Genomic DNA, 72,089 nt, shown 5'->3' on the forward strand with positions numbered 1-72,089 from the left:
AGCTAACTAGCTAAGTTGGAGAAGCAAACACTGAGCCCAGTGCTCGCCCTCATGCTGGAGGAGAGGGAGAGACAAAGGAATATGTCTGCTCCCCTCTCAAGAGAAAGAAGAAGACTGGAAGGAGGGAACTGCGATCAACATCCTCTGCATATCAGTCTAGCAGTAAGGAAGAGACAGCAGGAGATCAAAGGGATAGGTATAGCCTAGCAACCAAGAGGTTTCCCCTCTAGCTACCCTTTTTAACCCCATGCAGCCTCAACCTACAAGTTGAAGTTGAATCTCATACAATCCAACAAATGTAACATCTAATTGGATACATAATTTTTCAGATTGAGCACCACAGCTAAGAGTTCTGGGTTGCATGCAATGTAGCGCTAAATCAGGGTCCCATTAGTGCAAGGATTACCGCCAGCAGAATGGGACTTTCCCCCCTCTGTCCTCTAAATCTGTTCTAGGGATTATCCCAATCCTCCAGAGCAGATTTGGGGAGGGCAGACATGGGGGGGTGGGAGAAGTCACATTGCACTAGCAGTAATCTTTGCGCTAATGGGGCAGTTAGTTGAACACACACACCCTGCTCTTTGCCTCTGTGCTTTGTTGGTGGGAGAGAAGGAACACACTGATGCTCAACCACAGCTATGGTACAATTCTGGATTTCTGCCTTGTTTTCTATAACCAATACTGCTTCAGCGGAAAAGGAGGGAAAGATTCAAAAAGTAGACTGACATGGAACAGCCACACAAATTCACAACACCTTTCTTAGGTGGCAAAATTGTTGGGATACCAATTTCTATTATTTCTAAAACTTTCTGGGAGGAGCGGGGTCTAACATAGCCAAGATAGTGACTTACAATGTAATCAAACATGTCTACTCGGAAGTTAAGTCCTGTTGAATTCAGTGAGGCCCGCTCCAATTAAGTGGGGTCCTCTCTTCTTTTCCCTTAACATTTCAAAAATAATGCCTGCTGCAGTGGCGGCAGCTTTTTCTTTTCTTTAAAGTTAAAAATCACCCCATTGCAAAATGGGAAATGCAAAATGTGTCCTCACACAAACAGAGGGAGGGGGCTAAACCCCTGAAATTTATTGTTTCAAGGAGGAAAAATTATCATGGTAGCTTACTAGGTTGTTGTTGTAACATTTAAGAAATGGTGTTTGCTGTGAGGGCAGCAGCATTTTTCTTTTCTTTTTACTGTTAAACACCACTGTGTGTTGTAGAGAGGCAGTGAATGGAATAATGCTCCAGCCCATGCTTCAATTCTAGAATGCCTTTGGAATAGCACTATTAGCACCACACTATTAGCATATTTCCAGTGGTGTTGTAGCCACTTTTAAATTTAATCATAAGTTAAAGAGCCATCACAGCACACACATTTCAAAAATATTAACTGAAAAGAAAAGAGGGAAGGAAGGTTCCATAGTAAAACACTCTCCCCTCACACAAAAATGCTTTAAAACCCCAGCCCCCCCAATCACCTCCTGCCCCCATGTCAGGGGAGGGCCAAAATGACCTTCTCCAAATAACGAAAAACAGCAATTTCAGAGACAGGTGTGTCAGTTCAGCTTAGCCTTACCCTAAAGGAACTGAAGGGGGGTTACAAAAGCAATCCTAACCTTTAACTCATGCTGCTGGAGGGGTTAGGATATAGCAGAGGTAACCTTCCACCTATTTTTGCCAGGGAAAGGGAGGCTTCACCACTACAGAGGCCCCCACTGCACCAATGGAAATCGCAGCAGGTGGAAAGCTATGGTACAAAAATCATGGCATGATATGGAGAAAGTAGATAGAATTTCCCCCTTCATAATGCTAGAACTCATGGACATTAACTGAAGCTGAATGTTGAACGACTCAGGAAGACAAACAAAAATACTCACACTATGGAATTTGCTCCCATAAGAGGCAGTCACCAACTTGGAAGGCTTTAAAAGAGGATTAGACAAATTCAAGAAGGATAAGGCTATCATGTGGCTACTACCAATGGCTGTGTTCTACCTCCACAGTCAGAGGCAGCATGCTTCTGAATACCAGATGCTGGAAACTGCAGGAGGGGAAGAGTACTGTTACGCTCTGCTTGCAGGCTTCCCACAGGCATTGGGTTGGCCACTATGGGAACAATATGCTGGAATAGATGGGCTACTGGGCTGATCCAGCAGGCTCTTCTTACGTTCTTAACTACTGCCAGTGGTATTCCCCCCAGCAGTAGCAAGCACAAGAGCCTCTGCCATTATGGAGGAGAGAATGGTGAAAGAACAGAGCCAGCCATGGATCTCCTGGATTGGGGGGGTCCAGTTCGGGCCCTTTAGCGAAACCAGTATGGAGCTGCTGTAGTGACAAAGGAAAATGCACACACACAGAGCCAGTGTGAAATGGCAGGGCTTGAGATGTCACTCCACCCACCCACCCAGGATTGCTGTGTAGTCTGTATATCTCAGTGGCAGACCACATGTATGAGCTTTAATTTCTGGTTTCTCCAGTTAAAATGATTAGGTAGCAGATGATACTTAAGAGCTTTGTATGAGACCCTCCAGTCTTACCTCCTTAAGTCTGAACTGGTATAACACAACTTCCTATGTGAGTGTAATGATCAGGTCCATTGATAAGGGTACCTGAGCCATGTAATGATGAAAAGAAAAAAAGTCAGGAATGGGAGGGGATAAGAGGGAACTATCCTTCTTGAGCTAACCTTTATAGTATCCTGAAGGTGAGCATTAGGCAGGGGCAAGCACAACATGAGGTTAAAAACTCTCTTCCCTATAGTATACTTTCTCCGTGTCCAGCTATACATAGCAATAACACGCTCAGTTTCAAAGAGAGTCAGAGACCTTTAGCATAAAACAGTGAGGGGATGTGTTGTGGTGGGTGGAGAGCCTTCTGTAAGCCTCAAGCCATGTTAGCAAGCTCTTGGCCCAGGGCTGACCAGAGTTCTGAATAAGGAAATCATTGTTAGGGGTTGAGGATAAATTACAAAATTTTGTTGTGGTGAGTCCACCATTTGTTCCTTGCAACACTGAGCTTTGGTGACCCCCATCCCTACAGTTTGGAAGTGAAACAGAACCACCCCAAAATAAGGTAGTGGTTAGTGAATATTAATGGGTCTCCATAGATACACAGAAGAATATTAATTTGTAAACAAAAAAAAGTAACTATAAACAAAGGATCCAGTCAGGAGCTGTGACCTTCCAGGAGCTGTGGAACGTTGGGAGCAATTGAGCCATGGAATACTTTGCGTATTATTTCAGAAGAAAAGGAAAATAAAGTAAAGAATCAGAGGGAATTGGCCTGCTCAAACTCTTTATAGTAAATATTCTACAGATATGTACTGAAATGAAAGAACTCCCCTCCCTGCACTATACAGGAAGAGGCAAGAAATGAAGGACACCTTTCCCCTTTTCAGAAAATTGTTACACTATATTGGCAATAAAGCATTCCATTTCAGCTCACTCAGAACCTGAGTCCTGTAATGCCATTCAGGTTTCAATCAATTGAAACAATCCATTCAGGTTTCAGGTGAGTGAGAAAAAAGTGCCCCTTTTCTTTTCCCCCATTCTGAAACTCTGTTCTTTTCCAGGAATCCTGATCCAAGCTGGTTGAAGCTTTGAACAGGAGCCCTCCTGATATGGACTAGAGATACACTTAAACATTTGATTTCCATCCCCCACATACAAATTTTAAAATTCAGCCAATTTTCAACAAATTAATAGTTTTCTTACACCTAAAATGGATGAGAAAATATCTAGAACTTAAAATATACATACACCCATTTTTTAATGCAGTGTGCTGCTGTCAATACTGAGTTGTTGTTAATTAAAGATCCACCACATTCATGGCGATATCCACCTAATCCAACACGGTAAATTTGAAGACTAACTAGCCACGGCCATGCCCCAAGCTGAGCATTGTGTTCACCTACAATCAGATTCCCTGTTGCTTTCTCATCTATAAGAGGCCTTGTTCCACAATCTAGAAATCAAAACACAGTTATACTGGTGAGATGCAATGTATATAAGTGCTCCATAAAACACAGCTTGCATTTAGCAAGAACCTATTTAAAGTAGATGCTTAGATCCACAGTTTTAAACGGTTTAGTTCAGCACAGCAACTCTGTAACTGGACCATCCACTGTTGAAGAGATGAAGCAAACCCAAATTATTTTGAATCGCCAACCCTTGGTACCAGAAGTGTGTTCAAAAGGATTTTCCAGCTTCTTTAATTCTGGGGATAAAAGGATGCATACTTTAAGGATGGCACCCTGATATAAAACAGATTGGATAATCTATGGGATTTATTTTTATCCTACTCTTTTTCCAATATCAGGACAGTATATGTAGTTTCCCTTCCCCATGTCATCCTCAGAACAATACAATCAGGCTCAGAGACTTGCTCAAAGCTACCAGTGAACTTGGTGGTTTAGTGGAGATTTGAACTCACATCTCCCCAATCATAGTTCAACACTTTAATCATTACACCATACAAATTGGCATATGCTTCATTTTTTGCTGGATCATTCACATTATTTGGAAGTTCCAAATAATATGTAAAATGTAAATGTACTGCCTCCAAGTCGATTCCGACTTATGGTGACCCTATGAATAGGGTTTTCATGAGGCTGAGAGGCAGTGACTGGCCCAAGGTCACCCAATAAGCTTCATGGCTGTGTGGGGATTCGAACCCTGGTCTCCCAGGTCGTAGTCCAACACCTTAATCACTGCACCACACTGGCTCTCCTGATATCAACGTAATGTCAACATACAGTGGTTTGCAAAAGTAATCAGACCCCTGACCAATGCTCTCATATTACTGAATTACAAATGGTACATTGTAATTTTGTTCTGTATGATATTTTATTTACTAATAGGCAAAAAACCTTGCAGTTTAAGAATGTACCTATAGCCCACATATATTTCTATCAAACTTTAAAAAGCAGGGAAATTGGGCAGCTCTAGTGAATGCACCAGTGGAGCAGGAGACCTGACCTCCTCTCTGAGATATTGGACTGCCCTACAAATCGGTCAAAATGCAAACACCATTTGGGTTGGTCTTTCGCAGTCCAATCCACTTGCTGCGTAGCTTGCAAGAATTTGGTAACATCTGCCTCTGAGCATATGATCAGTGGTGGCAACACCTGCAATCAGCCCAAAGAATAGAAAGAAGACATGTGCTGTGCTGATCTTGTTTTAGCAGGGAGGAAGCAACATTATTAAGACAGTCTGGGAGGTAAGAAATGGGATCCTGTCCAAGTTTGCTGAGAATGGACTGATCATTTCCATGCTTATTGAGTTCAGTGGGATTTACTCCCCTGCAATCATGCTTAGGACAGGTGAAACTGACCACAGGGGATGGGGAGGCGAAGAGGAGATAGATAGATAGATAGATTTTATTGCGGTCATAGACCAAACATAGAAATATTTCGACATACAAATATTTGCTACAACATGCACTGTTAAAACAATTTAAACCATCTTAAAAAGCATTCAAGTTACCAAAGTTTTCCTACATTGAATGGCTATAGCACAGAATTTGGCAATTTTCTCCGTTACAGCAGTAAATTGGTCAGCCAGTAGGTACTCCACATAAAATGCTGCACTTCTACCAGGTAATGAGTCTAAAATGGGTGTAATTAACTGGCTTATAGGGTCGAAATAAAAGGGACAGTATAGTAAGACATGCGTGACTGTTTCAACCTCATCATTACCGCATGGACATTTTCTGTCATTATATGGAACTTTTTTGAATCTGCCCTCTAAAAGCGCCGATGGCAAGATATTGAATCTTGCCAGTGTAAATGCTCTGCGCCATTCAGGTAAAGTAAGATTAGATAGGTACGCCATAGGGACCAAGGATTTAATATTATACCTATGTTTCCTGACTAACATCAGTTGTTGCTGATTATCGATGTCTCTGACTCTCTGTAATATATTTACCTTGGCCTTTGTATAGCCCATTTCTAAAATCGTTGGAATAGTAAAACCCAAGGTTGATATTTTATCTAATAATAACTTTTCCCATGTAGACTGGAAGCTATCTCTTAGGGTATGGGGAGCCAACCCTATTGGATTAAATATTAATTTTAGCCAGAAAGTGATTCTGTAACACCAAATATGGGATTCTATAGATGGTAATCCTGTTTCTAATCTTAAAATAAAATTTGGCACACAAGGAGGAACTGCTAAAATAGCTCTAAGGAAGGAGTTTTGCATTGCTTCCAGTGATGTAAATTTCAAACAAGTACTGACTTGTGTACCGTAGATCAGCTGCGGTATTATTTTTGCCTCAAAGACCTTTATAGCTGCAGGTATAATCTGTCCCCCTTTATTATAAAAAAAGGTTAATAAGGCTTTCAAGGTTCTTTTCGCGTTTAAAATTGCCATTTTTGTATGTAATTGCCAGGAGTTAGATGATTGAAAAGTTATCCCCAAATATTTGAAAGCTGTTACTTGGTCTATTAAATATCCATTTAGACACCAGAGATGGTTCAACCTTCTTTTTTTTGTAAAAATCATAACTTTTGTCTTTTCATGATTTATTATAAGATGCTCCTGTGAACAAAATACAGCCAGAGCAGACAATAAACGTTTTAAGCCTATAGGAGTTCTCGAGATTAATACTAAATCATCTGCATATAAAAGTATGTACCTTGGGGTTTCCGCTAACCTTGGAGGATGTGAAAGAACTGATGCTAAGCTGTTGACTACTGCATTTATATAGATGTTAAATAAAAGTGGGGCCAGTATACACCCTTGTTTTATTCCTTTATATGTGGGTATAGGGTTTGTTAAGTGGCCTTTGTTATTACACCTAACCCGGAGATATGTATTCTCATATAACCCCCGTATTAATAACAGCAAATGAGTATCTATATTGGTATTACCTAATTTTTCCCATAATTTAACTCTGGATATTGAGTCGAAGGCTGTCTTCAAATCAATAAAAGCAGTGAATAAAGCACTCTTATTTTTTCCAGTATATTTCTCCACCAGATGTTGTAAGACCAGAGCATGGCCAATGGTTGAGCGACTCACCCGGAAGCCTGCTTGTTCATGGGCCAGAATATGTTCAGTTTCAATCCATGTATTTAGTTTACTATGAAGGTGGGCAGCATATAATTTACTAATTATATTTAATAGACTTATAGGTCTAAAATTGGCTGGGTCAAATAATGAGCCTTTTTTATAAATTGGAACGATTATGGCCATACCCCAATCGATAGGTATTTGCATAGTATGGTCAATATAAGAAAATAGGGTCGCAAGTACTGGAGCCCACCATGCTGCGTTAGTTTTAAAAATTTCCGCAGGGATGTTATCTGGTCCTGGGGCTTTATTTGGTTTCAGCTTGGTTATTAATTCTAAAATTTCATTTACAGTTACAGGTTCCCATTCAGGTACACTCATCTTATTTCCATTAGTTCTAAGATGGTATTCTTGGTCATTCTTATATATATTAGCAAAATAGTTTTCCCATACTTGTGGAGAGATATAACAGTCTAGATTGGTATGTGCTTTTGGTCAATTATTCGCTATTAATTTCCAAAACAAAGTTGAATTTTTTAATTTAGATGCATAAGTGAGACGTTGCCATATTTCTTTCAGTCCTGTTTTCTTTTTCCTATTAACTAGCTGTTTGTATTGTCTTCTTGCTTCGCAATATACCTGTAATAGATCTTGGGACTTATTTTGCTTGTAAGTTTTGAAAGTGGCTATCAAAATTTTTTCCCCCCACACATTCATGGTCAAACCATGGTTTGGAATTCTGTGCCCGATTTTTCGGTTTGTTTTTTATATTTACCATCAAGATCGCTTGAAGATTGTTTATCAGCTGTTGGAATTGGTGGTAGGGGTTGGACGTTTGGTTATTTGAGAGTATAAGTTCCTTTAAAATCAAGCTATCTGGGGCATTTAATCTGTCTATAACCTCCTTTTCTAATTTAGGTATCCATTTAAGCCTTCTCGGATGAATTTCGCAGTCAGAGATGGAAAACGTTTGAGGTTCGGTAGATATTTGGCCTCCTCCACAATTCAGCACTATATTTACAGGTGAGTGGTCACTTTCAGGTCGATCTATGATCACACATCTACTAATTGATCGATAAAGTTCTTGAGAAACTATAACTAGATCTATTGTAGATGCTCCTCTAGTTGAAAAATATGTATATTCCCCTTCTAAATCTCCTGTCGTACGCCCATTCAGAAGGATTAGATTTAATCTAAATATCATTTGCATTAGGCAAAGGCCTGTATAATTTATGCCACTGTCTTTTGCTTGTCTTGTGGGCATGGGAATTGGGGCATCCAAAAAGGGAACTATCATTTGATATGAACAGAGCTTCATCCGTTGAACCTACCCTGGTGTTAAAATCTCCGACAGCTATTACTAGTGTGTCTGGGTGACGTGAAGTTAACTTAGCTATATATCTCTCCAGCTTGTCAATTTTATTAGTGCCCGATTTTTTGTCTCTGCTTGGAGGAAGATACGCATTTAGTAATATTACAGAGTGCCTCAGGAGTTTTAAGATTACAGCAATGGCCAATTCTGGTAAGGGTTCACATCTAATAATAGGAACATTAATTGCCATTGATATAAACGTACATATACCGCCTTTTGGACGTCCACCCCTAAAACTAGGGGTGGCTTCTAATTGGTATGCCGAGTAACCATCAAAACCCAACTCACCCACTGCCCAGGTTTCTTGTAGTAGTAATATGTCAAATTGCTCCAAAAATTTCATGCATGCTATATCCGTAACTTTGTTACCCATCCAGCAATATTCCACAATAGAATCTTTAGGGTGGAAAATTTTAAATTTCTATTATGTCATTTACTATTTTGATAGAGGGGAGTTAACTCTGAGCTTACATTCTCAACCGATCCTGCAATATTGATCGGTCTCTGTATAGTTGGCTTGCTCAGTTGTAATTCTAATTCTCTGGCCTCTGTTGAAATTTGATAGATGACCTTCTCACTGTTGGAGTCCTGTTTAATCCCAATCGACTCGGATATCCCTTGATTTATACTTTTCTCATTTCTAGAAGTAGCTAAGTTCTGGATTTCTTCTTTGTATTCTAGTTCTTTTAGTGCTGTCATTAACTTTTTAAGCTTAGTCCAAATTTCTACCTTTGCCTCAGCAGACAAAGTGGCAAAGGTGTCTAATAAGGTTAGCTCTTCCGGTAAAAATTGGGTTGCATCTTTATTTATCTCATCCTTTGTATCCGGTATGGAGGACTTCACGTCCACCTCTTCATCTTGCAGTAGGAGTGGAGATTTATCGTAATTAAAAGAAGGTACCGTTAGTCTTTGCGGGGGGGCTAAATTTTCAAAAACTCTAACTGTATATATATTGTGCACTGATAACAGTTCTCTCTTACTATATAATAATCTTGTTTTATCTTTCGACAAGAGTGTTAGTATAACTCTCGCATTAATATAATTATAATAAAGGTATTTGATGTTTACAATATCTGTTATCCGTATAAGTCCAGGAGATGATTCATTGACAATCTTTATTAGATGTTGCTTTCTTTCTTTCTGCGTTAGATATCCTTTTGGTTTTGGGAAGTTTATTATTGCCAACTTTTTGTTGTTTAAAGTTAGATCCCACTCCCTACCGTTTTGAATTGGGAACAAAGGGTTCGTATTGTCCGTAGCCGTATTTGTCAGGTCATACGTAGTAGGATTCTGAATTTGCGATGAAAGGTTAAGATTGTCTAACTTATTTTCCATGATTAATATTCCTTGTACATTCTCGTTTGGATTTAATTGAGAGTGTTCCGATATAGGGAGAGTTTTGATCTTTGTCTTGCATTTCTTCTTCTTTCTATTTCTTTTTCTTTTCTTCTTTTTAATTAGCTCTTTTGGTATCTCCAATAATTTAAAGAGTCTATCAAATTTCATTTGGCATCTGCGATGGCTCCTAGTGGATTTAATATTTTTACTCTTTTTTACAGCTTGATTTGGATACTTGGAGCTCTTCACTTTTTCCACCACTAGATGGGGGTCTAATCTTTGGGTTGTCTGACATGCCTGCGTGCCTGTTTTTATATTCTTTGTCTCTGTATTGGTATAGAGCTCCCTTTTTACAATAAGTTCTGTTAACGTTGTTAGCAGAGAACTTGCTTCGGCCATAAATTTAGCAATTTGAGTGAGTGATTGAGATACCATCTGGCACCAATCATCCTTCGTCGTTGTTGCTTTTAAGTTAAATTGTTCAGATTCATTTATCTCCTCCATATACGTTGTAATAGGCTGCGGCCTGATTTTAAACTCCTCAAAGCAGTCAGAGGATTCCAGTGGTGGCATTGAGCGCTCGTCACTTGATACTGATGAATTAAACTCTTTCATACACCAAGCCATATCCTGGGAAGTTCCCTGTCCCTCTGCTTCTTCTATTTCCTGAGCTAAATTCAGGAAGCTGTTGCCTTCTTTATTTAGAGGCCAAGTTGGTAGATTAGTTACATCCCAATCTATGGCTGAACTTTCGTGAGTCAAGATTTCTTTCGCCTCCGGCTTGTCTTTTATCTTGGTTACATTCTCGTACGGATGGTAATAATAAGTAATTTTTGCTTGCTTTCCTCCTGTATCCGTTTGCACGTCCTTTTTACCCGGTATAATGCCTAAGTCTTTACATTTTTGTCTGGTGAGAACCATGTTGTTGGGTAAATATTATTCCAATTGGTTGCGAGGCCTATCGGCTTTTCTTTTTCCCAACTCCGGAACACATAGGTTATTAAAAACTTAAATACTTCTACTTGTTTTTAATTTCTGCTTTCTGTTTGGTCATAGCTTCCAAAGTACAAGGCATTCTTATCTTGTTGGTTTTACGGTCGGAGCATTCGGCCTTCTGCCAAATTTATCTCTGCCTTCATGTGGAAGATAAATTTTTAAAATAAAACAAGATAATAGGGCCAAACTTCCGCCTTGTCGGTGTTTTGCTGAGTTATTTTCATTAAAAGGTATAAAAGTATAAAAACAACATTGATAGCAAATATACTAACACTTTTCTTTTCCTTTATCGCTTTTATGATCTGCGAAGCAGCGTCTATCGCGTCCTCACTGCCTCGCCTCAGAAGAGGAGGCGGGAGGGGAGGAGGACAGGTTTGATCATTTGCATGTTTATTGAGTTCAGTGTCATTTACTCCCGTGCAATCATGGGCAGGGGAGGAGGAAGAAGGAAGAGGGGAGGGGAGGGGAGGAGGAAGGGAGAGGAAAGGGAAAGGAGGGCAGGGCAGGTTTGATCATTTGCATGCTTATAGATTTCAATGGTATTTACTTCCATGCAATCATGCTTAAGATAGGTAAAATTGATCATTTGCATGCTTATAGATTTCAATGGTATTTACTTCCATGCAATCATGCTTAAGATAGGTAAAATTGACCGTGGGGAGGAGGAAGGGCAGGGGGGAGGGGGAAAGGGAAGGAGGGGATTGGAAGGTGATGGGGATGGGTAGGGAGGGGCAAAGGAAGGGGGAGGGAAGCGGCAAGAGGGAGGGTATAGGAGGGAGGAGAAGGGAGGGTGGGTTTGATCATTTGTATACTTGTTGAGTTCAATGGGATTTATTTCTGTGCAATCATGTTTGAAAATGGAAATGGACTGCCTTCAAGTCGACTGGACTTATGGCGACCCTTTAAATAGGGTTTTCATGGTAAATGGTATTCAGAGGTGGTTTTACCATTGCCTTCCTCTGAGGCTGAGAGGCAGTGACCGGCCCAAGGTCACCCAGTGAGCTTCATGGTTGTGTGGGGATTTGAACCCTGGTCTCCCAGGTCGTAGTCCAACACTGACCCAGGGGAGGGGCAGGGAAGGGAGGAGGAGGGGGAGGAGATTGGGGGGGCACTGGGCAGAAGGGAAGACCCTTTCCTTTCCAAAAGGAAAACATTGTGAACAGTATCATTGCTTTTCAGCATTTCCCCCCCCACCTTTTTATTCTACAGCAGGCACGTGTAGCCTCCCACTGAAATTTAAACCAAAGCTTTCCCTGGCCACATCCACAACAGGCCTTCATTTCACTTTGGACAGTCATGGCTTCTCTCAAAGAATCCTGGGAAGTGTAATTAGTGAAGGGTTCTGAGAGTTGCTAGGAGATGCCCTGTTCTCCTCACAGACCTTCAATCAGAGTGGCTGACTGTTAAACCACTCTGGCCACTGGAGCTCTCTCAGTGGAACAGGAGTCTCCTCTCAGCACCCTTCACAAACTACATTTCCCAGGATTCTCTGAGGGAAGCCATGACTGTCTCAAGTGAAATCAAAGTCTGGTGTGGATGTGGCCCCCTGATTAGCCCTACCAAGCAGCTGTGAGTCTGGCTTTTAGAACACTGACATTTGGTTCTTACTGAGCATGCCCGACATAATCGGGTTCCAGCCAAAATTTCTTAAATTAATTAAAAATCTGCCAGGCATTTTTGTAACTTTTAAACTGCAGAAGATGAACGTCAGAGTACGGGGCAAGGTCATTAACAGGATTACAGGTACTGTGAACATGGCTGATTTTTAATGAATTTCAACAGATTATGAGAACTCTGACAGAAAAAAGTCCAAAAGGGCTCTGGGTTTCCCCCTGCTCTTTTTAGACTTTGAACTCTCTATTCTCTCTGACTGTTTTGTGTATCGCCATGAAAATTGACAGGGTTGTTAAGCAAGCGTTTCTGAGTTCAGGACTATAAGTTTTGTAAGGTTTTGTTTTGAAATGAGCTTATGGGAAGCATCAGAATGGCATGCAGGGGTATTTTCAATTTAACATTGCGGAATGTGAAAAATCCATGCTGACTACAGTATACAGCCACTCTCATGGCTGTATAATTTTGAAACACTGAAACTCCAAATCAATTATTGTAAGGTGACATTGGTTTTATGTTGGGAAATGTTTGTAAGAATCATAAAAAACTGAAACATGTTGCTTGTGTAAGTATTCAACTCCTGTGTTGGGTTAAAATTGAACGAAGAATGGATGGAGCAAAATACAGGGAAATACTGCAAGAGAACCTGCTTCAGTCCACTAAAAGCTGAAGCTTGGGAGGAAATTCACTTTTCAGTAGGACAATGATCCCAACCACGAGGCCAAATCAACACTGGAGTGGCTCAAGAACAAAAAGGTGAATGTCCTACAGTGGCCCAGTCAAAGTCGTGATTTCAGTCCCATTGAGAATCTATGGCGCTCTTTGAAAATTGCAGTCTACAAGCTAGGTCCAGCTAACCTGAATAACCTGGAGCAAATCTGCCAAGAAGAATGGGCCAAAATCCTTCCAACACTGTATGCAAAGCTGGTACATACCTACCCCAAAAGACTTAAAGCTGTTATTGCAGCGAAAGGTGGCTCTACCAAATATTAATGTGAGGGTTAAATACTTATGCAAGCAACATGTTTGTTTTTTATGTTTCTTACAAACATTTCACAACATAAAACCAATGTCACCTTACAATAATTGATTTTGAGTTTAAGTGTTTCAAAATAAAATATACGGAACAAAATTACAATGTACCATTTGTAATTCATTAATATGACAGCATTGGTCAGGGGTCTTCCTTTTGCAAGGCACTGTAAGTGATGTTATGATCACATTCTTTTAGATTATCTGTATCTGGCAATTGCCTTTGCTCAAATCGCAGTGGCAGTGTAAGCAGTCTTCATTCGGAGGCGCCATTGAAACAGCACCTCAAGATGAGTGCCGCTGAAGCGATCCTGAGATGCTTCTCTGAGGGATGATGTCAGTCTGAAAGGTGGCAAAGACAAATGCCCACCCATGACAATGTTGAATGTACAGTTTACTTTCCCATTCAAAACACGTGTCTGTGTAAATATGGGTATTTGAAGTCAGGCCTGAGCCCCAGGATCTTTCCATTAAACCCCACCAGGTACCTATGGTCCGCACTGTTTGTCCAGAGAGGGAAGGGAAAGAGGATTCCCTGTAACTCTGCCTAAGTGGACTTACACAACAGAACCACATACTCTCAACCTCCGGGCAAAACAGTGGGTGGGAATCCGGTTCCACTGAGGAGGGAAGAAACCTAGAGAGGTTCCCACCACTCAGCCCCTCCCCCATGTATTTGCTACCCTCCTGCATAGGGTCGACTTTTTTTGGTGGGGCTGTGGCTTACACGTTTCATGTCCAAAATGTGAACCAGGCTTCAGGGAATAGTAGTTTGAAGGAGTATTACCACCCACCCTGGGAACTTCATTCCCTGGCCTTGGCACCATGCTGGCTCCTACTGGGAGGAATGGTGGGATATAAATCTGATAAATACATGAGGGAACCTGCCCAGCCCAAGCTCCTTTGACAACCTTTGGATCATCCAGCACACCACAGATGACAACAGGAGGTTGGGCTCACCAGTAGGGATGGAAAGATCTACCATTACTGGTTCTCTCATTTTCTCATTTTTCCAATCTTAAATTCAGTTCTCCACATTTCTGTAACAACGTGTGACTTTTTTTAAAAAAATCCTCATGAAAATTTCCCAGCATTTAGTACAAATTTCTCCTAACAAACACATTTTTGTAGGAAGTTTTGACTAATATACACATTTTTGGCAAGCAATGTATTGTTATATAATGCATTTTTGTATGATTTTCACTCATATATTCATTTTTATGCATATTTTCACCTAATGTATGCATTTTTGTAAATATTGGTTGGTTGGCAAACTGCATTACAAAATTTGAATGTGTGAATTTTGAAAGATGGCTGTGTTTCGGTTCTCATATTGTTTCAGAAAGTGTGAATTTGACAGATTCTGCTTGAAGTGCAAACTAAATCAAATTTCTCACCCATCCCTACTCACCATCTAAAGGGACCACAGAGGACAAGACTTTGGGTGGAGCTTCACTAAGCAGTAGAAGCAGCACCAGTGTGGGAACAGCTGAGGAGTGTAAACTCTGCTGCATCATCTGCAGAACATAAATGGTGGCCAGTTCTCCCTCCACGTTTTTTCTCTTGAATGGAGTGAGGTGTGATCGCAAGAGCAGGGAAAGAAAGGGCTCCAAAGCTGAGCATGTCCTACTAGTTCTCTCTGAGGGGGAGGAGGCCAGTTAGCTTGGGTGAGGCCCCACCTCTGGGGCTTAGTCAGGACTAATGGATTCTTCTAGAGGGAGGCACACCTCCCCCAAGATCCCTAATCAGCTTCCTGCCTTGTGGTTGCTAGGCAGAGTCCACAGCAGCTCCTGCCTTATTCTGGAGTAGAACAAAGAACAAAGCCTCTTAACAGAGAAGAGGAAGAGAAGCCTCAGCTTGCCTGCATTCTACAACCTCTGGTTCTTTTCATGCAGATGGGAGGCTCTGAAAGGGCCAGGGAGCCAGCCAAGCTCACTGCTCTCAATCATTCACAGGCAGCAGGGCCGCATAAACTTTCAGGTTTCCTCAGCTGCCTCTCCTCACTGAAGCATCATCAGATAAATCCCTCAGCATATTCACATATGTCCCTGGATGGAGATGGGGAAGGTTGGATCTCACAAGCTTTCCTTCTTGCCCCCCCCAATACCAAGAGATGGCCTTCAAACAACCTCCATCCTTGCCTTTTGCTGGGGAGGAAAACTAGGCAGCCCTGATTGGCTACCTTCAAACCACTATTGACCACCAGCTCAGCACCGGGGAGCAGAGCAGGAAACGCTCCTGTTCTCACAGCCGCACTGGATCCTACTCCAGGCATCATCACTGGTCTTGTTCACCCTACAAGCGCCGCTCCAGACACAGCAGGTCAAGGTCCCAGTCTCGTAGAAGCTAAAGGGGTTCTTCCCCCACATTAGAACTCCTAGGAAAACCAGGCCATCTCATCCAGGGACCTCACAGGGATTGGTCATATGTCTACCCAGTCCAGGCTCAGCCTGGTAGGGGAAGCAGGAGAGGATTCAGACCCAGCCAGTCCAACCAGGAGCCAGCTCAGTCGGTCTTGATCCAGGTCATCTCTCTCCTCAAGACTTGAGGAGCTCTCTCACAGGAAGAGTACTGGGAGAAACCACCCCAGAGAATGCTAGACTTTCTCCAGGAGGAACAAGAGATGGGGTTGAGGCCCAATACCCTGTGGAGACAGCATCCTGTTGGGGCAAGAGCAACTCCTGTGCTCTTCTCTACCTAACTTCCTTCTGTTGTAGACATATGCTCAGGGAAGCTTATCTGCCCCTCCTTCATCTTTTTTTTCCCACTGCCTGAGGACAGAGGAGAACATCTGTCTTTGCTCTCTCTCCGGAGCCATGAGGGCAATACCCAAGTCTGGGCATTGCGCCTCCAACTTAATTAGTTAGTTAGTACTAGGTATGCCTTTTCTATCTACTATGTATTTCTATAAATAAAGTAGCTTTTTCTTATTTTACTAAGTCTTGAGTCTCCATAATTTAAATGCAGGGTAAAAGTCGGCTTCTTAGGTAAATACACACTGACACACTCCAAGCTCAGACGCTGAGTTACTCTACATATTTCCATAGCAGGGCCAGCCCCCTCACTCAGGGGACACCCCCATATCAAACAGTTCTCCAGAGCTACCTCCTTAGCCAGCCCCCCCAGCCCACAGGGTCCCTACCTGGCACCTGAGCCACCTCCTCTCTTGAACAGAAATTCATGGTAAGTAAAGAATTTCCATTTCTGGCATGTGCCGTACTCAGCCCTCCCCACCCATTTCATTTGTCATAATACTAATGGATCACTTATTAGCCATCTTGCATTCCTTGGACAGGGCAGGGTCTACAATGGAGATAAACAAGGAGACAGGACGGGGAGAATCTGCAAGTGAGCAGAATGGAGGCAGGGAGGATGGGCAGGCACAACCTCTTTTGAGTTATGTTAGGGCCCCCTGGGGAGAGGTTGTACCTGCCCATTTCTTTTCCCTGCCTCTGTTGCACCATCCTACAGACTCTCTTCCTGTTCTGTTTCCTTCTTCACCTCTCATGCTTTGGGCACGGGAATAGGCTTGGGAAGAAGACTCCAGGGTTCAAGGAACAGCACAATAACTTGATAAAACAAACGTTTATTTCACAGCTAACGGACAGAATGTTGTTCCAGTGTAAAACACTAGCAACTGACAAAATAACTGATGCTGCCAGGGTACTAAAATATTATTTTTTATTATTTCTAAGTAAGTACAGAGGGAAGCTTTATGATTGACTATGATATACTTTTAAAAAATAAACTTGGAACAGAACACTGTAAATTAATTGATATTTTGTTGATGTGAAGCAGTATCGTGAGAATAGGAAGAGATGTGTGTATCATCAGATTATTATATGATCATAACTATTTTTTAAAATATTTAACATTCATAATATTTTCCATGTTATAATTGTAATTATGCCTATACTGGATCCTGCACATAAACAATATTCACACAGCTGCTTAACTTAATGGTTTATGTATATTTTTTAAACAAATAGGTGGCTGCTCCCCTCTTGTTCTCAGTAATAAGGAATCCAAAATACAGTTTCAAGCTGCCTCATTCAGTCTATGGGACGTACTGGTGTGTTCATTATTGTTAAAGTGATATAGTGTTGGCATGTGTCCAGGCTTAAAAATACTGGCTGACCACACTTTGTCAGTGCAAGTTCCTACGCACGTACTCAGAAGTCAGCCACCCATCTTTAGAGAAGCCTTTTCCCTAGTAAGTGCATTCGGGATTGTAGCCTATGACAGATGTGGGTTTTAAAATAAATAAATAAAAAACAAAGGTGCTTAGAAGAAACACGGTGTGATTTCTTTGCAATAGGCAAATCAGCAGTGGAGGGAGCAATGATTAAGATCAAGCTTTATAATAGTGGAGGCTCTCAATTCTTCAAAACACTGTGAGTATATATGAGAATCCAAGACAATGAATTTTGCTTGCAGGACTGATGCTTGAGAAATGGACTCATATTTATAGTTGCTCATACTTTATTCGCTAAAACACAATCAGTTGAGAGTGAAAGAGTGAAGAAGTATTACATTGTAGTTTCAAACATGATACCTATATACAACTATAAAATATTTTTTTATTTAAAATTGTGATGTAAAGTATAACATTTGGCATCTCTTATAATCGTTTACAACCTAGCATATAAATATATATATTATACTATTGGTTTAATTCTGAAAATTATAAGACTGCCCACTCAACGGTCAAAAAGATCAGGAACCACTGAATACTCGCAGTGGTGGCTTTGTCAAGCAGATGTGAATCTATCCAGCTTCTGTAGTTAACTGTACGGACATAGATTCCTGGAGATTTTGGTCTGCCGCAACCATACCCAAAACTGGTGATTCCTACCAGATAGTACTTGGTGATATTTGGAAAATAACACATCAAAGGTCCACCGCTGTCTCCCTGGAACATTGAAAAAATACGGTTTTCTGAAGTTTTGTGCAATCAATCCAAGCTATGCCTCTCACATCAAAAGAATTTTTTTTAAAAATACTGTTTTCTAGTTAATATGGATACATCTGGAAAGTTTGAATCAGGTATTTACCTTGCTTTGGTTTGATTACAGCGACTTAAAAGTAGGTTGCTGACACAATTTGATCATGGATGTTTTGGGGATTCCAGCAACAAGTTCAATAAGTCAGCGTGGTGTAGCAGTTAAAGTGTTGGACGAAGACCTGGGAGACCAGAGCTGAAATTCCCAATCATTCATGAAGCTTGCTGGTTCACTTGTAGTCACTGTTTTTCAGCCTAACCAACCTCACAGGGTTGTTTTGAGGTGAAAATAGGGAGCGGGAGAATCATGTACACCACCTTGAGCTCCTTGGAGGAAAGATGAGATATAAATGTAACACTAAATAAATACCTAATAAGCTGGCCCTAAAAAAGGAAACGAAAGGCTGAAAAGGGCACAATGACCCATCTAATATTAAGTATCAGAATAAGACATTAATACAGATGTTGAAGAAAAATCTTCATCCTGCTTCCAAGTTGTCTGTTTTGGGTGGACGCAAAGCAGTCCTAAATGTTCTGAATGGAAGGAAATAGTCATCCTCTTTTTTGTAAGGCTCCTGTGTTTTTTAAAGCTCTTTTCACCAATAACCCTAAAGTTATTGATAAAAACTGCTGCGCCAATGTTGGATGGAAGGCAGCTGAGGCCCTCTAAGTGCTATAGGAACTGGGATCCTGCCTTCTTCCTGACCAAGTGATCAGGGAGAGGCTGTCCTTGGACAAGACATCTTGCCTGGCTAAGTCAGGAGGCATAAAAGCCCAGCACCCCTTGGGCAGTGGGCTTGCTGCCGGCAGGATCACCACTGAAAGGGTGACACCAAAGGGGGTTCTCCCTCCTGCAGTCCTGAGAGTGCTAACCTTTTATTTGATTTTAACCAACAGGAGGCTGGATGGTGGAGTGTTATGAGGGGATAAGGACATATGTGTTTCCCTGCATTCAAGAGGCAGCTGGACAGCCACCTGCTAGACATGGTTTAAGTTGGATTCCTGCATTGAGCAAGGGATTGGACTTGATGGCCTTGTAGGCTCCTTCGAACTCTACGATTCTGTGTGACAGGAGGAAGTTGCAAGATACCCTCAGCATGACAGAAGGCTGATCCTTCCTGGGTGTGAGCAGATGTTCTCTGGTGTGGCAGGGATTGGGTGGGCCATGTGTTTTAATAAAACTACTTGTTCCTAATTTGTCATATATCAGCTGTAATATTTGACTAGTTGGTTTTATTAAAGCATGTTAGTAGGGTATTTGTGTAATTTGTGCAGTTGTATTGTTTTGTTGTTGACATCATGTGTTTGGGGAAGCTGTATGGGGGAAAGGAACACAGGTGATGCTGCCTTAATTTCAGTTCATGGGTAGGTGTAGAAACTACCATGGGTAGGTAATAAGTCATAATGGAAGGTGAGGGTGAGGCTATTTATGCATTGATCCTTGCTCCCCTCCCTCCCATGGTCAGATACCTGGCTGCTCATGTGCTGTGCCCATCAGCTGGTGCATACTGTTGTTAATGCCAGATCAGTACATAATAAGACCTTAGTCATCCATGATTTGATCATGGATAAGGATGATCTGGTGTGTATTAGTGAGGCCTACGTGGGTGAACTGGTAGAAGATTATCTGACCCAACTATGCCCACCTACTCAGTGCAGCATCAGCACAGGCTGCAAAGAAGGGGGGGAGTTGCTGTGGTCCACAGGACTTCCATCCATGATCAGGAAAGCCCTCTGGTCTTGGAGCTGGTTGTGAGAGCCTATACCTGAAGTCAGGTCAAGGAGTCAGTCAATTATGGCTGCTACTGGTGTACTGTCCATCCTTATACCTAGCAGCTTCTCTGATTGAGCTGGAAGAAGCAGTCACGGGTGTGGTGTTGGAGGAACCCAGAACAGTACTTCTGGGTAATTTTAACAGCCATGCTGAGACTGCCTCTAGTATTCCGACTTGAGACTTCATGGACTCCATGATGATCATGGGGCTGTTTGAAATTGTCACTGGTATAACACACTGGGCAGGGATAACCTTCGATTTGGTCTTGGCTCCAGATGGAGGAAGGAATGCTCAGGAAATAGTGGGGGTTGTTGCATGGTCTGGCCATTTCCTGATGACCTTTAGATTTACGGTTCCAATTCCCCCATCCCCCACTTGCAGATTGCCCACGCCGGATCCTAATCAAATCCAATGGATTCCTGAACGCTTTCCCCAGTGGACAGAGCAGGTGACCCTGTTGAAGCCTTTGTCACTGTGGAACAGTGAGATGTATTAGGCTCTTTATATAATTGCCTTGAATGCCCTCTCCAGCACAGTGGAGCCCATTCTACATCTTGGTATAATAGGAAACTAAGGGTGATGAAATAGGCAGGACAACTGGTAGAATACAAATGGCAAAATAAGCATTGTGAAGTTGACCTAACATGAATGAGAGCACATCATCATGCCTCCTACATGGTGGCGAGAGCAGTGAAAGAGATTCACTTCTCTGCCTCCATCACATGGTCAAGTAGTCATCTAGCGGAGCTCTTCTGCATTGTTTGGGGCCTGTTAATATGTATGCCCTTTGGAAGCTCATTATGACTGATTTGTAAAGCAATTTGAAAGTGAAGTCGCTCGCCTTCATACCAATCTTGACACACATTTATAGCAGTCTCCAGTGCAACGTCTCCTGTGACATTGTGGGATCAGTTTCAATCAATGTGACCTGAGTTACATCTGACCTTGTGTTGCCTTGCCTCCACCCCCATTAGCTTATTAAAAGCATGCCAAGGGGATATGACTACATGGGTCCAGGATGTGGTCAAGACTTACTTTCAGGAGGGGGTGGTCCCAGCCAGTTTGAAAGAGGCAGTGATTTGACCACTCCTGAATTATCCCATGTCCAGATAATTGGTCAGTTGCCTGCTTTGGACGTACTTCCCTTCAAGAAGCAGGTTCCTAGTCTGAGGGTGTTTCTGGATCCATTTCTGTCACTAAAGGCCAAGGTGACTTCAGTGGCTAAGTGTGCTTTTTACCAGCTTCAGCTAGCAAGGTAGCTATGGCTGTTTCTGGATTGGAATAGCCTGAACAGTGTCACCCATGAGCCGGTAACCTCCAGATTATCAGATGTGTTCTGTGTGGTGCTGCCCCGAGGTTGGCCTAGAAGGTGCAGCTAGTGCAAAATGCTGTGTTGCATCCTCACTGGGGCAGAATATCATCATCATCTTATGCTGCTGCTGAAACAATTGCACTGGCTGCCAATTAACTACTGGGCTACTTGATTTTAAAGCTGAGAGTATGCATACCCTGGATGTCAGGAAAGCCAATTACAATAACCACTGAACAATTATAAGTAAGGTTCCATGGCAAGCGACCCTAATGAGAAAAGGAGTCCAAGATGGATGAGGGTTTCTAAAAAAGAAAATTCTAAAGGCACAATGGCAAACAATTCCATCAAGGAAAAAGGCACAATGGCAAACAATTCCGTCAAGGAAAAAAGGGAGAAGACAGCAGAAGAAGCCAATGTGGCTTCACAAAACACTTAAGAGATTACCTGGAAACAAAAAAGGACACATACAGGAAGTGGAAAGGCCAGGCCACAAAGGAAGAGTACAGGCAGGTATCACGGAATTGCAGGGATGGTGTCAGGAAGGCTAAAGCTGAGAATGAGCTGAGGCTAGCGAGGGATGCTAAAAGCAACAAAAAAGCTTTCTTCAGGTACGTCTATAGTAAAAGACAAAGAAAAGAAATGGTGGCACAGCTACTCAATGAGGATGGCAAAAATAACAGATGACAAAGAAAAGGCAGAAGTGCTCAATTCCTACTTTGGCTCAGTCTTCTTCCAAAAAAGGGTCTATGACTCTCCTGGGAAACATGAAGTAGAAGGGGCAGGATTGGAGCTTGAGACTGATAGACAAACGGTCAGGGAATACCTAATCACTTTGCACGACTTCAGATCGGCAGGGCCCAATAAACCACATCCTAGAGTATTGAAGGGACTAGCTGAAGAACTCTCAGAACTGCTATTATCTTTGCAAAATCATGGAGAACTGGTGAAGTGCTGGATGATGGAGGAGGGCTAATGTTGTCCCTATCTGCAAAAAGGGCAAAAAGGAGGAACATGAATCCCTGGAAATTTTTTGGAGCGGATTATAAAGCGGTCAACCTGTAAGCACCTTAAAAACAATGCAGTGATTACTAGAAGCCAACATGGATTTGTCAAGAACAAATCCTGCCAGACTAATCTATTTCAATTTTGATTGGGTAACCTCCCTCATATACTGTGGGAATGCTGTGGACATAATGTATTTCAACTCCAGCAAAGCTTTTGACAAAGTGCCCCATGATATTCTGATTGGCAAGCTAGCTAAAAGTGGGCTGGATGGAACAACTATCAGGTGGATCCACAGTTTTTTACAGAATCATACTCAGAGAGTGCTTATCAATGATTCCTTCTCAAACTGGAGGGAGGTAACAAGTGGGGTACTGCAAGGCTCAGTCCGGAAACTAGTGCTCTTGAACATTTTTATTAATGACTTGGATGAAGAGGTGCAGGGAATGCTTATTTAATTTGCAGATGATACAAAATTGGGAGGGACAGCTAACACCCTGGAAGACAAATAAAATTCAAAGGGACCTTGATAGGCTGGAGCATTGGGCTGAAAACAGAATGAACTTTAACAGGGATAAGTGCAAAGTTCTAAGCATCTTGAAAGCAATGCAGTGATTACTAGGAGCCAACATGGATTTATGAAGAACAAATCCTGCCAAACTAATGTTATCTCATTTTTTGACTGGGTAACCTCCCTTGTAGACTGTGGGAATGCTGTGGACATAATATATCTCAACTTCAGCAAAGCTTTTGACAAAGTGCCCCATGATATTCTGATTAGCAAGCTAGCTAAATGTGGGCTGGATGGAACAACTATCAGGTGGATCCACAATTGGCTCCAGAATAGTACTCAAAGAGTGCTTATCAATGGTTCCTTCTCAAACTGGGCAGAAGTAATGAGTGGGGTACCACAGGGCTCAGTCCTGGGCCCAGTGCTCCTCAACAATTTTATTAATGACTTGGATGAGGAGGTACAGGGCATGATTATCAAATTTGCACATGATACAAAATTGGGGGCCATAGCTAATACCGTGGAAGACAGAAAGAAAATTCAAAGGGACCTTGATAGGCTGGAGCATTGGGCTGAAAACAACAGAATGAAATTCAACAGGGATAAATGCAAAGTTCTACACTTAGGAAAAAGAAACCAAATGCACAGTTATAAGATGGGGGATACTTGGCTCCACAATATGACATGTGAGATCTTGGAATTGTCGTTGATCACAAGCTGAATATGAGCCAACAGTGTGATGTGGCTGCACAAAAGGCAAATGCTATATTAGGCTGCATTAACAGAAGTATAGTTTCTAAATCGCGTGAAGTACTAGTTCCCCTCTATTCAGCACTGGTTAGGCCTCATCTTCAATACTGCGTCCAGTTCTGGTCTCCGCACTTCAAGAAGGATGCAGACAAACTCGAACAGGTTCAGAGGAGGGCAACAAGGATGATTAGGGGACTGGAAACAAAGCCCTATGAGGAGAGACTGAAAGAACTGGGCATGTTTAGCCTGGAGAAGATTGAGGGGAGATATGATAGCATTCTTCAAGTACATGAAAGTTTGTCACATAGAGGAGGGCTGGGATCTCTTCTCGATCGTCCCAGAGTGCAGGACATGGAATAATGGGCTCAAGTTGCAGGAAGCCAGATTTCAACTGGACATCAGGAAAACCTAACTGTTAGAGCCATACGACAATGGAACCAATTACCTAGAGAGGTAGTGGGCTCTCCAACACTGGAGGCATTCAAGAGGCAGCTGGACAGCCATCTATCGGGAATGCTTTGATTTGGATTCCTGCATTGAGCAGGGGGTTGGACTTGATGGACTTATAGGCCCCTTCCAACTCTACTACAGGCATACCCTGCTTTAACGTTCGCAATGGGACGAGAGAGTATACTTTAAGTGAAAATAAACTTTAAGAGAAGCAATTGTCTTCACTTGTACTGCACTCAATCACCACTAGATGGCAGCGGCGTCATGCCAATAAAGTGTACGTTATTGCGAAGCGCGAGAACGTTAAGCTGGGTATGGGGACGTATGGAGCATGTACGTTATAGCAAGGCGACGTTAAGTGAAGTGATGTTAAGTGGGGTATGCCTGTATTCTATGATTCTAAAAACTCCCTGTTAGAGTGGTACGACAATGAAATCAATTATCTAGAGAGGTAGCGGGCTCTCCAAGACTGGAGACATTCAAGAGGTAGCTGCACAGCCACCCCTCAGATATGCTTTAAGTTAGATTCCTGCACTGAGCAGGGGGTTGGACTTGATGACCTTACAGGACCTTTCCAACTCTACTATTCTGTGAAAGCCCTATGCAGCTTGAGACAAGAATCCCAGGATCTCATCCCTTAAATAACCAACCAATCACTGTGTTCTGCAGGAGAGGGCCTCCTGTAGTTACCATCTCATCAGGAGATCCATGCTGTAGGAACCTACCTTTTGGAACTCTCCCATTACATAGCAGAAATGCACTGTCTCTAGTGTCTCTTCTGCACATATTGAAGACCTTCCTTTTTCAACAAACCTTTTAAGTGAAGGTTTTTAATTCCAGTCTGTATCTGTATTAGATCTGAATTTTTTTTGACATATGTTTTTATTGTTATTTCAGGATGTTTCATAGGAAGCAATTCATAAATGAAATTAATACATACACATTATTATTATCATTATTAATAATAGTAGTAGCAGTATTAAAACACGTGACGTATTTTAAACTGAAATTATGTATATAATCCTCCAAATCTGTATTAGAAAATGTTCCTTTTTCTACAATTCTCCTTTCCTTTTGTCTTTATTTTTTCTCCAGTTGTGAACTTGCAGTCAGGAACTCACATGTTCTATTTTTGTACAGTGCTTCTGGCATATTAAGCGCTTTTAGAAATAATCGATCAGGATGATTTAAAATATGAAGTTATGCCATTGCTTGAAATTTATTGTGATCTTTCTAATGCCCCATTTTCTCATATGGCGGTATCAACTAATTTCCCCCCAAATGTATTAACTACTTTGGTGCTGTTTTTGACATATGCTAAGTAACAGTTTGGACAAGTAACTGCATGACAGGATATTTTGGTAAGATGCTTGAAAATCAAACTAATTAATTTCCCCTACATTTACTAACTACTTCCAACATATTGCTAGCTATCACAGTTTAGTTAAGTAACTGCATGACAGAATCTTTTGACAGCTAATTATATTTTCTTCATTTTACCTGGCAGCTGTCAACACGTCCACTTGCAGAGCCAGCACAAACCATATTCTTTGTTATTATTCCTCCATACCAATCATATCTATTGCACACTCTCAGTGGAATAATGTCTACCTGAGCTTCTTGTAATATTAATTTGCCACTACCTGTAAGGAAAATACAAAATACTGCTAGAAGTATGCATTGATGGGGGGGGGGCATTCTGAAACAAGGTGATCAGTATGCAGCATGGCCAGGCACCCTTTAAGCCAGTATAACTCTCCCAAGCCTAATACACCAGACCTGAATCAGTTCCCATGTAGGTCTACAACAGCTATGCTAGTTTAAAAAATAAGGCTCACTGAAGCTATGATGAATTCTGTTAGGCAGGCATGACTGGCGTCAGGTATATATGTGGGTGCATTGCCATTGACTGTTGAGATGTTTTATTATTATTAGGTAATTAATTATTCTACATTTTCAGATGTTGGTGTTGTTGGGTTTTTATTATTACTTGCTGCCCTATTGGTTAAAGGTTTGAGATACTAAATAATTAAAAACAACCCTTGTGTATTCACCATCCACCTTTCTTCTTTCTATTGGTGCAAAATTTAGGTTCATGGAAGAATATAAATAAGGTACATTCAGCTATCAGTAATAAGCCTCTGCCAGACTTGGCAAACACATATAAATGTAGCCCAATGATTTACTCAGTTCAGTATATCCGTGTTAGCCGTGAGTCACAACAAAATCCACATGCTGTCCATAATAAATCAAATACTTTAAAAATTAAAATATACTTTGCTCAGGTGATTGAGAGGATTGTGGCACAGCAATTGCAATTACTCTTGGATGAAACAGATTATCTTGACCCATTCCAGTCTGGGTTCATGCCTGGTTATGGGACTGAATCAGCCTTGGTCATCCTGATGGATGACCTTTTTCGGGAGAAGGACGGGGGAGTGTGACCCTGTTATTCTTACTTGATCTCTCGGCGGCTTTTCATACCATTGACCATGGTATCCTTCTGAGGCAATTTGGTGAGATGGGTACTGGAGGCACTGTTTTACAATGCTTCCAAGCCTTTTTCCAGGGTCGTGTTCCTATAATAGCACTGGACGATTGCATTTTGGCCCCCTGGCAGTTGTGCAGTGGGGTGCCACAGGGTACCATCTTGTCACCCATGCTGTTTAACATCTATATGAAGCCCTTGGGAGCAGTCATCAGGAGTTTTGGGATGAGGTGTCAGCAGTACGCAGATATCTAGCTCTATTTCTCCGTAACATCTGAATCAGGAGAGGCCGTGCAAGCCCTAGACCGGTGTCTGGACTCTGTGGCGGGCTGGTTGAGGGCCAATAAGCTGACTCTCAATCCTAGCAAGACCGAGATGCTGTGGGTTGGTGGTTCCTGAGTTTGGATAATTAGTCAGTTGCCTGCTTTGGATGGGGTCGTACTCCCTCTGAAAGAGCAGGTCCATAGTCTGGGGGTGCTCCTAGATCCATCTTTGAGACTAGAGGTTCAGGTGACCTCTGTGGCTAGGAGTGCCTTTCACCAGCTTCAGATGGTAAACCAGCTGCTGCCGTTTCTGGACCGGGATCGCCTGACCACTGTTGTCCATGCACTGGTAATCTCCAGGTTGGATTACTGTAATGCATTCTATGTGGGGCTACCCTTGAAGTTGGTCCGGAAGCTGCAGCTGGTGAAAAATGCAGCAGCGAGACTGCTCACTGGGGCAGGTTATCGCCAACATGTCATTCCGCTACTGAAAGAATTGTACTGGCTATCTATTAGCTGCCGGGCTAAGTTCAAGGTTTTAGTTTTGGTGTACAAAGCCCTATACAGCTTGGGACCAGGATACCTGAAAGACCGTCTTATCCCTCATATACCCAGTCGATCACTGCGCTCTGCAGGTGAGGGCCTCCTGCAGATACCATCTTATCAGGAGGTCCATTCTGCACACATAGGAAACAGACCTTTAGAGTAGTGGCACCAACCCATTGGAATTCCTTCCCCTGAAATATTAGACAGGAACTGTCAAAGATTGCCCCTTAGGGTCTCTTGACGTCAGCAACCCCAAGGGGGTTTTTGCTTCTGAGAACAGTTCCTATTCCCTGGGCCACTGCTTCCCAGGCAAACACTCACTTTCCCAGGATTAGTTTATACCTAATGCCAACCCTAGAAGGTAGACTGCCACCATCCCTTTACTAGCCCACACTCTGAGTAAGGGAAACTCAGAGCTCTAATTTAAATCCTAGACCAGACCAATTGTTAAACTCTGTTCTGGAGCATTAACCTAAATTAACCAACAGTAGTCAGTAGCTTCTGGTCAAGAACTGGATTTAGAGTCATTAACTCCAAGTAATACACACCGAACAGAGAAGGTAGTTTATTTACAAAGAAAAGATACATGTAAAAAGAGAGCAGCATTACTTTCCTTTAAAGCCAATTACCCACAACTGGGCTGAGCATGAGATACATTTACATAACACTGATTCAAGAGATTCAAACAGACAAAGAAAATAACAAACCTTTGCTATCCTAGCTAATACTCACTTCGTAGTCTGATAGCCTGGTTCCCAAAGACTTTTACTGAAATCCATAGACAAAACGAGATAGATGGAATGGGGGGAACAACTAACTGAGGGATCACCCTTCATTTTAGGGGGTTTAGCTGGCAACAGGGAGGAGGCCAATTAGCCATCCTAGGTGCCCCTTCCGTGATCACCTTCTTTGAAGATAAGGAGGCCTAGACAGTTCACACCAAGCGGTCCCTGATCTGCAATACCCAAACTCCTGACTTTGATCTCAGGAAGCAGATAAGAGATAATAATAATAATAATAATAATAATAATAATAATAATAATAATAATAATAAATTTAATTTCTTCGTCGCCTATCTGGCCAATGGGCACTCTAGGCGACTTACAAAATTATTAAAATACAATTAATAAAATACAGTAATACAATAAAAACAATAGATCTACAACAACAATATTAAAACTGGGTAGGAGGCATTACAATTATATCGATTAACCCTCCCCGGATACCCCGAAGGCCTGCTGAAAAAGCCAGGTCTTTAAGGCTTTCCGAAATACATTTAGGGAAGAGGCATGCCGGAGATCTTGTGGGAGGGAGTTCCAAAGAGTGGGGGCCGCCACTGAGAATGCCCTCTCTCTTGTACCCGCCAATCTGGCTGTTTTTGTTGGCGGGATTGAGAGAAGGCCCTGTGTGGCCGATCTTGTCGGGCGGCATAATTGGTGGCGTTGAAGGCGCTCCGTGAGATAACAGATAAGGCTCAGCTGCATCTCCTTGAAATTAGCAATTTGCAGCTGTCTGGCACTAAAACACTTGGGTTTCCCCAGCACAGAGTATCCTGGAGGTCTCTGCAACAAAGCCCCCGAGAATTCCCTCTGGTTGAGCCATTTTAGCTTGACCAAACTTAGCTATTCTTGACAGGCACCATCTCTGTTATCTTTTTGGTGCCTACAGAAGACCTTCCTCTTTCAACAAGCCTTTTAAGTAGAGACCTTCTCCCAGTCTGCATCTGTGCTGGAATTGCTTTTTAATATATTTTTAAACCTTTAAAAATGTTTTTAAAGGTTTTTAAAAATGTTTTGTTTTAATATGTTTTTAATGGCTATGGTGTTTTAATACATTTTAAAGCCTGTTTTTATGATGTTTTAAAGTGTTTTTGGTGCTTTTGTTTGCTGCCCTGGGCTCCTGCTAGGAGAAAGGGCAGGATATAAATTAATTAATTAAATAAATAAATTTCAGGCACATTTTGGAAAAGCAGAGAAAGTACTTTCTGATACTTCTGAAAAGCATGATAGGGATGAAGACTTGTGGCAGGTCCAATTGTATGGCACATGTACAGACATTATTTTTCACATTTTTCGCCTGGAAGGATTGGGAATAGGAGGCACTGTTTTGCAGTGGTTCCGTTCCTTTCTCTCTGACAGGCATCAACAGGTACCATTGGGAGATGAGGTTTCAGACCCTTGGCCCCTCACATGCGGAGTGCCACAGGGTTCTATCCTCTCTCCCATGCTATTTAACATCTATGTAAAGCCGCTGGGAGCTATCATCAGGAGTTTTGGGCTGCGATGTCATCAATATGCAGATGACACGCAGCTCTATCTCTCCTTTAAATCTTCACCAGAGATGGCTGTGGAGACCTTGTCCAAGTGCCTGGAATCCGTGAGTGGATGGATGGGAAGGAACAGACTGAAGCTCAATCCTGATAAGACCGAGGTGCTACTTGTGGGTGACAGGGGGAGGTTGGGTGCTGTTGACCTACAGTTTAATGGGGTGAGTTTACCCCTGAAAGATCAGGTCCGCAGCCTCGGGGTGGTTCTTGATTCCAAGCTGTCCATGGAGGCTCAGATTTCGGCAGTGAGCCGGGCAGCTTGGTACCAATTACATCTCATACGGAGGCTGCAACCCTACCTCCCTATTCATCAGCTCCCACTGGTGGTACACGCCCTGGTCACCTCTCGATTAGACTACTGCAATGCGCTCTACGTGGGGTTACCCTTGAAAACAGTCCGGAAACTACAACTGGTGCAGAATGCGGCGGCTCGGTTGCTTACAAACAGCCGCCGCCATGATCACATCACGCCAGTATTATTTCACCTACATTGGCTGCCAGTTGTTTTCCGGGCCCAATTCAAGGTGTTGGTATTAACCTTTAAATCCCTATACGGTCTCGGCCCAGTTTATCTGAAGGAGCGCCTCCAGTACCACAAATTAAGCCGCCCAACCAGATCAGCCACACAGGGCCTTCTCTCAGTCCCACCAACGAAAACAGCTAGGTTGGTAGGGACTAGAGAGAGGGCATTTTCAGTGGCGGCCCCCACTCTCTGGAACTCCCTCCCGTTCGATCTTTGCCATGCCCCTTCCCTGGATATATTTCGCCGGGCATTAAAAACTTGGCTTTTTGGACAGGCCTTCAGGAATTCCGGGGAGGGCTAACTTTTTTGGGATATTTTATTATCTATTGATCGCCCTAACTGATTTCATGCTGCTGTGATTAATGATCGTTCTGATTTTATTGTATTTTATCTGTATTGTATTGTAATTTACTGAATTTTAGTTTGTATGTCGCCTAGAGTGGCTTCGGCCAGATAGGCGACACAAAAATTAAATTTATTATTATTATTATTACATGATAAATGCATAAGACAGTAGTGGTAGATGGAGGTATTTGGAACCAAGCCAAGACTCTATATCTGTTTTTCCTGGTTTAGCCCTCACACAGACTTGTGGGGCACTTTTTGATCCCAGGTACACTTTTCATTGTGAAATTTATACATAATTAAACCTACAGACAGGGATGTCCTTGTAGAACACTGTCATAAATGTTAATCTGTACAATGTCCCCAAATTTGAGCTAGTTGCCACTTACAGTTTTCCTTGTGGAAACAAAAAAACACTCAGGGCCAAAACAGCCTAACTAAAAGCCCTGGGGGTCAATTTCTGCCTTTTATTGTATAATTTACACATGAGTAGACCTACACACTTGTCCTTTTATGTCATTGTCACAAACTGTCACCCTTAGAATGTCTCCAAATTTCAGCTAGTTACCACTTGCTGTTTTCCTTCTGGGGAAAAACCCACTGGGGTCCAAAAACATCCCAGAAATTGTGTTGTTCACTCAGTATGCATGGAGAAGGGCCAACGTATACTGCTCAGAAAAATGCTACCTCCTCTGAATAAGTGTTTTTGTTCAAGATGCTTTGGTAGTGTCAAGCACACTTAAAAGTAAAGGTAAAGGTGTCCCCGCACTTGTAGTGCAAGTTGTTTCCAACTCTTAGGGTGACGTCTTGCGACATTTACTAGGCAGACAGTATGTATGGGGTGGGATTGCCAGTTCCTTCCCTGGCCTTTACGGTGACCAAAAAACCAAAAAAATGTATCTGGGGGACAAAGTGATTCTATCTTTCCATTGGAAATCTCACTGTGGTCCAAATATGTCCCAAAGTCAGCCAGTGTGGTTTTTTTGCTGGGTCTGCATGAGATTTAATATCTGAATTAACTACCCCTTGAAGCATCTTGCTCCAGTAGCAATACTGAAATCTGAATAGTGTAACACCTATATCTCAATCAAAGTAAATTTCTTAAGCCTTATAAGAATTACATAAGAACAAGAGCCTGCTGCATCAGGGCAATGGCCCAGCTTCATTGGATGTCCATCATCCTGTTCCCAAAATGGCCAACCAGTTGCTCATGGGAAGCTTGCAAGCAGGACCTGAGTGTAAGAGTACTCTCCCTATCTGCGATTTCCAGCAACTGGGATTCAGAAGCATACTGCCTCCACCGATGGAAGCAGAGCATAGCCATCATGACTAGTAGCCACTGATTGCCTTATCCTCCATGAATTTGTCTAATCCTCTTTTAAAGCCATCCAAGTTGGTGGCCATCACTGCCTCTTGTGGGAGCAAATTCCACACTTTACCTATGAGCGGTGTGAAGAGTACTTTCTCTTGAGTGTCCTGAACCTCCAACATTCAGCTTCATTGGATGCCTATGAGTTCTAGTGTCATGAGAGCACGAGAAAAGCTTTTCTGTCCACTTTCTCCATGCCATGCAGAATTTTATAAAGGTCTATCATGTCACCTCTTACTCATCTTTTCTCTAAACTAAAAAGCCCCAAATGCTGCAACCTTTCTTCATTTTGGCTGCACTTCTCTGAACCTTTTCTAGCTCTATAATATACTTTTAAAGGTGAGGCGACCAGAACTGTACACAGTATTCCAAATGGGCCGCACCATAGATTTGCATAATGGCATTATGATATCAGCAATTTTATTATCAGTAAAAGAGACCCAGTGCCTGCAGAAGGAAGGGGATCACCACCGCCCAGGGAAGGAGAGCCATTTGCTGCTGCTGTCTGCCTGCCTGCCTGCTTGCTGCTGCTTGGCTACCACCACCGCCCTCTCCCTGTTGGACTTCTGCTCTGCAGGTGTCACGCCTTGCAGGACCAGGCCCCCAGGCACTCAGCCAGCTGTTGCTGATATCGTCCACCTGTCCCTTCCCTGGAGGGGATACATAAGCCGCTGGCTGAGGTGGCTCCTGCTTTGCAGATTGCCTGGCTTTTTGTGGGTCTTGAGTCATGTGCCTGGGAGAGAGGACTCAGAGCCAAGTGGGGAGACTTGAGGGGCCCCCAATCAGTGTAGTGATGGGTAGAGGGAGATATGGCGTTGTGAGGAGGACTTGCCAGGTGAGGGGAACTCAGCCCAGGCAGTTAACGACTGTGCCTTGTTCCAGTCCTCCCCACACCCGCAGGTTTGTTGGTTGCCCTATCAGCCAGCTCTCAGACCTCCGGATGCTGCTCCTAAATGCCAGATCGGTGCATAATAAAATCTCCCTCATTCATGATTTAATTGTGGATGAGGCAGCCGATCTGGCATGTATAACTGAGACCTGGGTGGGTGAGCAGGGAGGAGTCCGTCTCTCCCAGCTATGTCCGCCAGGGTACCTGGTTCAGCATCAGGGTAGACCTGAGGGTCGGGGAGGGGGGGTTGCTGTGGTCTGTCGAAGCTCCATCTCCCTCTGCAAGCACCCTGTCCATGTGACTACTGGTCTGGAGTGTTTGCACCTTGTGTTGGGTCAGTGGGACAGACTGGGGGTTCTGTTGGTGTACCGCCCACCCCGCTGCTCAACAGACTCCCTAGCTGAGCTGATGATCTTGAGTGTACTGTTGAGATCCCCCAGGCTGTTGGTTCTGGGGGATGTCAACATCCATGCCGAGGCCACCTTATCTGGGGCGGCTCAGGATTTCACGGTCTTCATGACAACCATGGGAATGTCCCAATTTGCCATTGGCCCAACACACGTAGCAGGGCATACTCTAGACTTGGTTTTTCCAACTGGACATGGAGATGTGGGGGCCTTACATCAGTCCCTCTGTCATGGACAGATCACTGCTTGCTGAAGTTTAGACTTACAGTGGCTTTTCCCCTCTGCAAGGGTGGGGGGCCTATTAAGTTGGTCCACCCCTAGAGACGAATGAAACTGGATGGTTTCCAAAGGGCTCTGGGGAGTTTTCCAGCTTATAGGGCTGGCGCTCCTGTCGAAACCCTGGTTGAACTGTGGAATACAGAAATGACCCGGGTGGTTGACATGATTGCTCCTGAGCGCCCTCTCCTGTGTAGAGCTCGTACGGCTCCATGGTATACCCCAGAGCTGAGAGCGATGAAACAATATAGGAGACAGCTTGAGTGCAGATGGAGACGAACTCCTGGTGGATTCAATTACACACTGATAAGTGCCTATGGTAAGCTGTATTTAGGGGCAGTGAGGGCAGCAAAAAAACACAATATTTTGCTGCCACTATCAAATCATTAATCTGCCGCCCAGCGGAGCTCTTCAGAATTGTCTGAGGGCTATTACACGCTGGCCCCAAGGACATGGTAGAACCATCTGAGGCCCACTGTAATGAATTTAATAGGCACTTCCAGGATAAAATCTTTAGCATCCACCAGGACTTAGACTCCAGTGTTATAGCAGGTGAATCAAGGGAGGTATCCAGAGCACAGCCTTGTCCCGATTTCTTGGATGAGTTTCAGTTGGTACAGCTTGAGGACATTGACAAGGTGCTTGGACAGGTTCATGCAACCACTTCTGTGCTGGATCCTTGCCCTTCTTGGCTAATGAAAGCTAGCAGGGATGGAACAGCCGGCTGGGCCAGGGAAGTGATTAATGCCTCTCTGCGAGAGGGGGTGGTCCCTGGCTGCCTGAAAGAGGCAGTAGTGAGACCACTGCTGAAGAGGCCCTCCCTGGACCCAGAAAATCTTAATAACTATAGACTGGTGGCAAATGTTCCATTCCTGGGCAAGGTCCTTGAACAAGTGGTGGCAGGCCAGCTCCAGACACTCTTGGATGAGACCGATTATCTGGATCCATTTCAGTCGGGTTTCAGGCCTGGTTTTGGCACGGAAACAGCCTTGGTCGCCCTGTATGATGACCTCTGTCGGGAGAGAGACAGGGGGAGTGTGACTCTGTTGATTCTCCTTGATCTCTCAGCAGCTTTCAATACCATCGACCATGGTATCCTTCTGGGGAGACTGGCTGAGTTGGGAGTGGGAGGGACTGCATGGCGGTGGTTCTGCTCCTGCTTGGCAGGTTGACTCCAGAAGGTGGTGCTTGGGGAACATTGCTCGGCACCCTGGACTCTCCAGTATGGGGTTCTGCAGGGGTCAGTTCTGTCCCCCATGCTATTCAACATCTACATGAAACCATTGGGTGCGGTCATCTGGAGCTTTGGAGTGTGTTGCCATCAGTATGCTGATGACATGCAGCTCTACTTCTCCTTTTCAACTTCTTCAGGTGAGGCTGTCAATGTCCTGAACAAATGCCTGGCTGCAACAATGGGCTGGATGAGGGCTAATAAACTAAGGCTCAATCCAGACAAGACTGAGATGCTGCTAGTGGGTGGTTCTTCTGACTGGATGGTGGATGTCCAACCTGTCCTGGATGGGATTGCACTCCCCCTGAAGGAGCAGGTTCTTAGCTTGGGGGTTCTCCTAGAACCATCTCTGTCACTTGAGGCTCAGGTAGCCCCGGTGGCACGGAGTGCTTCTACCAACTTTGGTTGGTGGCCCAGCTATGCCCCTATCTGGACACGGATAACCTGGCTTCAGTTGTCCATGCTCTGTTAGATTACTGCAATGCACTCTACGTGGGGCTGCCTTTGAAGACGGTTTGGAAACTGCAGCTTGTGCAAAATGCAGCAGCCAGATTGGTAACAGGGACCAGACGGTCCAAACATATAAAACCGATTCTGGCCTGCTTGCACTGGCTGCCTGTATGTTTCCAAGCTCAATTCAAGGTGCTGGTTTTAACCTATAAAGCCTTACATGGCTTGGGACCACAATACCTACCTCCCAACATGAACCCACCCATACACTACGCTCAACATCCAAGGCCCGCCTCCGGGTTCCTTCTCCGAGGGAAGCTGGGAGTCTGGCAAGAAGGCAGAGGGCCATCTCAGTGGTGGCCCCCAAATTATGGAATGTTGTTGTTGACGAGGTGCGCCTCGCGCCAACACTGTTATATTTTCAGCGCCAGGTCAAGACTTTCCTCTTCTCCCAGGCATTTTAGCATGTGTTTTAAATTGCTTTTTAAAAATGTGTTTTTAAATTTGTATATTTGTTTTAAATGTTTTTAATTGTTGTAAACTTCCCAGAGAGCTTTGGCTATGGGGCTGTATACAAATGCAATAAATAAATAAATAAATAAATAAAATATTATCAGTACCTTTTCTAATAATCCCTAACATGGAATTTGCCTTTTTCACAGCCACCACAAAATGGGTTCACTTTTTCGTAGCGTCATTCACTACAACCCCAAGGTCTCCCTGGTCAGTCACCGCCAGTTCAGACTCTATGAGGATATATGTGAAATTAAGATTTTTTGCTCCAACATGCATAACTTTACACTTGTTTACACTGAATTGCATTTCCTATTGTACCACCCATTCACTCATTTTGGATAGGTCCTTTTGGAGCTCTTTGCAATACCTTTTTTTAAACAACAATTTAGTATCATCTGCAAACTTGGCCACTTCACTGCTTATCATAAGAAGAACATAAGAAGAGCCTGCTGGATCAGGCCAGTGGCCCATCTAGTCCAGCATCCTGTTCTCACAGTGGCCAACCAGGTGCCTGGTCTAGATCATTTATGAATAAGCTATAAAGGTAAGGTCCCAATACTGACCCTTGGGGGATTCCACTTTCTACAGCCCTCCATTGGGAGAATTGTCCATTTATTCCTACTCTTTGCTTCCTGTTACTTAACCAATTCCTGATCCACAAAAAGATCTCTCCTCTTATTCCGTGACTGCTAAGCTTACTCAGGAGTCTTTGGTGAGGTACCTTGTCAAAAGCTTTTTGAAGTTTGAGTACACTATGCCCGCTGGATCACTTCTATCTATATGCTTCTTGACGCTCTCAAAGAACTCTAATAGGTTAGCGAGACAGGACTTACCCTTGCAGAAGCCATGCTGGTTCTGCTTCAGCAAGGCTTGCTCTTCTATATGCTTGGCTATTTTATCTTTAACAATTCTTTCTACCAGTTTTGGCAGGACAGACATTAAACTAACAAGCCTGTAATTTCCAGGATCCCCCCGGATCCCTTTTTCAAGATCAGTGCTACACTGGCCACTTTCCAGTCCTCAGGTATGGAGACTGATCTGAGGGAACAAATTACAACTTTTTGTTGGAAGATCAGCAATATCACATTTGAGTTCTTTGAGAGCTCTTGGGTGAATGCCAAATTAGTTAGTTTTTATTTTGTCTATGAAGCCTAGAACTTCATCTCTTTTCATCACTATTTGCCTCAGTTCCTCAGACTTCCTTTCTGCTAAAGTTAGTTCAGGCACAGGTGTCTGCCCTATATCTTCCACTGTGAAGACAGATGCAAATCATTCGTTTAGCTTCTCTGCAGTCTTCCTATCCTAATTCAGCACACCTTTGACTCCTTTGTCATCGAAGGGTTCAACCACCTCCCTAGATAGCTTGTAACGCTTAAGAAATTTATTTATAAGGCTTAAGTCTTACACCTGTATGCTGTGATTCTTGAGAATCTCAACTTGGTTTCTGGTCCTTATGGCTACAGTGATTGATGGGCAACCCAACAGAAATCAAAGAGGAAGCTGAATAAAGTTTAGTGACTGAGAGACTAAGCCCAGATTATGCCAAATAGGAAAAAGCTGTAGAATAAATGATGCGACTTTTTAAAAATTATGTAAATAGTTAAATGTATACACTTTATGCAGGCCTTACAGCATAATAATTTTCTTAGTCCAGGACTGTCTGGCATTTTAATTTTGTGTTTCAGTAGTATACATATGGTCTTGTTTATAGCTTAAATATTTTTTCATGATTAATAAAGTGTCTTAACATGCAGCAAGCTTACAAAAATTCATAAACATAGCTAAAGAATTTATTTATTTATTATTTGATTTATATCCCGCCCTTCCTCCCAGCAGCAGCCCAGGGCGGCAAACAAAAACACTAAAAACACTTTTAAAACATCATAAAAACAGACGTTAAAATACATTAAAACAAAGCAACTTTAAAAACATTTTTTTAAAAAGCTTTGAAGAGATCTTTAAAAAAATGTTAAAAAACATACTGTTTAAAAAACACGTTTAAAAACATATTAAAAAACAATTCCAACACAGAAGCAGATTGGGATAAGGTCTCAACTTAAAAGGCTTGTTGAAAGAGGAAGGTCTTCAATAGGTGACGAAAAGATAACAGCCTGTCTAATATGTAAGGGGAGGGAGTTCCACAGGGTAGGTGCCGCCACACTAAAGGTCCATTTCCTATGTTGTGCAGAACAGACCAACTGTTAAGATGGTATCTGCAGGAGGCCCTCACCTGCAGAGCGCAGTGATCAGCTGGGTATATAAGGGCTAAGACGGTCTTTCAGGTATCCTGGTCCCAAGCCATATAGGCCTTTGTACGCCAAAACTAGAACCTTGAACTTGGCCCGGTAGCAAATGGGCAGCCAGTGCAGTTCTTTCAGCAGCAGGGTGACATGTTGGCGATACCCTGCCCCAGTGGGCAGTCTTGCTGCCACAGTTTGCACCAGCTGCAGCTTCCGGACCAACCTCAAGGGCAGCCCCACATAGAGCGCATTACAATAATCCAGCCTGGAGGTTACCAGTGTGTGAACAACAGTGGTCAGGCTATCCTGGTCCAGAAATGGCCACAGCTGTCTTACCAGCCGAAGCTGGTAAAAGGCACTCCTAGCCACAGATGTCACCTGGGCCTCTAGCAACAAAGATGGATCTAGGAGCACCCCCAGACTACGGACCTGCTCTTTCAGAGGGAGTACGACCCTATCCAAAGCAGGCAACTAACCAATTATCTGAACTCGGGAACCACCAACCCACAGAACCTTCCTCTTGCTAGGATTCAGACTCCGTTTATTGGCCCTCATCCAGCCCACCACCGAGTCCAGGCAGCAGTCCAGGGCTTGTATGGCCTCTACCAATTCAGATATTACATAGAGCTGGGTATCATCAGTGTACTGCTGACACCTCACCTCAAATCTCCTGACTGCTCCCAAGGGCTTCATATAGATGTTAAACAGCATGGGGGAGAAGATGGTACCCTGCAGCACCCCACAGAACTACTACCAGGAAAACGACCCTGGAGATAGGATCAGAACCACTGTAAAACAGTGCCTCCGATACCCATCTCACCAAGTCGGCCCAGAAGGATACCATGGTCAATGGTATCAAAAGCCGCTGAGAGATCAAGTAAGAGTAACAGGGTCACACTCCCACGTCCTTCTCCTGATAAAGGTCATCCATCAGGGCAACCAAAGCTGATTCAGTCCCATAACCAGTCCTGAACCCAGACTGGGATGGGTCAAGATAATCTGTTTCATCCAAGAGTAATTGCAATTGCTCCACCACAACCCTCTCAATCACCTTCTCTAAAAAGGGGGTATTTGCGACTGGTTGGTAATTGTCCAGGGTAATGGGTGCAGGGTGCGCTTTTCCAGGAGCGGTCGGATCGCCACCTCTTTCAAGGTGGCTGGAACCACTCCTTCCCGCAATGATGTGTTGACCATACCCTGGATCCACTCGGTCAAATCCCCTCAGCAAGCTTTAATAAGCCAAGAAGGGCAAGGGCCGAGAGGACACATTGCTGGCCGCATCAATGCAAGCACCTTGTCTACGTCATCAGGCCACATCAACTGAAACCGTTCCCAAGAAGTTGCAGCAGACGTTGCACTGGACACCTCATTGGGGTATACAGTAGATGTGGATGGGGCATGAAGACTGCTATGGAGGCAAGCAACTTTACCCTCAAAGTGCCTTGCAAACAATTCACAGCGAGCCTCCGAAGGGTCTAAGACTCCATTTCCTGGAGTTGATGTCAACAGACCCCTGACAATACGGAAAAGCTCCACTGGACGGCTACTTGAGGATGCGATGGAGGAAAAGAAGTGGGCCTTTTTCACCGCCCTCATCGCCACACAGTAGGCACGGTTATGATGTTTTACTCGTGCCCGATCAGCCTCACAGCACATCTTTCACCACTTGCGCTCTAGCCGTCGTCCAGCCCATTTTATTGTCCTTAGCTCACTGGTGTACCAAGGTGCAAACCACACTCCACAATGCCAGAGAGTGCGTTTTTGGGCAACCATGTCAAGAGCCTGACATGCCTTGCTGTTCCACAGCGTGATAAGGGCTTCAACAGACTCACCTGCTCTATCTCCTGGGAACTTCCCCAGGGCATTCAGGAATCCAGTGGATTCCATTAGTCTCTGGGGGCAGACGATCTTAATCTGTCCACCACCCCTGCAGGGAAGGATCGGAGCTGCAAGTCTAAACTTCACCAGGAAGTAGTCTGAACATGACAATGGGGTGACATCCACCACCACCCCATCTCCAGACCACCCCTTCTTCCATCTGGAGCAAAAACCAAGTCGAGGGTGTGCCATGCCCTACGCATCGGGCTGGTGACAACTTCAGACAGCCCCATGGCCATGAAGTTCCGGGCCAGAACATTAGAGGCAGCCTCAGCGTGGACATTGAAATCACCCAGGACTATCATTCTGGGTTCCTCCAATACCACAGCTGAGATGGCCTCCGCCAGCTCAGTCAGAGAAGCTGCCAGGCAGCCCAACAAATGATTCTGGAATTAAAACAGCAAATGCTCTGAAAAAATCTGCTAAGTTTGTTCATGCCTAGCCAATAACCAGCCTGAAAACAAGGCTGAAATTTAACACCATTGTTGCTGATGAGAAAAACATGGAGTTGTCTGATAGTCAAGCTGCTCATATTGATAGCACTTCCCAGCCATCAGTTGGAATAGTTTACAGTTCAGTGCCCAGAAAAGGTAATGAGCCACAAACATTTCACATATTACATTAAGTATTTAAAACCCTTAATTGTACATTAAAAATATAAAGAATTGGTGCAAAAACCAGATTTATCATCATGACTGCCAGCAACTTCTTCAATGTACAGTGAATGACAAACCAAACCCAGGTTTACTGCCACACAATATACCATCAAATGGCCAAGAAGCTTTTTAAAATAACTAATTCTCACTTTTAACCAAATTTTAAAGGAAAAATAACGTATTTACCTTTCTCCTTTGTGTTTCCCCATCCAGCTATGTAACATGGGTACTCGTCATTAGTCAAAGGAGCGTCAGGTAAGCAGATGGGCTGAATATAATCATTGAATTTGATATATTTTATTAGCGTAAACAAGGCAATATCATTTTCATAGGTTTCCGAATCATAACTAGAATGGGATGCGATAGTACTGATCCGGCGCTTTACAGTATGAGAGTTGTGTTCATAAAGATGATGCAAGCCAATCACAGCCCTCCAAAAAGCTGGGTTCCTATGACAAAATAAAATCCCCTATAGAGTCAATTATTATTTTAGAACTGCTACTTCATACTTTTAGACTGAAGAATTTATCTCTTGCTTCATGCATGAGACGAGGATGTATGGAACCAGACTTACACCGTGAGAGAATAGCAAGGTTTGCTGCAGGTAGTAACAGCACTACAGCCAGTAGAAAGCATACAGTATATATGCCTAAGAGGAGTCCTGTTGCATCAGACCAAATCCTGTTTCCCACAGTGCCCAATCAGAAGCCTCTAGGAAGCCGACAAGCAGATCATGAAGGACACTGCCCTCTCCTGCTCCTCAGCAATCGGTACGGAAGCGTACTGCCTCTAAACCTGGAGGTAGCAGAAACCCAACCCAGCACGACTATTTCTCATTGACATGACCTATCCTCCATGAATATGCTTCATGCTCTTTAAAAGCCATCCAAGCTGGCGGTCATCACATTTATCAAAACAGCCTCAGCAATAATTCCACTTAACCCCCCCCCCCCCAAATCAATCTTATCATGGGCACACTTTTCAACAAACAGAGCAATGGCATAAATTGTTTTCCTGTCTCTGTCCTTTAGCAGTAGATTGATTCTATAATAACAATGATACCTTCTTCTGTACGGACTTTTCAGTTGCTAAGAACTGTAGGCAAGGCCCTTCTAGTTATACTGCAGCCAGGAGGGCTTTTTCTGATGTGGCGTCCAACCTATGGAGTCCCTCTCCTTTGAAATAAGACAAATGCCAATGGAGATGTGCTTTCGGTGCTTGTTGAAAACTTCTTCTCTCAGATCATTCATATTAGCTTGCTGTGTTTTAGTCAGGTTCCTGGATACTATTATATTCATTGTTTTAATGTATTTATTTTAATTACTGTGAACCAAAATGAAATTCTTTGAATAGAAGGTCAGTGGTAAATAAATAAAAGTAGAAGCTATATTTACAACCAAGGAAAACCTCTTCCTCCCACAAAACTGGACTAAGGATAACATGCAAGGTTTTCCACAGAACTGGACCCACAAATACTAAGATCAGGATCCAAGAGATTACAAAAATAATTCTACACTGAGACTTTGGGCTTGTATTTCTTCAATACCTGATATCCCATGCTGCATAGCAAACATCTTTTGAAGCTTGAGTGTAGTTGCATCAACAGTTTGGAGAATCGGCATGTGTGCCTGCTGCCAAAGTAGAAAAATCCCACTGAGCATACTGTAATTGGGAAGTGGAAGGACAATGCCCTTCCTACATGCGTACTCTAAAATGAATTAGATAATCTTCCATGCCATGAGACTCTTTCAAAACCTGAAGTTATGCTCAAAACCCAGAGGATCTTATTGGTGCTAAATCCTGCTGGGACTGCTATATTCCAAACCCTGAGGTTTAGCGGTTTAACAGAAAATGGGCCTAGCTGTGTTAAAAATATAACTATGTGCCCAAACTGATAGGTAATAGTGGTTCATTCATTAAGATGGGCATAGTACTGGGGGGATAGTAATTAATCCTGTCTCAAATCTTGCCTCTATGTACACAGCAAGTAGTCTGAGGCCACTCTCTTAGCTTCAGTCCACCAGCTGACTGCGATACGGAGAGAATAACCTGTCCTATAAGGTTGTCTTAAGGATTACTGAGTTAAGGTATATGAAGCACTATAAACACCCTGAAGCACTTCATCAGTGCTAAATACAAGGTCATGCCACCTCTCCTATTTCCCTCCAGTGTTTCTTCAATACCTGTCTTGTCCATTAAGGCTTGAGAACAGCCTTCTCATTACCATTTTCTGTGGTAACTAAGCATAAATGCACATATAACTAAAATAATATAATTCTTTTCCTGCTTATCCCTGCTTCTATTTTCCTCTTCAACTTGTTCACCTTTCAGACCTAACAGCATTTTAGTACCTGCAGGGTGATAGCAGAAACAACAAAAATGGAAGCAAAGACAGTGAAACTGCAGTTTGACAGCTGTAGTTTCAGGTGACAGCAGTCATCAAGAAAGCAGAAAAGAAATTGAAATCCCAGTTCAATAGCTGTAGTTTCAGCAGTAGCTAGAGCAGTTGAACAGTGATATCATAAACCTGTCAGTCAATAGAGGGGCAGGTTGATAACTGATTCATTCTTCTATAGCTATTCACTAAATAACTGTTAATATTAAGTTCTAAAATTTAGAAGAAATTCCCAGTGGCCTGCTTGAACCTTTAACTGCTTATAGTATTCTGGGGGTACATACTGGAGTGGGGTGGATGTATCCCCTGAAGTTAAACAACTCCTCCTCATGCTATGTTCTTCTATTAGCTATATCCAGTGGTCAACAGTCACATCATATATTTTTATTAATATTAGAAACTGCAGCAGGGAAAGCCTTCAGCTTGATGACAAAGAAAAAAGATGTCCTTTGTGAGTCCCAGACAGTGCTACAAGACTCATATTCCAGGCAGGCTGGAGTCCTGAACAGAAATCCTGACAGGGGCTGGGGATATACTGCAACACTTTGTTGCAGGTCCCCACCTATTTTTCTCTTGATACTGAACTTGGGTCATCCTAGAGATGTGAGGGCCTGGGGAAAAAACTTTTTTTGGGGAAGAATCCAACTGTTTTGAGTTTTTTTAATGAAAAATGGGGGGAACAACCCCCCCCAATTTTTCCTTTTTGTGTGTGTGGACCATCACATCTTTAGGTGATCCTATCAATATGGAAGTGAAATAAAGTAGTTGTTTCTATATTCTCATCTCAGAGGCAGGATGCCTCTGAGTATCAGTTGTTTGGAATCCTAAGTGAGGAGAGTGCTACTGTGCTCATTTCTTGCTTGTGGACTTCCCATAGGAGTTGGGTTTGCCACTGTGGGAAAATAATGCTGAACTGAACTGATCTTTGATTTGATCCAGCAGGGCTCTTATGCTCTTATGACTACATACATAGATACACAGAAGTATATATGGTTGTAAATTAAAAGAAAGTAATACATACCACCCAACACACGTTTTCAGGAACTATGGCATGTTGTAGGTATCCATAACAGAAAATTCTAAAAAAACTCATTTTGTTTTATGGAGAGAACTTCTGGATTCCAACTGAATGTCATTGGAACACCTTTCTTTCTTTTGTTTGAGGCAGGACACACTGCTGTCCAATCAGTTATGTTAAACTCTTGGATATCTCAATTGTTGTCTATGGGTAACTCTCACTCCCGGGTGGGATAGGCTAAAGAAACTGAAAGTCAGGCAGACTTTGTGAGTGTGGAGATTGGGTTTATGGCTGAGGGCAGATGAGCCACAGGATACCAAAGGTGTCAGTTGAGGAGGGGGAAAAAAAAGAAAATGAAGAAATGAAGAGGGAGTTAGTCTTTTTGAGACTGTGGCTATGGACACACTTGCAATTATACCGGTTTCAGTTCGTCCCCACTTCTGTTTTGTGAAACTGGGTACACACAACATAAAACTCTGCCCCTTTTTACTCCAAACTCTGGGTTTTTTGAGATCAAATGGGCTCTCTCTTCAAGCCAGCTTCACACCAACTTCAAATCTGTTTGGTTAATCAACCCAGTGATCAAGACATCACTCCGCCCACTGGTGTGTACACAGAGTCAATATGATAAAAAATAAACAGTAAAGATGTATACACTCGGGCAGATTCATTTCAAACTGCACCCAGACAAAACAGTCTGGCTGCTTTTTAACGAAGTAGGGTGCATGCAAGCTGTAACAATATAACATACTGGAGGCAAGCATTAAAATTGGGGGGTGAGGGATGAGCACCATAAGATTAAAAAACTCTTCTCCACTGCTACACTATCCACCCAATGATTTGGCATTAAAGTCTGCAGCCTGCTCCAGATTAGACTTATTTGTTGCTCTATTGTTGGATGGGGAAAGGTTTTGGGAGGACGAGGAAAAAGTGTCTTCCTCAAGTCCCTCTTCTTCCTTCATCCCTCCTTGTAACATTTTCCCCTGCCATGAGTTCTGATCAGCACTACAAGGCTCATGCCCCAAGCTGATTCAGGGAGTCAAAGATGGGGTAGGCCTGGTTAGGGATGGGACCTGGAACAAATTGTTGCAGTGTAATACATATTCAGCAAATTATTTTTTGATCAATACACCTTACTCACACTTAAAATTGCAAACAAGATTTAGAATGAAAACATACATGCCTCCATTTTTTAATGCAGTGTGCTGCTGACACCACTGTGTTGTTATTGATTAAAGATCCACCACACATATGGAAATATCCTATACCAGCAGTATAATGTTGAAGACTAACTTGCCATGGCCAAGACCCAAGCTTAGCATCATGTCCACCTACAATACGAGTCTCTGTTAATTTCTCATCCATAAGAGGCCTTATTCCACAACCTAGAAATCAAAACAGTTATTCTGGTGAGTTGCCATGAAAATAAATGTTCTGTTACACACACCAATCATTCAGCAACAATGAATTTAAAGCAGAACTGATCAGTTTGTCATAGCACTTCTGTTCCTAGACTATCTTCTGTTGGGGAGTATATGCAAATTTGTGAACTTCTGAATTACCGCTTCAACACATGTTGCAGGTCATGATTTGGGTTTTGCCACAGAGCTGATTGACGAAGGACTGTAGCTTAGTGGTAAAACATCTGCTTTGCATGCAAAAGGTCCCAGGTTCAGTCTCTGGAGTCTCTGGGAACGAATCCTGCCTGAAATCCTGAAGAGCTGCTGCCAGCCAGTGTAGGCAATACTGAGCTAGATAAACCAATGGTCTGACTCAGTATACAGCAGCTTTGAATGTTCCTATGGTTTTGATTCTGTGGTTGGAGGTGTTAAGATAAAACCTTTTTCATGGACAGACCATTTCCTGATGAATATGGTCTGGCAGTGATGCTTTCCCCCTGTATGGGTAAAGGATTGATTAGGACTCTTATGGATTCTCAATAATTCTGGAATGTTCTTGGGGATTTTCTGATCGGCATGTCTGACATCCCTGTTGAAGTCCTGGTCTTGCTGTGGAATAGCAAGGTGTCCAGGGCCATCAACTCGATTATCCTAAAATGCCCTCTCCAGCCCATCATAGTTTTGACGTGAACTTCAGATGATGAAACAGGCTGAACTATGGATGGAACTCAAGTGGTGTAAATTTTTATTTTTAAGTTATTTGTTAAAGTACTTATATTCCTTTCATCCAAAGGTTCTAAGGTGGAAATATACATAGTCCAACCCAAACGTTAAATAATAAAAATGGTACCGTGTAAAACAAAATACAGAATCCAGTTACAAATAAAATCATCATCAGCAATATAAATTCAAATTTCCAATACACCTCTCCCCAAAAGCCTGGGCAAAGAGCTGTTTTCACCTGCTGATGAAACTACACCAATATCATGGTGAGACAAACCTCAAACAGGAGGCTGTTCCAAAAGCAAAGGGACACTGCAGAGAAAGCCTGTCAATTGGCCCCCATCCCACAAATCTCATTAGGAGTAGGAAGCACCAGCTGGGATTCCCCTACAGATCTTAAAACTCAGGCATGTTAGTATGGGAAGAACACATTGGCTAGATTCAGTGTAAATTTCTTAACCTACATCCATCCCATTAGTGCCTCCATATACTAGTCCACCACTTGCACTGCCTCTCCTGATTTGGGAGGCACAGAGAAAGAGTTGGGTGTCATCAACATGTTGATGACCCCTTGTTCCATATCCCCTAATGACAGCCCCCAAATGGTGTCATTTGGTTGTTAAATAGCATGGGAGATGAATCTTGAGGGACCCCACACGTCAATTACCGTGGGGTTGAGTAGTCTCCCATTGTTATTATCTGAAACCATCCTTGGAGTTAGTACTGGAACCACTGCAAAGCAGTGAACACTCAGTCTCCTAAGGCCGGGAGGATACTATGATGTTACTGATGTTTAAGTGTATGTTGTTTATGGTAAGTAGTGTTTGGTTGAGTGAGTGAGTCAGGGAGGGAGGATATGCATATGAACTGTGATTAGCTGAGAAAGGGGCGAGGGGAGGAGGAGTGTAATATATATATAGAGAGAGTATGTGTGTGTGCTTGAAGATTCAGATAGCGTACTGGTTTTGAGTTAAGACGGGATTGACTTGAGAGATTTGACAAGAGATAGGGAGAATAGGGGTTAGTGACTGTTAGGGTCTGGTTTAGAGACAGAGTTAGTGTAGGGTTAGATTTAGTTAGAATTATGACTTCTTATTGTGTTATATATTTCAAATGTATTACTAAAAATCTTCTTGTTGTCATCCCATGCCTGATGTTTGGTTACTGGAAAGAGAGAGTGAGTAACGCTGTATAATATTAAAGTTTACACGTATCCTCACATCTTGAATTTGGACCTATGAAAAAAGTCCTGGTGGCCACAAAATAATGTGGGTTAGAAGGTGTTGCCTGTTGTGGTAAAGACCTGGAAGGACAGTGTATTGCCTTTTAAAGTGAGCAGGAATGCCACAGATACCATAATCAATGGTATCAAAAGTTGCTCAGAAGGTGAATCAACAAGTTAGCACTCCCCCTGTTCACCCCCCAACAAGGTCATCAGTCAGGGTGGCCATGGCAGTTTTGTTGCCAAATCTAGGCCTGAAGCTGGATTCAAAAAAGTCCAGATGCTACATTTCATCCAAGCATACCTGACGTTGTACTGCCACTGTCTTCTTTTTGTATCTTGCCTAAAATTTGGATTTTCATGACTGGGCAGTATTTATCTAACACTTCCAGGTCCAGGGTGGTCCTCTTAAGGAGGGGACACAGCACTGCCTCCTTTAAGGCCTTTGGTAACTCCCACTCCTGCAATCAGATATTAAGCACTCCCTGGACCCATCCAGTCAATGCCCTCTGGCTTTTACCAACTGAAGGACAAGGGTTGAGAAGGGTAGTAGGTGATATCCTCTCAAGCAGCTTCTCCACATCCCCAGGCTACAATTGAAACTGATCCATCCAAACTTTGCCATATGGTGCTCTGAGAAGTTCCTCAGCAATTATTCTTATTGTGTAATCCACACAATTGCAGGATCCACAACATCTGAGTACGGAGCATTCATGGTGAAAGCCCTTTCCATCTTGCTATTAGGAACATAAGAAAAGCCTGCTGGATCAGGCCAATGGCCCATCTAGTCCAGCATCCTGTTGAAGACCAGGGCTTCAACAGGAGAACTAATGTCAGTCAGAAAATCCCCCAAAGAATTCAGGAATCTTTGGATTCTGTGTCTCCAGGGCTGGACCATCTTAATGGGTCCCCCACCCAACAGGGAGATCTTGCTGATATCAGTCCAAACCTTACCCCAAAAAAATGATCCATCCATGATAAAGTGTTCACCACAATCCCCCTAACTAATGAATCTCTACCTACCCTCTCTGTTGCAAAAATCAGATCTGGGGTATGCCTCGCAACATGGGTTGGGCCTTCATGTAGTGAGGAAGCCTCAACGGTGGAGTGGTTCTTCAACATGATCTCTCAGACCACCTCAGCCAGTCCCCCCAGGAAAACAGTTGGGGAGCAAGATGTGCAGTATCCTGGTTCTATCTCTAGGGTCCAACACCAGGAACAAACTCTTAAATGCGGTTGCATAGCAGTTGGCAATAATGATTTTTTTATGGTCAACAGCAGCTCTCCCCCACTCCTCTCCAATGTGGCCTGGTGCTGCACCAAGTACCCTGGGATAAAGGTGGTCTGCTCAGCAAACCTACCTATGTCTCAGTAATACATGCTAGGTTGAGCAGATGACTTATTTTGGACTGACCTGGCATCAATTAACAGCGCCACTAGAGCAAGGGGCTGGCCGACATGTTCACCCAAACTGTGAAGCCTGGAAGGTGGTCCAGAAAGGGTGATGGTCTTAACCATAACCACTACCCCTTCTTCCAGATCTTCTTTACCACTTCTCAGTGCCTCCCTCTGCATCTGATGACAGAAATGGCAGCCTCATATTCCACATTCCTCCACTATTGCCCAGGAACATATGACCATTGGACAAACGTGCAATAATAAACAACTCATAAGGTGCAGGTGGAAAGTATACATAATAAAGTGCAACTAACAGTAAAGTGCAAATGAAGAGTACAAATGAAAACAAGAAATAAAAAAAATGAAGCACTGAACATCATCACATCTAACCAGCTAAAGCAAAGGTCTTAGGAGCGCAGTTAAAATTCCACAATCGAGCTTTGGTACACTCCCTTACTGCTGGCACTAATAATTTTATTGGCCCAGGCTCTCACCCCAGCCTGGGAACCTATGGTGAAAAAAATATCCTATTATAGGACCAAAACTCCAACCCAGGAGTTGCCATTCCCATGCCTCAGAGAATTTCCCCCCTGCCTCATACCCAGGGATCAGCTTCTCCCATTACTACAGACCCCTAAAACCAGAAACATGAGCCCCCACACATGCCTCCCTGAAGCAGGAACTCCCTTTAGTATTGGCTCTTCTGTTCAACCCAACACTTTCTCTCTACCTCTCATCTTCTGGATTTGGTGTGTCAAAAGTTCTGATGCTGTACGTTCATTCCCTTCTGACTTTACTGTTTGTAATGCCCCATAAACAGGTATATATGCACATACAATTCAGAACAACACTCCATGCATCTGATGGAAGTGGACTTTTGTTATGTGCCTTCAAGTCAATTACGACTTATGGCGACCCTATGAATCAGTGACCTCCAACAGCATCTGTTATAAACCACCCTGTTCAGACCTTGTAAGTTCAGGTCTCTGGCTTCCTTTATGGAATCAATCCATCTCTTGCTTGGCCTTCCTCTTTTTCTACTCCCTTCTGTTTTTCCCACCATTATTGTCTTTTCTAGTGAATCATGTCTTCTCATTATGTGTCCAAAGTATGATAATCTCAGTCATCATTTTAGCTTCTAGTGATAGTTCTGGTTTAATTTGTTCTAACTCCCAATTATTTGTCTTTTTCACGGTCCATGGTATCTGCAAAGCTCTCCTCCGACACCACATTTCAAATGAGTTGATTTTTCTCTTATCTGCTTTTTTCACTGTCCAATTTTCGTATCCATACACAGAGATCGGGAATACCATGGTCTGAATGATCCTGACTTTAGTGTTCAGTGATGCATCTTTGCATTAGAGGAACTTTTCTGGTTCTCTCATAGCTACCCTCCCCAGTCCTAGCCTTTCTTTGATTTCTTGACTATTGTCTCCACTCATTGTTTTTTGCTACAAGAGACAGCTATCCCTGAACACTGTTCTTCACCCTTGGGTCCCCAGATGCTGTCAGACTACAACTCCCATGATCCTTGGCATTGGCTGAGCTGGCTGGGGTTGACAGGAGTTGTAGTCTGACAACATTTGGGGATCCAAGATTGAAGAACAGTACCCCTGAACATACTTTACAGAAAGCATATATGCAGTGTAGAACAGAAGCTAAAACTGGGAAAATCTTATCAACACACCTAGCAGTAAAATCCTTTGTATGTTTACTCCAAAAGTCCCACATTGCTCAATGGGGCTTACTCCAAGGTAAGTGTGTAGAGGAATGAAACCTAAATAATGACTGCTCATTGAGTTGCCAAATGAAGAGCAAAATAAATCTGGATCTATTTTATACTGAAAGCAAGTATCCTACTGACTAATGATTAGAGTAGTATATGTAGAATTTTTGGATTTTATGAAAATGTAATAGCTGTACAACTATCGACATCATTATGTTTAACAATGGCAAAAGTGTATGCATAACTTCAGCATCTTTCAGGTATGTAGTAACACTGTGCCTAATTTATTAAGCATTATTTCTTTCCAAGAACCTCGTTATCCTCTAACAAATGTGTTATTCTTTAAGGTTGCTCGTTTCCATGTGGCCCATCTACTTGCTCAGCCATTTCTTTTTTGCTACCCTTACTGCTCTGTGGTAAATGTATTATAATACCAATCTAACCCTGCATCTGATTGGGCAGCACAATTTCATACAAGGTCTGGACACGTTGCATAGATACAGTACTTAATATGGAGAAAAGTTTTCATAAATAATCTAGTTTAGCCTTAGTTGTTTTAATCTCAGAAACAGATCAGTAGCCCTAACAAACCACGTTGGAGCCCTACACACAGTAAAGTTACTCTGACCCCCGCCCTCTAAGCTGCCCAGAATCACTTGCTGGAAAGAACTATTTGTGAAAACGACTTGTGTGACTACGACGGGACTTTTGCATCGGAACTGGCACAAATCGGTGGCTATGTGACCCACTCCCACTAGGAAGCGCCACCAAAACAGCACTTCTAAGTGAGTGCTGCTGGTTCAATTTTCGGGGGGGGGAGGTACGCGGAAATCCACGTACGTCAATCCTGCCGGCTTCCGCGTCGTAAAGTGACCAGCACCGTATACCAGAAGAGAAAAGGGGAAGAGGCTTCGCCGCCCTCTCTTCCTAAGCGGCTTCTCACTGCGACAGACCCACGTGCCTCGACCTTCTGACAACGCTGTAAGCGGAATACGGCGCCCACTAAACTTGGGAGAAAAGCCCATCTTAATTCCGGAGGAGGGCAGGATTTCCGAGGAAATCTCCTGAAGATCCCACCGCGCAGGCCCCACCGGGATGTATTTGCTACCCTCACTCCGTATGGGTGACTCGTGGGGTGGGTTTGTGTCTTAGGCGTTCCACGCCCCAAACGTGACTCGCTTGCACTGGAGGCTGCCGGGACCAGTAATTTCGAGTATTCCCCCCAACCCCTGTGTAGTCCAAGCGCACGCGCAATTTCTCCCGCGGCTTTGGCGGCGTGCTGAAGCTCAACGCTTGAGGTAACGTGCCCAGCCGAACCTACTTCGACGCCAGCCGATCGCACCGTGGAAAAAAGGGAAGCTGAGCTCACCTAATTTAGGAATGCCCGCTTTGGGCGGGGCCTCGCCTAGCAACACAAGTAGCGCCAATAAGGAAGCAGCTGAAGGGCGAAACCCCCGCCGCATCCTCCGTCGAAGCAATAAAATGGCGGCCGGTTCTCTCGATTCTTAGAATGACGTTGCGCATCACGTGAAGGGGAGGGGTGAGCGCGCCCTGAGAGAACTTGGACGAGACCGTTGACCACCGCCGCCGCCCCTTCCTCAGATTTGCCTAATTTGCAAACCTTACAAGTTCTGTAGGGCAAAACCTTTCTTCTCCTGATACAGGGTAGGGAAACCTGTGGCTATTCACTAATAGGTAAAAAACCTTGCGGTTTAAGAATGTACCTATAGCCCAGATATTTCTACCAAACTTTAAAAAGCAGGGAAATGGGGCAGCTATAGTGAATGCACCAGGGGAGCAGGAGACCTGAACTCCTCTCTGAGATATTGTACAGCCCTACAAAGTTGTCAAAATGCAAACACCATTTGGGTTGGTCTTTCACAGTCCAATCCACTTGCTGTGTAGCTTGGAAGAATTTGGTAACATGTGCCTCTGAGCATATGGTGAGTGGTGGCAACACCTGCCATCTCCAAATATGGAGAATTATATTTTTGTATGTTTGTTGGTGTTCTTCTTACTTTGCTTCTTTCCTGTGTTACTAATGTTTCTACAGAGAATCTAAACTAGAAAATTTTATTTCCCTCATTATTCATCCTAGAAATCTGTGTCAAATTTATTTTTATTAATTTCAAAGCCTTTTTATTGGTTAATGTCATATGATGGCAAAGATAGCCTTTTTTGTTTCAAACTGGAGGTTATGGTCTATTTCTATTTTGGGTGCATTAACAGTTGGACCTGAAACTGCAGTTTAATGTAAAATCAGACAGATTCCAATATGCTGCTACTTTAGCAATGGCTCTAGTTGTTGGAAAAAAGAGGATGCATGTTTTGAGCCTGCTATGTTTAAACCACTTTATTTAAGGCAAGGTGTTCACAATCAATTAAAAACATAGGGCACACCTAGAATTTTGCTAGAATATATTTCACCTCCCACTGTTTTATCTTGTGCAAATTGAGACACTTCTGAGGTCCACTGGAGATTATTTTGCAGACGTCAGTGCCATTATTCCACAATTATGTTTGGAGTTTTTTTAGTATAAATTTTGCAAAGTGTTGCTGTACTTCACATATTCATAGAAACAAAAGCAAAATAAAATGATTTCCTATAGAAAACTTCACTAAAACTGTAAAGTAAATCAGACATATTTAAAGTGACCATCTGAACTATATCAACTGTCTTAATAATGTTGCTTCCTCCCGGCTAAAACAAGATCAACACAGGACATATCTTCTATTATTTGGGCTGATTACAGGTGTTGCCACCACTCACCATATGCTCAGAGGCACATGTTACCAAATTCTTCCAAGCTACACAGCAAGTGGATTGGACTGTGAAAGACCAACCCAAATGGTGTTTGCATTTTGACAACTTTGTAGGGCAGTACAATATCTCAGAGAGGAGTTCAGGTCTCCTGCTCCCCTGGTGCATTCACTATAGCTGCCCAATTTCCCTGCTTTTTAAAGTTTGGTAGAAATATCTGTGGGCTATAGGTACATTCTTAAACCGCAAGGTTTTTTGCCTATTAGTGAATTTCCCTGCTTTTTAATCCGGGAGGTAAGAAATGGGATTCTGTGCAAGTTTGCTGAGAATGGATTGATCATTTGCATGCTTATTGAGTTAAGTGGGACTTACACACACACACCAGGCAATCATGCTTAGGATAGGTGAAACTGACCACAGGGGGCAGGGAAGGGAGGAGAGGGAGGCAGGAGGGGTGGAAAGGCAGAGGGGAGGACTGGGAGGGGAGCAGGCAGGAGGGGGAGGGGAGAAGGACAGATGTGGTTGTTTGCATGTTTATTGATTATTGAGTTCAGTGGGATTTACTCCCATGCAATCATGCTTAGAATAGGTAAAACTGACTGGGGGGGGAGGGATGGAGGGTTGGAGTGGGCAGGGAAGCAGAAGAAGGGAGGAGAAAGGGAGAGGAAAGGGGAAGGAGGGACAAGGCAAGTCTGATCATTTGTATGATTATTGAGTTGAATTGGATATACTCCTATGCAATCATGATTAGGATAGGTAAAACTGACCAGGCTGGGCCTGCCAACCAAGACGTCTTCTGTATCTTTCACAGTTGGGCAGGGGGAAGGGACAATTCTACCTTGTGGTTTTTCCCATTACAATGTTGCAAGAACACCAGCACTTGGCTGACTTTCTCTTCTCCTAAAGATCAGTCTCAGGCCCTGAACCTGGCAACCCTACCTCCCACCCAAATTTAAAACAAAGCTGTCCCTGGCCACATCCACACCAGGCATTACACTTTGGACAATCATTATTTATCTATTTATTTAATGTATTTATATACCACCCCATAGCCGAAGCTCTCTGGGCGGTTTACAATAAATAAAAACATTAAAAACAAATATACAAATTTAAAAACACATCTTTTAAAAACAATTTAAAACAATTTATCATAGCTTCTCTCAAAGCCATGGCTCAAAGCCAATCATGGCTTCTCTCAAAGAATCCTGGGAAGTGTAGTTAGTGAAGGGTGCTGAGAGTTGCTAGGAGACACCCTGTTTCTCTCACAGACCTTCAGTCAGAGTGGCTGACTATTAAACCATTCTCTCAGGGGAATAGGAGTCTCCTCTCAGCACCCTTCACAAACTACACTTCCCAGGAGTCTTTGAGGGAAGCCATGACTGTCTCAAGTGAAATCAAGTCTGGTGTGGGTGTGGCCCTCTTATTAGCCAAGCCCAGCAGCAATGAGCTTTTAGAACACTGACAGTTGGTCCTTACTGAGCATGCTCCGCGCTATGATCGGGTCCCAGCCAAAATTTCTTAAATTAATTAAAAATCAGCCAGGCATTTTTTAAACTTTTAAACTGCAGCAGATGAAGGTCAGAGTATGGGGCAACATCAGTATTAGGATTACAGGTACTCTGTGAACATGGCTGATTTTTAATGAATGACAACAGATTATAACTCTCAGAGAAAAGTCCAAAAGGGCTCTGAGGTTTTTCTCTCTCTTTTTACACTTTGAACTGTCTATTCTCTCTGACTGTTTTGTGTATCGCCATGAAAATTGACAGGGTTGTTAAGCAAGCGTTTCTGAGTTCAGGACTATAAGTTATGTAAGGTTTTGTTTTGAAATGAGCTTATGGGAAGCATCAGAATGGCTTGGGGTGTATTTTCCATTTAACATTGCGGAATGCGAAAAATCCCCTCTGACTATAGTATACAGCCACTCTCGTGGCTGTATAATTCAGACGTTGCTGGACTACATCTTTCACCATCCCTAACCATTAGCCATGGTGGTTTGTGCTAATGGTCCGTTGTAGCCTTGCCATATCTCGAAGGCCACAGGTTGCCCAGCCCTGCTTGAGCACCATTGTTTTGGCACCTCACGTGTTAAGAAGGGACAACTTTCCACAACCAGGCGTCCTGGGAATCGAAGACATCTGGATGGCACCTGGTAGGGGAAGGCACACATAAAAGGTCTCTGAGCCTCCAAAATACGAGTATGGATGACCTGAGCAATTGTCAGTATGGTTTATTTTAATGAAAAATCCTTGATATTGCCAGATGTTTATGCATTTTTAAATTATATTGCTATGGTGTGGGGGTTAACAAACAATGACAGCACCTCCACCCCCATGTTTGCAAAGAAACTTAGGTTTCCAATGTTGGAAGATTAAACACTCAGAATATCTCACTGCCCTTTGAATGGGTATCTTGTAATACTCAATCTCATTTGATTATTTGGATATAACAATGTATGTTTAAGTCAGGATTAATTAATTTATTAATGTGAGCTAACAATGTTTCTTTTTTCTTTTTGTTGCATTTGCAAAATAAAAATTATTTTTTTTAACCTCATTTCAATGACATTAAGGGACTTAAGTTCTAACCTTCGGGAAGTATTTGGGGTATTTAATTCACATTTCTATGCCTTCACTTTCAGTAGTTTTGCTTTTCTTTTAGCACATGCCACCTTTTTCCCTCCTGTTTTTTCTTAACAATTTGTATAATCCCCCCCCCAATGCAAGTTCCAAGCACATGGTGGGAATCATATTTCATAAGGATAATTAGGGCAGCCAGATGCAAAAGAAGGCAGAACTCTAATGCTTACTTGTGTAGTAAAAGGAAAATTTGACAAATGAGCATTATCATAGCTGTAGAAGAGCTACTGCTAATAGAATTCCTTCTGGACAATAATGGCTGCTCTAAACACACTTGCCACACATTTAAAACACATGGCTTCGCCCAAAGAACTCTGAGAACTGTAGTTTATTAAGGATGTTGGGAATTGTAGCTCTACAGTTCCCACGATTCTTTTGGAGGAAACCATGTGCTTTAAATGTGTGGTGTAGATGTGACCTTGAGTTTTGAGTAACACTACCTAGGATTTAAGGACCATCTTCTAATCTAGAGCCTTCAGCTTCTTTACATCCAGTCAGAGCAAGGACAACTGCATTCATATAGACAAGCTCTGGCACTCCTTGTGCACCTTCCTGCCTGCCGTGAGTCATGTATGTTGTAAACTTACTAGGAAAAACTGGGGTTGAGAATTAGAATTATTTGTATGTTACTTATAAGAGGATTTCTATTCCATTTTTCAAGAAGTGTTGAAGGCAGATCATGTCAAACCAACCAATCATAAACAATGTAACAGCAGTAAAGCACCAGATGAATACATTGAAACAATAGTACAAATCCAAGCCATAGTTGGAACAAAGGAAAAGGGCCTTCCCAGGAAAAGGAGGGTCTTGAACCGAAAGGGGAACACAGATGCAAAATTAAAAAAACCTCGGCAGCTGGTCTTGGTGGATGGGCAGCTTAATAGTGGTGGAGACAGTTACAGTTCCTGTTCCTAACCATTTTGGGCTTTAAAGGTGTTAACCAGTACTTTGAATTGTACCCAGAAATGAATCAATATCCTGTGAAGATGATAACGCTTGATTAACATTCTTTAAAAAAAAAAGACAACTAGATTTGCAGTTTAGGGCCACTGAGAAGTGCTCATGCACCAGGTCCTCAGCCAGTAGAGGACTTGGAGTTTTATTTTTTCTTTAAAAATGTATTTAGCCCTCCTGCAAAAAAGTAAGCAAAATGTGCAAGTACCAGCCTGGTTGCTCCCACCTTTCCCAATGGTTTTAGCCAATGAACAAAGTCAGTGCTATTATCGACTAATGAATTGTTTGGATGCTAGGCAGCAGGAATCCTTAGGGTCCTAAGAGCTGCTGTTTTTCTCTCCCCTTTAGTGTACTTTTCTTGCTTCTGCCTTTTTCTAGTCCTTGGAATCTCCATAGTTTGTTTTTATTTTTTCCTAATAATCAGGAAGCGTATTTCTCGTGTTGGGTTCATCTGAGATCAGGTACTCCCTAGAATATGTTACTTTCTCCAAATACTGCAGCGTAAGTGCTGGTGGGTGTATGTGGCCACCGATTTATTTTGGGGCACTATACTCCACCTGCAAAACAGGACACAAATTTGCATATGATTGGATTTGTGACAGTGGAGCGTCCCATAGTCTCGTGAAAGACTTACATTTATTGCACACTTCAAAGGCGGTGCAGGACTCTGTTCTTTTAGCTGATGGATCGAGATGAATTGACAAGGCGCGAGGGACGTTGAAATTGAGTAAGACTGGCATAATTTCTGATGTATTGTATGTCCCTGAATTGTCTAATAATATTTTGTCAGTCCGAAAATTAACCAGCATTGGACTTTCAGTGATGTTTGAAAGAGACAAATGTTTTGTGAAAAGAGGGGGTGAAATTTGCATGCAAGGGAGCCTGAAGGATTTACAGTTTGTAATAAAGAGCACTCAAGCAGAGTGTGCCATGTTAAATGCTGAGACACAAAGGCTGTGTGCATGATTGGCACAAAAGGCTGGGGCATGCAAATTATGAGACAATTAAGAGAACCCTGAGTCTGAGTGAAAACATGAAATTGACAGAGTGTGGGCAGATAATGGATTGTGATGCCTGCTATAAAGCAAAAGATACTATTGCACCCATAAACCGGGAGGCGAAAAGCTCGACAACCGCTCCTTACCAGCTAATCCATGTTGATTTATCAGGGCCAATAAACAGTTCACGAGGAGGTGCAAGATACTTTATGGTGGTGGTAGATGACTTTTCGAGATACACTCATGTTTATTTGCTCAAGAGGAAAGATGAAGCAGAGCAGAAGCTGAGACTATTCATTAAGAAAATTCAAACGCAACATAATGTCACAGTGAGAGCGATACGATCAGACCAAGGGGGGGAGTTTACAAGCAAAGCATTACATGCATACCTTGAAAGTGAAGGTATAGAACAACATTTCACAGCTCCATTTTCTCCGTACAGTAACGGGATAGCGGAGAGAAAAAACAGAGGGCTTCAGGAAGCTTTGAGAGACATGATGGAGGATTCTAATCTTACACACTCTTTTTGGAGAGAATGTATTTTGTATGCAAATTATATACACAACAGGGTGTTACATAGTGCACTTGGGATGTCACCATACGAGAAACTCACTAGGAGAAAGCCGAGGGTGCAGCACATTGAGAGATTTGGAGTCCGTTGCTGGGTCCACATTCCACAGGGAAAAAGACGTGGTAAACTGGCACCTAGAGCACAGGAAGGATTTGTGCTGGGTTTTCACAATGTATATTACAGAGTGTGGGTGCCACAAACGCAGCAGGTTGTTCTGAGCAGAAGCATTAGAGTCTCAGACAAGCCTTGGGATCATAAACAAACAGTTATACTTGATGGGTCAGATGAAACTCCAACACCAGTACCGATACCTACACAAGGGGTGAAAGTGGAAGGAACAGATATTCCACTGAAGGATGCATTAAATGAACTGATTTGGGGCAAACGTAAAACAAAGAAACGTAAGGCTGACGATATGATGTATTCTGAGCAAGTCGTTCCAGGAACAAGTGCTTCAGGAGGGGGTGCAACAGGAGCTGAAGCTCCAATTCTTTTAAGGCGCTCTGAGAGAGCTAACATTGGGAAACCTCCTGACAGATTTACAGTGGGTGTAGTCAGCAGCCCGGGTATGCACAAAGAAGTGCAGATGGATGCAGAAACGTTATATCTGACTTGTGTACAACCAAAGTTTGATTAATAAAGTTTGAGCTTGGAAACTGTAATGTATGATGCAATGTACTGAAATGTATTACTGGATGCAAATGTATAACCATGTATTGTAGAACTGTACTGCTGATATTGAAATGTTATAATTGCAAATGTTATAGATGCAGTCTTGATGAAAAAGGTGGGAACTGTTAACCCTTAGGCTATACTACCTCTGGTTGTTTTTCATCAAGTCTGAAAGCCTGGAGCAAGGAAGAGTTTGTTATGTCTTTGTAGGAACTTGCTGGCTGCCAAAGTCAACTGGTTCCTAGGGCAACGTGAGATAAGGGCTGGAGCCAGAGCTCAGCCAGCTTCTCTGTGTTTTCTCTGTGGGGGTTTTTTGTTCTTGAAGAAGAAGCAGCTTTCTGTATGTGCTCTTGCTATGAGCCTTAATGTCCTGAGTAAATGGACTCTTAATACTATGTTGTGTTCTTGGATTTATTGACCAACTTATACTCTAATGTAACAGCGCTTACAACGCAATACCGCACACATCAACAAAAACATATCTACATTTTATGCAAATCTGTATCCATAGGCTGCACCAGAGGGTAAGCAACCCTCAAAACAAGCTCATCCACCCCACCTAATACAGTTCACCAACCTAGAAATGTATTTTGCCACTTCTGTGCCCCTCTCATTTCTTTCTGGTGTCTGTGCCCCCCTACCCCAATTTGTGTCCCAGTTTCTGAGTAAGGCATTAGGCTCTCCACATACAGAATACTGGAACCAGAAAATTCTGTTGGCATCCCTGTTCAGCTTTATCCTATGCATATTTCCTTTGAAGTTAACTCCATTTAACTCAGTGGGGCTTCCTCCCAAATATCTTAGACATAGGCTTGCAGCATTAAGGGGGAAAAAAAAGATTTTTTTAAAAATACTTTTATTACAATACTGAAATACAATGACCATACAGAAAACTAGCCCCCCCAAAAAACTACATGTGCACATCCAGTATGTTATCAATCTCAAAGCCGTCTCAAATCCTATTTTGTTAGTTATCTATGATGTATCCCTTCCTAATATAATTGTCCTTAACAGTATATATGGTTGAGTATTTTCCTGAAAACAATGCTATATTTTTCAATAAAGATTATGCAGTGGTGAAGTTGGACTTAATGGTGTTAAGAAGTGCCCCCCTCTTTATATGGTGCATATTTTTTTCACTTACTGCAAAATGTAAGAAATCTGCTGCATTTGGGGGATCTTGTTTTGCAGAGTGTGGTTTTTGACTTCTGTGCCTCAATGACACTAGTGGGATTATGACTGGGAGTAACAGGCTGGGGACCAAATGGAAGGTGCAGTTGTGGAAGAAGAGAAGCCAGAGCTCAAGGGAAGATGTAATAATAGTATGACAAAGCAGATTTTTTTTATCATTCTCTTCTGGTGTTAGCAGCCATTTTTTAGTTCTATTGCTCACCTGGCACCAGGAACTGACATGATCTCTGTGCTAATTGATAGGTGCGATTCACACTGATGCGCCTCTCAACGTGAGGCATCACTGTGTGGACATTTTTTTGCAGTTGCCACTCGGAGCACACTATGGAATACAACACTGTCTCCCTTGCTTATAACACATACCGTGGTACATGCCACTGTGATGTGCAATAAAAAGTAGGACAGTCTGAAGTCACATGTACTGTACTGTATCTTCATCATGGAAAGTAGGTCTTGAAAGGTCACTTTTGTAAAACATCTCTGATATACCCATGTGCACGTCTGTAGATAGTTTATACAAGTTAAAGAGAGAGTGATATCTCCATCAATTTGCATAGGAAGTTTTTTTCCAGCAGAATTTAAAAGAGGTAGGGAGTGATTGGCACAGGTCATCATACCCACCAGTAATACATGGCCAGGTCTTACTGCTCATAGATTAAGCAGGTTATCTTGACTCAGGCCAGAGGGATTGAGCTGCTTTGTCGAAGGGAGCCCCCAGTTTCAAGAGAAGGCAGGCTGCAGCCAAGCTTACTTACTCCCAAGAGGCAGAAGAGGCACAAATCTTCCTCTTTTCCATCCTCTGCATGCGGATCTTCACACTATTAGAAACAGTGGCATAGGTTTGACACATGGAGATATTAAAATCTACATAAGCTGAACAAAGGATTTCAGGGGCTCTTTTCAGTTAGCTTCCATGGGGATGCTTCAGTTATCATCTCACACTGGATCAGAGCTTGCATAGCTGGATCAGAGCATGCATAGCTAAGTACTACGGTTGTTGCTGTGCCTGGGAGGATTACTGCCTTTTCCATCAAGAATGCTCCAACCTCATCTGTTTTCAGCACTAATAATGCTTCCCTAGTAGAAATCTGCAGGGTTGCCATTTGGAACTTTTGTCTCTTCATTTGTGAGGCATTATAGGCTGGATCCATTTAACTCGGCTGAAGCCTCCTTTGAGAGGCATGTGCTCCAGCAGGTGGTTGCTGTTTAGGATGTATGTGGTACGTTCCTTCACAGAGAAGGCCTGTTGTTGTATATCCCATTACAGGAAAATGGAACATTAGGCTTACTGTAATAAATTAATATACTGGCTGGGTGCACTTTGTGCTAGCATATTTACTCAGAAAGAAATCTTACTGTGTTCAATGGGCATATTCCCTGTAAGATTTTAACCTATGTCAGACACTATTTTTAAATACCTGACAAGTTTGTACCACTGCTTAGAAGGAAATGTGTTTACATTGCTGAGTATAGAGCAGCCAGCAGAAGGAGCAATAAGGACTAAGATTAAACTGACTAATATTTAAAACCTCAATTATTCAAAAACTGTGGAAATAATTGCAGCTCCAACTCAATGCATTTTGTTTGCAAGACTGATGTCTAAAAAAAGGAAAGAAGAAAACATAAAATCAGTTTCCCCTTCTAAAATGCAAGTGAGTCAAAACCATTACACTGGAATATCAAATCATGATCTCTGTATACAACTGTAAAATATATTTTATTTTAAAATGCTATGTACAGTAGAGCAATGTTTGGCATCTCAAGTACATTGTTCTTTATAAACTAAAATAAATATTTGGGATAGTATTGTTTGAATTCTGTAAAATATGCTAAATGTTCATTTTCAGTTAGTTAAAAATTATGTTTATTCTCATATTGTATCCCATTTTAAAGAATATGATTGTTGTGTAATTTGCAACACTTAAACACGTGTAATTGAACAGTGCCTGTTGGGTTCACATTTTTAAATAACAGCAAAAAATTATTTTTGAATTTACAGGAGGGGGGGATAAAGTCTATTGGGTGACAAAAATGAGGAAGTTTGCTGAACATACTTGTTTGCTAGAGGAAGCAGTACGTTTTAAAAACAATGTAAGATTATTCTGGTACAATAATAGAATGTGCCTCTTCATAGAACAGTATAAAGGACTGCCCACTCCACAGTCAAAAAGACAAAGAAACACTGAATGCTTACAGTGGTGGTTTTATCAGGTAGATGTGAATTTATCCAGCTTTTGTAATTAACGGTACGGACATAGACTCCAGGATGTCTCGGTCTGCCACAACCATACCCAAAACTGGTGATTCCAACCAGATAATACTGAGCGGTACTTGGAAAATAGCACATCAAAGGTCCACCACTGTCTCCCTGGAACATGAAAAAAACATAATGGCAATTTGCTGCTCATAGTATTCTGAAGTTTTAGGATGCAGGATCCAATCAATCTGCCTCTCATGAATTGAGAATTTAGAAATTAGAATTTAGAAAACACAGTTTTCTAAGAAAGCCTAAATTGGGTAATCCTGCTTTATTTGGACTACTATGTCTTACAAGTAGGTCACTTACAAAATTTGATGACTGCTATTCCGGGAATAGCAGTTATAAATTCAATAATACAGGTTCCGGGAATAACAGTTATGGGAGCAGCTGCAAGCATCTTGGATGACATGGATTATTTAGATCTACTCCAATCTGGGCAAAGACAGCCAGTGTGGCACAGTGGTTAGAGTGTTGGACTACATCCTGGGAGACCAGGGTTTGAATCCCCACACAGCCATGAAGCTCACTGGGTGACCTTGGGCCAGTCACTGCCTCTCAGCCTCAGAGGAAGGCAATGGTAAACCACCTCTGAAGACCGCTTACCATGAAAACCCTATTCATAGGTTTGCCATAAGTCAGGATCAACTTGAAGGCAGTCCATTTCCATTTCCAATCTGGGTTCAGGCCTGGCCATGGGACTGAGTCAGCCTTGGTTGCTCTGATGGATGGCCTTTGCACAGAACATGAAAGGGGAAGTGTAACCTTGATCCTGCTTCTCAAATCTCTCTGTGGCTTATGATACTATTGACCATGGTATCCTCCTGGACAAGCTCCACGGAATGGAAACTGGGGGGCACCATGTTATGGTGGCTCTAGTTCTACCTACAGGACAGAGTCCAGAGAACAGCATTGGGTGATTCAATTTTGGCCCTCTGGCAGTTGTGTTACTAAATATCTATATGAAGCCATTGGGAGTGGTCATTCGGAGTTTGGGGTCAAGGTGTCATCAGTATGCTGATGACACTGAGCTCTCCTTCTCTGTAACATCTGAATCAGGAAATGCTGTACAGGCCCTGGGCTGGCACCTGGATGCAGTGGAGGGCTGGATGAAGGAAAATAGGCTGAGCTTGAATCCTGGCAAGTGAGTGATTCCAGTGTTCAAGAAACTGGTCAACTGCCTGCCCTGGATGGGGTTGCACTCACACTGAAGGAGCAGGTACACAGCTTGGGGGTGTTTCTGGACCCAGATCTGTCACTGGAGGCCCAGAAGTGCCTTATATCACCTACACTCAACTACGCAGTTAAGACAACCTTGACCATTCCTGAAATACCACAGCTTGATCACAGTAGTTCAGGCTAGTGGGGGGTGGAGGGGGCGGTCCGCCCCAGGCAGCACTTTTTTGGGGGCGGCGCGCAGTGACAGAAGCAGCGGCGAGGCGGGTCGGGAAGGGCCTGCCCGAAATGCCAGGGAGCCCTCCCGACCCTGGCACCCTTTGGGGTGGGGTAGGTAACTGGTTGGTTGCAGAGACAGAGAGCGCAAGCGCACGCTTGGGCGCTGCATGGCAAGGCGGGTGGTGACTTCTGGCCCCGCGGGTGGGTGCAGCCGTGCCCCTCACGTCCTCCATGGACCCACACGCAGGGAGGCTGTGTCTCCCCCCGCCAGGGGGCCCAGCCCTCCCGGGGGCACAGCCTGCCCTCTGATGTGCCCGGGCCCGTGCGGCAGGGCAGCAACACCTGCTAGCAGAGTCAGGCCCTGGGACCAGCAGTGCCGGCTGGGAGCGCACCTCTCTGCAATCCCCGAGCCTCCCAACGGGGTCGAAAGTGACAATGACACTTCCTTCACTGAGAGAAATACAGAGTGGACAGGAAAAGGCAACCTGCTTCTAAGCAGTTGGCGAAGGTGGCGTCCCAAAGAGCACGCGTGGCCTTTGCCCTCCTGCTGCAGGCAAGAGCGAGAGTTGGGCCTAGTGGTCAGCTTCCCTAAGACTGTCCGTTTACAGGAAGGAAGATTAGCGGAAGAGCTAAGGCCAGGGGCAGCCTAGCAACCTGGAGGACTCCTCGCTGTCTCCCCGCAGACGTGCAGTCCCGCAATACCCTGCAATACTTTTTTGCAGCTCAGTGTGCGCGTGCCACCATTCCTCCCACAGGGGCTCCTGTGGAAAAGCAGCATGACTGGTGGAGAATTAACACTGCATTTCCATGTGTCTGTGTGGAGACTGCACCTGTTGACTTTCTGTCTGCTGTGTAGCCAGAGACTTGGCCATGACACATTGGCAGCCTCCTCATCCTCTCCTGTATGTATGTATCTATTCCAGCCTTTCCAGTAATGAAACTATAAATGCAATCTAGCCGAATATAAACAAATAGCAAATAAAGCATATCAGGCAATTTAAAAAGCAAAGATGGACCTTCAAATCCCAGCAGCAAATAAACCCATAGCTTGCTTAGAATAAATGTCTTCATTAGACCATTTTATCCTCACAACAACCTTGTAAGGCAGGTTAAGCTGAGAGACGATGACTGGCACAAGGACGCCCAGTGAGCTTTGTGGTTGAGTGGGGCTGTGAACCCCCCCCCCCGAATTATTCCAGTTTTTTTTTTCCTGGGCCTTCATGGCACTTGTTTATTTGCTACATGATTAAACGTTCATACTGTGTGGTGTCATTGTTCTTGTTAAATCTCAAGCATTTTTTTAAGGTGCAAAACTTCTAGGAAGGAGGTTGCATAGGTTCATGACATTACTGCCACTAGCCAGTCAGTGCTGTGCACAACTGATTCCAGCCCACAGAACCAGCTTTTGGTGAGCTGCATCATTGACAGGGATTGCTCCAACTACAAAAAGGTGGTCAGTGTTCTAGAGAGAGCGCAGCAACCGTTTGTTTCCAGAGACCTTTTGCTCCAATTGGACATGTAACTAAAATGGCTCCCATCCTCTCAAAAACCATCTGGGGCCACTGAACTCAGAGCTTTTCTCCTTTGAAAAGGAGTGTCTTCCTGGTGAGGTATTGCTCCGTATTGTAATCTGTGTCTGGGATGCATTGCTCTGAATTGCAGAGACTGCCATATGAGATTCCTGCTAGATGTCAGAATGGGATAAGGTCCTTTGCATTTCCCTCACAGGGCTGGCCCTGCCATTGTCACAGAATCATACAGTTGGAAGGGGCCTATGAGGCCATCAAGTCCAACTGCCTGCTCAATGCAGGAATCCAAATCAAAGCAACCCCAATGGGTGGCTGTCCAGCTGCCTCTTGACGGCCTCCAGTGTCAGACAGCCACCACCTCCCTAGGTCATTGGTGGCATTGTTGTACCACTCCAACAGTTAGGAAGTTTTTTTCCTGATGTTCAGCCAAAATCTGGCTTCCTGCAACTTGAGCCCATTATTCTCTGTCCTGCACTCTGGGACGATTGAGAAGAGAGCCATTAAACAGTGCAGCAGGTGCCTCAGGGGGCGTATCCTGGTGGGCAGGGGAAGGCAATGAGGTGTTAGGGGACAGACCCATGTGTGCCACGTACCACAGTCGGAAAGGGAAAAGCCCCCTCAGTGGCATAGCTGGGGGGGGGGGCGGAGGTATTTTTGGAGTGTATTGAGAGGGGCGGCAAACTCAGGGACTGCCCCGGGCAGCAAAAGCTCTAGCTACGCCACTGGTTCAGACACTGGTGACTTCAGCACTGGATTATTGCAATGCACTCTATGTGGGGCTTCCTTTGCATTTGACCTGGAAACTGCAGTTAGTGCAGAATGCTGCAGCCAGATTGCTGACAGGGGTGAGACCCTGTCAGCATATAACGCCTCTGCTCAAAGATCTGCACTGGTTGCTAATTCGTTACCAGACCAAGTTCAAGGTATTACTATTGGTATAAAAACCCCTTAACAGCTTGGGATCAGTATACTTGTGGAGCCACCTTACCCTATATGTGCCCACTCGAACAGATGCCACATAATACGTGTTCCGCGGCTACAAGAAATCTTTCTTTTAGCGTGATAGCACCTATTTTTTGCAACTCCCTGCCAATTAACATCAGGCAGGCACCTTCGTTGTATTCTTTTCTGCACCTGCTTAAAACTTTTTTTGTTTAGGCAAGCCTATCCACACACATAGATATTGGTGTGTTAATCTTTTTAGTTGCTGTTTTAATTGCTTTTAATTATTTGTTTTTAATTGCTTTATTGATCATTTTTAATGTTTTTTGTAAACTGCTTAGAGGGGTTTTTTTGCAATCAAGTGGTATATAAATGTTGTTAAATAAAATAAATAAATAAGCTGATCCTAAAAATTCAACTACAGACCTAAGAGTGCATGATGATCCATGCAATCTTAACTGTTATGAGGCATTTTATATACACAGATGTTGAGAAGCCCTTTACCTTATTTCCAAGCTGTCCAATTTTGGTAGAAGGAAAGCAGTCTAAGTGTTATGAAAGAAACCAAGAAAGAAGGAAACAAATATCTTGGCTTTTCGGTAAAGCTCCTTTTTTTTTATCACCACCCCTCAGCAACTGCTTAAGTTATTGATGAAAAACTTGGGTGACATATATTTGAAACACAGCGTTCCTCCTTCCCTTCCACTCTCAACTTTTGTCGTTTTTCTTCCTCTTTTAGCTCAGAGCCTGCAGGCAGGAGTTTGTATGTTTGATAATTGTACAGTACCAGGCATAAAGGACACTTTCAGAAATAAGCAATGATAGAAAAATAAGATCATGCCATTACTTAAATTTTAGATTATTTCTAGTGCCCATTTTATTACATTAATAAATATTAACTAATTACTTTTTTCCAAATTTGCTAATTACTTTGACATATTGTTGGGTTAACAGTTTGAACAAGCAACTGCCTGCCAAGCAGGATGGTTTGACAACTTACAGGATTATTTCTGTTTTACCTGGCAGCTGTCGACATGCCCACTTGCAGAGCCAGCACAAAGCATATTATTTGTTATTGTTCCTCCATACCAGTTATGTCTATTGCACACTATCAGTGGAATAATGTCTACTTGAGCTTCTTGTAATATTATTTTGATTCTACCTGTAAGGAAAACAGAAAATACTTCAGAAAGTATACATTTGACATTCTGGCAGTCAATATGGAAAATTACTGGGTGTTAGCCTCCCTTAAGCCAGTACAGTAGGGCCCCACTCATACGGCAGGTTACATTCCAGACCACCGCCTAAAAGCGAAACCCGCTGAAAAGCGGAACTTATTCAATAGAATGGTGCTCGACGCCCGAAAAACACCGTAAAAGTGGGACAAGCGCCGTATGAGTGGCTCTTACTCTAATTGAAAGCTGCCGTATTCGCGGAACGCTGAAAAGCGGGCTGCCGAAAAGCAGGGCCCTACCGTATAGCTCTCCTAAGCATAATGCAATCTCTCATGCAATCTGGAGAATGTACATTAGTTTTCAAAATAAGGCTCATAGACACTCCCCGTGTCTTGTAGTTATAGTGAATTCTATTTGGCAGCAAACACAGATCCTAGGTATAGAATCATGGAGTTGGAAAGGGTCTATAAGGCCATTGAGTCCAATCCCCTGCTGAATGCAGGAATCCAACTTAAAGCATACCTTGTGCCTGTCCAGCTGCCTCTCGAATGCCTCCAGTGTTGGCGAGCCCTCTACCTCCCTAAGTAATTGGTTCCATTCTCATACTGCTCTAACAGATAGGAAGTTTTTCCTGATGTTCAGCAGATATCTGTCTTCCTGTAACTTGAGCCCATTATCCGGTGCTCTGCACTCTGGGATGATTGAGAAGAGATCGCGGCCCTCCTCTGTGTGACAACCTTTCGAGTACTTGAAGAGTGCTATCATATCTCCCCTTGGTCTTATATATATATATATATATATGCAATGCCACTGGCATTTGCACATTAAAATTTGGTTGGTTCAAATGCACAATATAAAACCTAGATTTTTAATGTTCATATAGGTCTTAGTGAAAGCAACTTTCTCAGTAATTTCCATATTTCTATTTGGAAGAAGGAAATTTGCCTTTTGTAGATTTTACTATCGTTCACAATTTTTATTTTAAATTCTGCTTTATACATTGAGATAACAGGCAATCAAGTGAATTGTGCCATCATATTGGTGCATAGTGGTAAACAACTTTATAGCCTGCACTGTGGGTATTGCACTAGGCTTGAACTGAGTGTAAAATATTTTACTATGCAAGGAAGGTACATTTCAAATCAAAAATTTCCAGGTGAAATTTTGACATGAATGAGGCAGATACTGCTTAGCTTTTGAGAAGGAAAAAGGGCAGTGCTCTTAGATCACATTTTAAAAAGTTAACTGGTAGTGTCAGGGAAGAAGACTTGGCAGACTCAGCTGTACAGCGCATGTACATACCCACACTATTCTCTCACTGATTAGACTCTTTAAAACTATTGTCAGAAAGTTTCAATCTACATTATCAATATCACTTTCTCATGATAAATGCTGAAGACAAGGCTAATATTCTGAACTAAGCAATACATGCAAGTCTTTGCAACCAAGCCAATAGAGCTTCAGTATCTTCAGTAGAGCTGTAGACCCCTCCCATCTGCTCTAGAAGGCCGAGGGACCCTCCAGAACAGCATGGGAAGTAGAATGGAAGGCTTGTGAAAAATCACCTCTTATCCTCCATTAAAGCCTCTGCTGGAGCAAAAAGCCTTCAGTGGATGTAACTGGATACAGCCCATAATGTGGGCAAAACCAAATGTATCATCATGACTACTGGTAACAACTTACTGCGCATACACATAGTGTAAAGCCCAGGTTTACTTCCCCATAATGTGAGAGAATTAGGCCCAAAAGCATTCAAGGCAAAGGAGCTTTCTGAAACCAGTAAACTCTCATTTTTAGCAATAGATTAGTTTTAAAGAAAAATAAAATATTTACCTTCCTCTACTGATTTTCCCCACCCAGTTATGTAACATCGGTACGATTCCATAGTCAAAATGTCAGGTAAGCAGATGGGCTGAATATAGTTATTATATTTTATATATCGTATTAGCTTAAACAAGGCAACATCATTTTCAAAGGTCTCCGAATCATAATCAGAATGGATCGTGATAGTTCTGACTCGACGCTTTACAGCATGAAAGCTGTATTTATAAAGATTATGCATGCCAATCATAACTCTCCAAAAGGTTGGGTTCCTAGGACAGAATAAAATCCCATGTAGAGTCAATAATTATTTTATTATTGCTACTTCACAGACTTTTGAGAATTAAGAATTTGTCTCCTGCTCCTCACTCTCTGTAAGCCTGCAGCCAGACTGAAATGGCGAGGGAATAGGAAAGATTGCTACAGATAGTAATATCAATACAGCCAGTAAAAACGTATGTATCGAACCTGTCTCCCATAGTATCAATCAGATGCCTTTAGGCAGCCCACCAGCAGATCATAAAGGACACTGTCCTATTCTGCTGTTGCTCCTCAGATACACTGCTTCTAAACCTGGATGCATCACAAACCCATAGCACAACTATTCTCCATTGATAGACTTGCCCTCCATGCATTTGTCTCATGCTCCTTTAAAGCCATCCAAGCTGGCAGCCATCGCAACCCCCCAAAATAGTATAATCACAGCACACTTTTCAATAAATAAAACAAGGTTGTAACTTTCCTATCTCTGCCATTCAGTGATTCTATAACAATAATCCCTTCTCCCATATGGACCTCCTGGATACTAAGATCTGCAGGTGAGGCCCTCCTAGTCATACTGCAGTCACAAGAGCTTTTTCTGGTGTGGAACACAGCCTATGGAGTCACCTCCTCTCAGAAAAAGGGCAAGCACCAATGGAGATGTGCTTTCAGCACTTACTGAAAACTTGTTCTTTGCCGATCATTAGCTTGCTGTGTTTTAATCTGGTTCTTGGATGTTGCTGTATTTAATGACTTCACTGTGAACTTTGAATAGAAGGTGGTATATAAGTGTTTTAAATAAAATAAAAGCAGAATAAAATAAAATCACCTCCCCACCCCCCGTTACTGGAATAAGGATAACATGGAAGACTGCCCATAGAATTGGACCCAAAAATACTAGTGGAAGAACAGCAATGGTCTTCCTACTTGCATACTTTAAAAGGGATCAGATAATCTCCCATGTCACAAGACTCTTTCAAAACCTGAAGTTATGCTCGAAACCCAGAGGATCCTATTGCTGCTAAATCCAGAACTGCTATATTCCAAACCCTGAGGTGTTTGTAGAGTTTTACAGTAAATGGGCCTAGATGTGCTACAAATACAACTACATGCCTAAACTGATAGGTAAGGGTGGTTCATTAAACTAGGCATAGTACTGGTGGGAAAATAATTTAATCCTGTCTCAAATCTTGCCCATTATGCATGCAACAAGTGGTCTGAGGCCACTGTCTTAGCTTCAGTCCACCAGCTGACTGCCATAAATTCAGAATAGACTGCCCTATAGGGTTGTCTTAAGGATTACTGAGTTCAGCTATATGAAGCACTATAAACACCCTGAAGCACTTCATCAGTGCTAAATACAAGGTCATGCCACCTCTCCTATTTCCCTCCAGTGTTTCTTCAATACCTGTCTTGTCCATTAAGGCTTGAGAACAGCCTTCTCATTACCATTTTCTGTGGTAACTAAGCAGAAATGCATACATAACTGAAATAATATCATAATTCTTCTCCTGCTTATCCCTGCTTCCATTTTCCTCTTCAGCCTGTTCACCTGTCAGACCCAACAAGATTCCAAGGGACAGCAGAGCCAGCAAAAAAGGAAGCAAAGGGAGTGAAACTATAGTTTGACAGTTTTCAGCAGTAACTGGAGAAGCAGAACAGCGGTGTCTTAGTCCTGTCAGTCAGCAGGAAGGAATCTTCAGTCTCTCCCCAGGATTGCAGTTTTCAGCCAGCTTCAAAATATTTTTAATGAAAACTACAAGATAGAGCAACAACTCATTCTTTTATAGTAACTTTGACAACACGTTAATTGAAATGTAGGAGAAATCCCTGCTGTAAAACTGTTAACAGTTTATAGTATTCTGGAGGTTAACATTAGAGTTCATGGATGTGTGCCGTGAGGATAAAAGACCCTTCTCATTATACACTCCTTTCCTCCAACTATATAGCCACAAAGAGCTCTGGCAGTCAACCATAAACCTGAGCCCATTAGTATTATAAGTTACAGTATGGAAAGCCTTTGTCTTGATAAGAAAGGAAAAAAGGTGTCCTTTGCAAGTCCCACATAGTACTACAATACTTCTGTCCTGTTGCAGACAGTCTGGAGCTCTAAGTAGACCTGTCAAAGAATAGTTCCTGCCTCTTCCCTTCAATGCTGAAACTGGGTGACCCCATTCCTATCAGTTTGAAAGTGAAATGAAGCCACCCAAAAATAAGGAAGTTGTTTCTACATACTTTGGTGACTGTGTAGATATACAGAAGTGTATAAATTTGTATATATTTTTTAAAAAATTAAAAAAACACAACCAATACCACCCAAATCCAATTGTATGTTTTAAGGAACTAGGGGATTTTCTGACAGAAAATTCTAAAATAACTCATCTCATTTGAAAAGGAGGAACGCCTGGATTTAAATTAAAAATTAGCAACAAAACATGGGTGGGTAACCTTTTTCAGATCCAAGTTAAAAAATGGGCATA

The 72,089-nt window shown here is 42.9% G+C and overlaps 2 protein-coding genes across 13 annotated transcripts in view; both read right to left on the reverse strand.

Moving 5' to 3' along the window:
• Positions 1-17,959: 17,959 nt before the first annotated feature.
• LOC133379627 (transmembrane protease serine 12-like) lies at positions 17,960-52,021 on the reverse strand. 2 transcript variants are annotated; one of them, XM_061615275.1, is made up of 5 exons: positions 48,734-48,830; positions 45,158-45,359; positions 40,748-41,010; positions 25,659-25,801; positions 17,960-18,269 (listed from the first exon to the last, which is right to left on the reverse strand). In XM_061615275.1, exons 1-5 carry the CDS (start codon positions 48,738-48,740, stop codon positions 18,042-18,044), a joined length of 843 nt encoding a protein of 280 aa, XP_061471259.1. In that variant the 5' UTR covers positions 48,741-48,830; the 3' UTR covers positions 17,960-18,041. The 2 variants fall into 2 exon arrangements, 1 of the variants encoding a protein (XP_061471259.1); XR_009761227.1 differs by lacking the exons at positions 25,659-25,801; positions 40,748-41,010; positions 45,158-45,359; positions 48,734-48,830 and adding exons at positions 18,412-18,686; positions 51,813-52,021.
• Positions 52,022-59,545: 7,524 nt separating this feature from the next.
• Positions 59,546-72,089, reverse strand: part of LOC133379624 (transmembrane protease serine 12-like) — a 17,930-nt gene continuing 5,386 nt past the window's right edge. For 9 of the 11 annotated variants that reach the window (XM_061615262.1, XM_061615271.1, XM_061615270.1 and 6 more), the window contains 4 exons: positions 69,361-69,620; positions 67,372-67,514; positions 62,424-62,597; positions 59,546-61,047 (listed from right to left, as the gene is read on the reverse strand). In XM_061615262.1, coding sequence (XP_061471246.1) covers positions 60,904-61,047; positions 62,424-62,597; positions 67,372-67,514; positions 69,361-69,620 — 721 coding nt within the window. In that variant the 3' untranslated portion in view covers positions 59,546-60,903. Of the gene's footprint in view, positions 61,829-62,423; positions 62,598-67,371; positions 67,515-69,360; positions 69,621-70,288; positions 70,375-72,089 lie in introns of all 11 variants that reach the window. The other 2 variants (XM_061615263.1, XM_061615264.1) reach the window with 2 other exon arrangements.

The sequence above is a fragment of the Rhineura floridana genome, chromosome 3 (assembly GCF_030035675.1).
Source record: "Rhineura floridana isolate rRhiFlo1 chromosome 3, rRhiFlo1.hap2, whole genome shotgun sequence".
Lineage (NCBI taxonomy): Eukaryota > Metazoa > Chordata > Lepidosauria > Squamata > Rhineuridae > Rhineura > Rhineura floridana.

Coding starts and splice junctions, on each gene's coding strand:
- LOC133379627 (XM_061615275.1), bottom strand. Junction 41,011..45,157: donor CACTGCATTAAAAAATGGAG/GCATGTATGTTT, acceptor ATTTTGTCATAG/GAACCCAGCTTTTTGGAGGG. Junction 25,802..40,747: donor GGGAAACACAAAGGAGAAAG/GTAAATACGTTA, acceptor TTTTCCTTACAG/GTAGTGGCAAATTAATATTA.